The sequence below is a fragment of the Trachemys scripta genome, chromosome 23, assembly GCF_013100865.1.
Source record: "Trachemys scripta elegans isolate TJP31775 chromosome 23, CAS_Tse_1.0, whole genome shotgun sequence".
NCBI lineage: Eukaryota > Metazoa > Chordata > Testudines > Emydidae > Trachemys > Trachemys scripta.
In genome coordinates, this window is record NC_048320.1 from 3,560,115 (window position 1) to 3,631,520 (window position 71,406).

Here is a 71,406-nt window from a genome sequence, read left to right on the forward strand (position 1 = left end):
CTCCACCCCAGTGGCCAGCTTCCAGACGGCAACGGCGAGCTGCTTCTCCACAAGCACGAGGCCCTCACATGCCGCTACCCTGCCACTTCAGCTCCGGGCTCTCCCCAACCCGAAATTCTCTTCCACTGCTGCTCACCCAGGTCTGCAGAACAGCCCTTCCCACGTCGGCACTGCACTGCGTGAAGTTGCTCCTGTGCCAACGGGGTGGTGTCCTCCTTTTCTTCATTGCCCTTGGCCCATTTCCTCCTCCACTGAAGACCGTCCTGCTGCTGGAGGAGCTGCTGTCGCTGACACCTTATCTGCTCAAGGATGGGGCAGGTGAAGGCCATATCTGAATTAATCCAACGTTGAGTCCTGAAATACTGTCCAATCAGCCTCTGTATTGGTTCCACAGTGCAGAGGGTCATTGGTGAGTCTGTGCAGGCCAACAGCAATTGGAAAATGGCCCTGCCCCTCCCCAAGAGGAAGTAGGAGTCAGAAACATGGGATTTTTTCAAAAGTTTAAACCCTCAACGTGCAGCCAGAGAAATCCCTCGCCATGCCCAGCATAGAACCAGCCTGCCGGGCATGACAAGGTCGACTATTGTTCTCTCCTGTTTTTTCTTTCTCTGTGCCCTTCCTCCCCAGCTATAAGCCCACTTAACAGAATATACATGGATAGAGCCCGGCACGGCTACAAAATTTGTATCCGCATCCGATCCGCCACCTGCAAACATGGACTGCGGATACAAAGCGGATATCCACAGATTGCAGGGCTCTAGATGTGGAAATAACCAACCTGGCCAATTCTTCCCCAGGGCCGTTTGCTTGTAGGTTGTAGCCATCTCCTTGTGACTTCAGACTGTTCCCCTGCCAGGCAAGGAGTGTCTCTTTTCTGTGTTTGTACAGCACCAGGCACAATGGGGTGCATTCTGAATGGAGCCCAGGGCTGGTGCTACCATTAAGGCAAACTAGGCGGTTGCCTAGGGTGCCAAAATTTGGGGGCGCCAAAAAGCCGTGCCCCCAATTTCCCCCCTGCGGCAGCTCCCCCCCCCCCGGGGGGCCGGGGGCCGGCTCCCACCCCAGCTCACCTCTGCTCCGCCTTCTCTCCGAGCATGCCGCCCCCGCTCTAATTCTCCTCCCCTCCCAGGCTTGCGGCGCCAAACAGCTGATTGGAGCTGCAAGCCTGGGAGGCGGGAGAAGTGGAGCAGCAATGACGTGCTCGGGGAGGGGGCATAGCAGAGGTGAGCTGGGGTGGGAAGCTGCCACATGGCTCCCCGGGCCGGGGGGGGTGGAGAGCTGCCACGGGGTGGGGGGTGTGCCTCAGGGCGGGGGGGAGAAGCTGCCACGGGGGGGCGCCTCAGGGGGGGGGGGGGGGGGGAGCTGCAGCAGGGCTGGGGGAGGGGGCGCAAGGTGGAAGTTTCGCCTAGGGCGCGAAACTTCCTTGCACCCCCCTGATGGAGCCTCTGGGTGCTACCATCATATCAGTATTTCAAACCACAATTACTGCCACTAGACCTGCTAAGCAAACCTTGTCTTTGGCTTTAACTGCCTTTCTCTCTGCTCTTAATAAACCTGGTTTGTATTAGATTACTGCTGCCCGGGTGATTTCATGCAGACCTCCCCCCAGAGAAGAGGGCTCCATGGTCCATGACGAGGACTTCTAGGCACTCGAATAATACAATTAAATAATCATGATCACTAAGGGCAGGTTCTGATGGATAAAGCCAGTCTGGAACCTCCATCCCCAAGGGGCATGGCCAGAGGGGTCCTGTCGCCAGGGACCAAGGCCGAGTACCAAGCAGGAGCCTAGCGCTGGCGGGAGCGGCGTGCAGGTAAACAAGGCGTAAGTATTTCCAGCCTCCCTCATCCCGCCGTTCGAAGGCGCCACGGCAGGGTTTGTGAAGATTACAGATTTGCCTCGGCACTATTGCCTTTGTGCCTTCCTTAAACATTATGATGAAGGGCTGCAATTTAATAGCTTGTCCGAGTGTTTGCTCTCGATGTTTGCAAAGCAACCCGTATCAGAGGCACAAGCAGATAGAGACGTGTATGGGAAACAGAACAGTGCACACATCACCTCGACAGAGTGGCCGCTTCTTGTTTATTGACTGGTAGATTTTTTTTATACACGTGTGTGCGCGTGGGCACGTGTGCGCATGTCTTTGCATATGCCTATGTGTGAGCGTGCCCCTGTGTGCGTGTGTGGTGTATACAGCTCTCTGCTTGTGTACTGTGACATTAGGGGCCAGCTTTTCCAAAAAACTCAGGACACTGGGTGTTGAGCTTTGTTAAAAACTGGGCGCTGTGGGAGCTGCCGAGAGCTGAGTGCTGCTGGACATTTGGCCCTAAGGTTTCTGTATTTGGTGACGTGTGTGTGTGTGTGTGTGTGTGTGTGTGTGTGTGTGTGTGTGTGTGTGTAAATGTGTCTCTCTACACAGGTGTGGCTGCATGAATGTAAAAGGCAACAGAGGGTCCTGTGGCACCTTTAAGACTAACAGAAGTATTGGGAGCAGCATGAATGTGTGTATCTGTGTGCTTGCGTATAAGTGTGACTTTGTATATCTGCACTAGTGTGTGTGTCTCTTTCAGGGTGTGAATGTGGGTGGGTGTACACGAGTGAGTCTAAGCGTGCTCAGGGGGTGTATGTGCATTGACTCCCCAAGAAGGTATGTTTGTATGACCATGGACACATCCACAGGCGCAGACTTTCCAATGTGCCGGGGGTGTGTGAGTGCTCAACCCCGGCTCTGCCCCAGGCCCTGCCTCCACTCCACCCCTTCCCTCAAGTCCCCACCCTGCCTCTTCCCACCCCCTCCCCCAAACATGCTGAATCCTCTCTCCTGCCCCCTCCCCCCAGAGCCTCCTGCACGCCGCGAAACAGCTGCTCACGACGGATGGGAGGCGCGGGGAAGGAGGTGGAGGAGCTGATTGGCGGGGCCCACCGGCAGGCAGGATGCATGGGGGGAGGGAGCAGGGGCTGATAGGGGGCGCTGCCGGTGGGTGCTCAGCACCCATTTTTTCCCCATGGGTGCTCCAGCCCCAGAGCGTGCACGGAGTCCGTGCCTATGGACACGCCGTACTTCTCCTTACCTGGTTTTACCTTGGTCTGAGATCTTCCTCTATACGTTTGCTGCTACAGAAAGCCAGCAGCCAGTGGTGCTGCTGCACCCGTCACTACAAGGTACTTTTGGAAGTGTTCTTAGTCCCATAATGGGCCTGCTGGGCATTTCAGCGCTGTTGTATGTAAATATTACTCACATTGTGACTGTGCTGACGGACTGTACAAATGTCAAGTACATAGCTGCCTCCTCGCCTGTTTATTCCTTAATTCCTGCGCATGTATAGATTAGATGGTAAATGAGCAGGCCTCGTGCCTTCTCCTAACAGACATGACAATATTCTGCAACCTCCTGGACAAACTCAAAATTGTTGAATTCAGTGTAAGTATTTTAGGAGTCCGTTGTCTGAGAAAAGCAAGTGTTTCTATACTTTTGAGGGGCTGTACGGAACCCCATGGAGGAAGGGGAACCACAGCCCTCCAGGAATGAAGAACAGTGGGTGGTTGTTAAGACAATCCACTCTGGTCCTATCAACTCCAGAGAGCTCTCACCGCCTGGAAAAGGGCTCACACCTATTGGTTCAAACTGGGTTTTCCAGGAACCAACAGACAAAGAAAAGACTTCTGGTTAAATAGCCTGAGTTTATACTGACTTGGGGCCTGCTTTCTGATCCAGCAAACAGAGGAGGGGCAATCCTTAGGGAAAGGTTGGCAGGCCTTTGGCCCATTGAGTTCCCATAACAGTCAGCAGCTTTGATGAACTTGTGACCACAGGAAGAACCCCTTGAAAGACTAATCACCAACCAGAGCCCTTCCTGGAGTTGGGGGTGATCTCTGGTAAGCTTTTTAGCATGTACAAAGGTTCTTTTGTTGTTTTTAATGGTTTCCTGTAATGCTTTTACCTACAGAACAAACGTGCTTGCTTAGAAACAGCTGTGCAGTTAGGTAACTGTACCCAGGGCCGACGAGAGAGGGGGGGAAGCCAGTACAAATTACCGGGGTCCATCGGTCCGGAAGGGGGCCCAGGGCCCGGCTTCCTCAGCTCCCCACCCCCCCGTCGCCTTACCAGGGCCCGGCTTCCCCGCCCTCTCGTCGGCCCTGTTTAGCCGGTCCGCCCTTGCTGGGGGGCCCGAAAAAAAATTTCACCAGGGCCCGAACCAGCTCTCGGCGGCCCTGACTGTACCGTCTCTGAGGAGAGAAGCTAAGCAGGCCTGCTTAGGCAGTCTGGCTTGCTGGAGATATCACACTATAGTCAGGGGACTGTGCAGCCAGTCAGGAGGAAGAGAGATGTGGGTCTCCACCCAAGAGAGGTGATGGCTGAGGAACCAGGAGCCTAGAGCGAGTGCCCTTGCTGGGCCATAAAGGGGGAATACAAGTACAGGTGCCCTGAACTGTGACACCGTCCTCTCACTGTTTTTATTTATAGGCTTCTTCCATGATCCAGTCCCCTGAATGCCTCACACACATTAAATAGTTTTACAACATCCTATGCCAGATAAGGCACTATTATTATCCCCATGTTACAGCTGGGGAAGCGGAGGCAGTCTCAGAGAGATGAAGTGATTGCCCATGGTCACACAGGGAGTCAGTGGCAGAGTTGGGAATAAAGCCCAGATTGCCCAGCCAGTGCCTTAGCACACAACCTTCCTCTCCCTCCTGTTCATACAGTGCTGAGTGCCCCGTGGGCACGCCCTAAACACTAAAGGAATGGAAGGATCACAAGCCGATGACATGGGCCTGCTGAATGGAACAGTTGCAGTTCTGCACGTCAGAGAGATCAGCAGCGCACTGATGGTCTTTGGGGTGGGTTGTGTGGCTGGGCAGAGACGGGGGGAGGATGCTGGTTATGGCAGCCACTGCCTGGTTAGAGTTTCCAGAAGACGGGATCAGGGTGCAGCAGGCGGGAAGGGGGCTAGGAGGCCCATGCAGCGGGTATGTCTACACTACAGAAATTACAAGGGCACAGCTCGGGGGCTGTAGTGTAGATACTTGCTAGGAGAGGGTTTCCCCTTGCTGTCCTGAATCCACCCCCTCTCCAGGCAGGATCTAAGTGGATGGAAACGTTCTTCCAGGCACAGAGAGGTGGCTAGGCTGGGGCCTAGTTCAGCTGAATGGCCTCCCCGGGGTGGGAACTGGTCACAGCCCTGAGCCAGGTAACTAGGCTGACCTAAGTTGTAGGTCTAGACCAGGCCTGGGTGGGCCAGGGACTGTTGCTGGCTCTTTCTGCTCATCCCACGGTCTTCTCTGGCCTGCTAGAAGCTCCCGCTTGTCAGAGAAAGGGCAGAGGCTCCCGCTCTGCCCGGGAGGGAACCAGGCTGGGGCTGTCGGAGCCTTTCCCCACGCGGGGCTACGGGGAGCCCCTCTGCTGGGACCCCCGACCCTCTAGCAGCGGAGTAAGGGTCCAGGAGCGCAGAGCGAGGGACCCATGGAGCGGGGCTCCCCCAGAGGAGCCGCTCAGGAGCCGGGTAGTGCCCGCTGCTCCCCCGGCTCGGGGCTGCCCTGGGCGCCCAGCTGCAGGGAGCCCCGACGGGCCGGGGCCAGCGAGCGGGGCATGTCCCGGCGCTCCCAGGCGGGACCTGCCCGGGCGGGGCGGGGCGGCAGGTGAGCAGCCGCCCCCGGGAACACCCGGCTCCCGCCCCGCCCCGCCGGTTTAAAGAGCCGCGGGAGCCCCCCCAGCCGCCGGCTGCGCAGCGCCATGAAGAGCAGCGCCCGGCCGGCACCATGCGCTCCCGGACCCTGCTGGCCGCCCTGTGCCTCTGGCTGCTGCCCGTCTCCGCCGCCTACTTCGGGTCAGCCCTGCCCGCGCCCCCGCTCCGCGCCCTGCGCCCGCGGTGGGGCTGGCTCCCTGGGTTGGACGGGCCGGGGTGGGTGCGCTCCGCGGGGCTCCGGCGGGTAGGTGGAACCGCCGCGCAGCCTGGGGGTCCAGAGAGTTCCCGGCTGGGCTAACAGTAGCCGAGCCGCTGCCGGGCTGGGCTGGGCTGGGTTTGGGGGGAGGCAGCCGGTGGGGCTCTGGGGTGCCCCTTCCCCCGGCTTGTCAGCTCCCTGAGCGGAGCCTGGCCGCCTGTGTCTGGTCAGCGCCGAGCACCGGGCAGCCCCAGTGCCCCCCGCTGAACTGATCAGTGATAATTCCTGGGCTCGGCTGGTGTCTGTCGCTGTGGGAAACGCTCCTGCGGTGCGAAGCGGTGACAGTTCCTTGGTGGTGCGGTTAAATCCAGGAACAGGCGTTCGAGGGGTCTGGGTCTCTTCTCGCTCTTTCCTTGGGGATGGGGAGGCTGTTGGCGGGGTGGGGAGGAATTTGTCTCTTTGGGGAAGGCAAAGGCTGTTGCCTGGGGCTCTAGCAAAGGAAAGAGTGAAAGGAAAATTGTTGTATGTTGTGGTTTTTCTTCTGAAATCCCTTGTTCAGGGCTGGGTGTTTAAAAGGGGTCTGAATCATTGTGGCTGTAGAAATCCAAAAGGCAGCAGTTCTGACCTCTCCTCTGCCCGGATGGACAAAGTGTCCCCAAAGCAGTGTCAGGTTCTTAACTAAGGCCCGGAGAGAAAGTGGAGGGAATCCGGATGCCCTTGACCTCTGACTTTGCTGGCGGGTGACATCCATGGAGGTTTGTCTAGTCTGAGTAGGGGCGACCATAGCATGCGGCTGGCTTTGGAGATGGGAGACGGGGAAATGCAAAGGGAATGGCTGTCTCAGCCCAAGTCGCGCTATCCGGAGCTGTATCAGAGCTGTATGTGTATGTCAGGCCCTGAGCTGAGCATCCCGAACCCCCGCCCCCCCCCCACACACACAAATAAAGACTTTTTTACATGTTGATTTTTCAAGATGCCTATGTTCGTTTTGGAAGGTGTTAGAAAAACAGAGTTTCTCCAATAGAAAAAAGTGGGTTATTTTTTTTAATTTGCTCTGCTTGGTTCTGGGAAAACCCTTTACAAATTACTTTGTCAATAAGATATTCCTTTCTATGGCCTTGATCCGGCAAAAACCTATGCCTATTGCCTCTGAGCAGTCCTACTGACTTCAGTAGGGCTGCCTAAAGTGTATCTAGTTACTTATGTGCAGGAGTCTTTGCAAAATCTTTTATTTGTGGGTAGGAGATTCCAATGTATACATGTCTATTGTCTTACAGTACGTAGCGCTCTTAGTGCATGTGGTTGCATTATAAATGTTTGAGATGCAGGAAGATGAATACATTTGAACACTGCGATAACTGTCCGTAAAATCCTGAACCAGATCGTCAGCTGGTGAAGTCAGGGTAGCTCTATTGAAGTCAATGGAGCGACTCTGACTTGCACCAGCTGCAGATGTGGTTTTCATTTAACACTTAAAACACTGATTTGGCTACAATTCTTTCTTTGAAGAGTTTAAAGGATTCCTTAAATCAGATGGAGTTTTAAGTTTATATTTCTGTTTAAAGATGTGATCTACATGCTTGTTTCACTTTATTGTCAACAAAGGGAATATCCCATATATATATATATATATTAGCACTTGGAGATTGAAAACACATCTAAGCACACGCCTTGTACAGAGCTAGGAAGGGGTAGCTGCTGCTTGGATTTCTAGTTACAGGAAGTAGGTATTGCCAATTATACAAAGCAAAATTAAATATTCTCCTATTTCCTTAACACAAAACAAATATTGAATATTACTCTAGGTGGATTCAATTGTTTAAGCAACATGAATGATCCCTGATCTCTTAACAATGATTCTTTGGTTAGTGGAATGCCTTTCTAACCTGCCTTGTATTTCCCTGAAATGAAAAATCAGGGGTTGATATTAGCCATTCTCTCTGTTCCGTGTGTTTCAGAGTTTCAGGCTGGAATTTTCCTGCTTTGTTACATTTTGTCCTTGAGGCATAAGCTTTTTTTGCAGTGGCACGTGCTGTGCGAGAGTTCTTGCTCCTTAACTTTCAGTATTTAATTGAAAAGAGAACTTTAAAAAGAATAAAAATAAATTGAAGCCTAAGTAACAACTGCATTGTTTTGGGCAGTTGAAGAAAGCAATAATTCAGAAGAATGGGATGATATTTCCAGGTGCTGGTTGGGGAAATGGTTCATTAGGGAACTGTAATATTTTAGTGGTATAGGCAGGAAATACAATCTAATCTGCAAGGTGGCTATTTAATGGGTGGGGATGGGGGGGGTCTTGCTGAATAGGGATGGACTTAAGCAGTGTGACAGCAGGGTGGGAAATTTGTTCCTGCACTTTTGACCTCACGCACTGTATGTGCGAGGTCATGCCTCATGGAGGATGCCATTTTAAACAGAAATGCTCTGTGAGAGGGCCATGGCGGGTGGAGTACTGACACTTAAAATTAGGACTACATCCATGCTTAAATGATTTGTTGAATTGGTGGCTTGGAAAAGGATAATGCAGATAGAGACCTGATGAACAGCAAATGAGGTGTTTGCACAGTGATGCTTCATTGAAAAGGGCCCTTGTTGCTTTGGACTGCATACCAAGAAGCCTCCAGTCTGAAAGCCGTGTTAGGCCAGCTCTACACTACAAACTTACATCGGTGTAACTACGTCACTCACCACACCTCCCGCGATGCAGTTCTACCGACCTAACCCCCAGTGGAGCCAGCGCTGCGTTGGCAAGCGAGCGTCTCCCATCAACCTAGCTCCCACCTCTCTCCGAGGTGGATTCACTACGCTGAAGGGAGAAGCTCGCCTGGCGGTGCAGGAGCATCCTCACGAAAGCGCTACAGCGGCGCCGCTGTAGCAGTGTATGTGTAGACAAATACTTGGAGGAGCTCTCTAGTGTTGAGATGACTGCACCTCTAACGCCATGTCTGGTTCTGGCTCTGTCAATATCAGAGTGATGGAAGGTGTTCTTCAGACAAGCACAAAAATGACTAAGAGACTAGGGGAAGATGATGATTGTCTACTAGTATTAGGGTGGCCAGGTGCTCTTTGAAAATCATGCGGGTTGGGTCTACTTGTGTGGAGCAGTTTGCAGGACTGGGGCCAGAGAATAATAAACTCAGACTTGCATTTAACAAAGGAAAGAGGAGTGCATATGTAGTGTGGCTAAGCGAACACTCCTATTGCATGTTGGAATTTTCTGACTCATTAAATACCTGATCTTGCAACCTTAATTATACATTAGTGCTAGTTTTTGCATTTAATTTCCTAGAGCTTGTAGGAAAAGAGAACGAGCTGTGGGGCACAAAATGAGGCAATCAGAAACGGGTGCAGGGCATCTGTCGGAACATGACTTTTGCTCAGCTGCCCCCACTTTCCCAAAGCCTGAACGCTACCCCCTGACCACACTGTGGCCATTAGTTCCTCCAGCAGCACCCCTGTTTTCCCCCAATATGTGCAGCATGCACTTTACAGCCCTCTCCTTGCCCTTGCCCACACCCCCTTCCTCTGCGACAGCTGCCCTCCTCAGGCACTTCTTCCCTTCCCCTGCCTCCTCCCTTCAGCCACTGCTCCTTTCCTTCTACGCTGTGCCCCCGAGACCCCGTCTCCCATGACTGCTGCATGGGTGGGATGCTGAGGTATGGCTCTTCTGGTCCTGGCTGGTGAGGGCCCTCAGACACCCAGCTCCCCCTTTGGCACACACTCAACAGCACTAGGTGCAGGAGGTACTGGGACGCTGAACTCCCTCCAGGGCTAAGAGGGCGGTGGCAGGGAGGATCTGAAGGGCCCACTTGAGCCAGGACTTGCTCACCAGGCAGTGGCCAGGGGAAGGAACCCCAGAACAGCTGGGTTGGAGGAGGGGCTCGGAGATGACGGATGGGTTGATAATTGGATGTGTGTGTGTGGGGGGGAGAGGGGTCTCAGTTCCTTTTGGAAGGGGAGAGAGGGGGGAGAGAACTGAACTGACCCCATGTCCCCATGGGGAGGGAGTGGTTTGGAATTCTGTTGAAGTGGGGGCAGGGTACTGAGGCTTGACTTTGGGAGGGAGCAGAATTGTGGCAACGAGTGGCCGGAGCAGGGGAGTACAGATTGAACTGATGGGGAGGACGGGGGGGGGGTATAGATCAGAGAATGGGTAGGGAGGTGTAATGGTCTGTGCGTGGTCAGAGATTGAGGGGCAGGGGACTGGGGAGGATTGTAAAAGGGGGCTGGGGAAAGTGGTGAGTGGGTGCTTAGGAAGCAGTTTGCACATGGGGGGGCTGTGAGGGGAAGGAGGAGAATCTGGACGAAGGGAAGGGAATGGGGGAGTAATAATGAGGAGGAGAGCAGTGGGGTGGGTATGTTTGTAGATCTGTCACTCTCTGGAAGTACAGGCAGGTATTTGGGGCCTTGTGTGTGCTCTGTGTTGGTAATTCAATATAATTTGCCAGTGGCAAGTTACTCTGCTGTGGAATTCCAGAGAAACACCGACTGGAATTGCTGCTTTGAAACACTTCACAATCTCCTGAAATGTGGGAATTGCATCTGTCCCCAATCCTACTTGGCGCAGGCAGGCACTTGCATTTATTTCTCACAAAAACGATATTAAAACGTCAAGGTTGTGAAGTCAAACATTCAAAGTTAGGAAATGCAAGTACTAAAGATGCCTGTGCACCCTTAATTCAGCCCCATTGTGCATCTGCATGATGAGACTATCTTTAACGATGTGATCACATACTAGATTTTTCCCTGCAAGAGCCCTGCCTCATTCAGGGCACAGAATGGACGGTGCTCACTGAATGAGCAGCTGCTCAACGTGAGGCCCCGGGCCTTTTTTTTCTGCACACTATTGAAACCGTGAAGACCGAATTCTTCGTTTCTTCATGGGCTTTTCTGTGCCATTCATCACTATCGTGTCTGAGTGTTTCACAACATCCCGGTGAGGTGAGGAGGGAGGGTAGGATTGTCCCCATTTTACAGACGGGAGAAATGAGATGCAGTAATTCCTAGGTCATAAGGCTAGAAGGGACAATTGTGTTCATCTGGTCTGACCTCCTGTAGAATAGTGTGACCCAGGAACCTCTTAATGCTAACTGGCAAGGGGGTGCATTGGGGTTACAAGAATCTCCTGTCTTTAGTATTTATAGTCTTGCTTACCAAAAGAGTCATGTGAGATCTTGAATAAAAGCTTGTCACATTGGTATCCTTGTGAAATGTATGTATCCATACTATGGAAGGAGTTATGTATATTTAGTGAAAATATGTTCTGAAAGTCTGTGTGGAAGGACTGGTCATCAGAACAGGTGGAAGACAGGCTTTCTGTCAGAGGAGATGTTTATCCATCTGTCCGTTTACATGTAAACGGAGTATTGGCTCATTTGCCATGGGTCTCCCATCACCTGTCTGAACTGAATGCAAATGAAGGATCGTGGAGACTTCAGGAAGGGAAAAACAGCACAGGGACAGAACCCTATCTGGAGGTGTGGAGGAAGCCCTTGATGTCCTCTATATTTGGAGGCGAGAAAGACACCCTACCACCCTTTGCTGAGTAAGTAAAAGGACAGTGACTTTCCTTCATGGAAAAAGGGGTCTCAGTCGGGCTTGGTTGAAAATGCTGGTGTGGACTTTGGGTGAGAAGCTCCTTTAGACAGAAGGATAACATGTTAATTAAGTTTAGTCCCTAGAAAGCATATTATGATTTTGTTTTACGTGTAACCATTTGTTTCTAAGATCGTGACTCACCACATTTTGAATCTCCATTCTTTGATCATCTTTCCTATATTTATAGTGACAATAGGAGTCAGTGCTGTGGCATGAAGCAAAGTGGTACTGAGTCGACCCTTACAAGTTGGTGTGTACTGTCCTCTGGGGACAGCATGCCTGGGAATTCTGGGGGTGTTCAGTGGCTCTGGGGCTGAACACCACAGGGAATACTCCAGAGCAGGGGTGGGCAAACTACAGCCCGTGGCCACATCCAGCCTGCAGGACCGTCCTGCCCGGCCCCCGAGCTCCTGGCCCGGGAGGCTCGCCCCGGCCCCTCCCCCGCTGTTCCCCCTCGCCCACAGCCTCCGCTCGCTTGATCCGCCACTGGCGTAATGCTCTGGGCTGTGGGACTGTGAGCTCCTGGGGCAGTGCAGCTGCAGAGCCCAGCCTGACCCGGTCTCTGTGCTGCATGGTGGTGTTGGTGGTGGCAGCAGCAGTGTGGCCTGCTTCCAGCTGGGCAACACAGCTGTAGCGCCACCAGTGCTCCAGGCAGCGTGGTAAGGGGGCAGGGTGCAGGGGGGGGTTGGATAGAGGGCAGGGGAATTTGGAGTGGGGGGCAGGGGTGTGGATAGGGGTCAGGGGGGAACAGGGGGTTGAATGGGGCAGTCAGGAAGGAGGGGAGGTTGGATGAGGTGGCAGGGGGCCGGCAGGGGTTCTGGGGGCAGTCGGGACAGGGAGAAGGGGTGGTTGGATGGGGCAGGGGTCCTGGGGGGGCCCTCAGGAATGAGAGGAGGGGTTGGATGGGGTGGCAAGGGTCCAGGGGCAGTCAGGTGACAGGGAGCAGGGGTGTGTAGATGGGGCAGGGGCTGTCAGGGAATGGGGGGTGGGGGGGTTGGATGGGGCAGGAGTCCTGGGGAGGGCAGATAGGAGGTGGGGGCCAGGCCACGACCCCCCTCCCCTAACTGGCCCTCCATACAATTTACGAAACCCGATGCGGCCCTCAGGCCAAACAGTTTGCCTGCCCCTGCTCCAGAGGCTATGGGGCTGGTGTGCACCTGTTGCTGCTACCTGTACAGAGAGAATGAGGCCTGGCAGGTCAGGCTTGTGCTGCCAGAGGCTGGTGGTTTCAGGGACCTGACCCACACCAGGCACAGATGAGATGAGACTGCTTCACGCTAAGGGCAGGTGGTGGTGAGTGTCTCAATGCTGGGTACCCTTGAGGACGTCACACATGGGCCTTAGGATTTCCCTGAATTAATTCCTCTTTGAACTATCTTTTAGAAAAACACCCAACCACGGTTTAAAAACCTTCCGTGATGAAGGATCCACTGTAGCTCTTGGTAAAATGCTCAATGGTTATTACCCTCACTGTTAAGACGGTCTTACTTTTTAGTTTTTATGTCTAGTCTACGTTTTCTAGCTTCAACTTCTAGCAACTGGATCTTGTTACACTCTTTGTCTGCTAGATTGGAGACGTCTATTACCAAATTTCTGTTCCCCATCTAGGAATTTTATGGACTGTTCGTCACCCCTTAACCTTCTCTTTGAGAAGCTAAACGGATTGAGCTCCTGGAATCTGTCACTATAAGGCACCCCCTCCAATTATTCCTGAGGCTCTTCTCTGAACCCCCTCCAATTTATCAACATCCTTGAATTGTGGACACCAGAACTGATACAATATTCCCTCAGCAGTCGCATCAGTGCAAAATAGTTACTATAACCTCTCTACTCTTGCTCAGTATTCCCCTCTTGATACTTCCAAGGATTGTTACACTTTTGGCCACCACATCCCACTGGGAGCTCATGTGCAGCTGTTTATCCCCCATGGACTTAAGTCTTTTTCAGGGTCACTGCTTCCAGGGTAGAGTCCCCCGTCCTGCAAACATGGCCTACATTCTTTGTTCCTAGATGTATGACCTATTTGGGTCTATCGAAACACACATGGTTTGCTTGCACCAAGTGACCCAGATTGCAGATCGTTCTGAGTCGGTGACCTGTCCTCTTTATTATTTATCACTTCCTCAATCTGTCATCTGTAAACTTGATTGGTAATTACTTTTTTCTTCCAGATCACTGATTAAAATATTAGTGTAGGGCCAAGAACTGATCCCTGCAGTTATGGCCAAAAGTCTCCACTATTTTGGGTGCCCAATTTGAGACACCTGAGGCCTGATTTTTTTATGTAGCTCTTTATATATTCAAAGCACTGCTCCCACTGTCTTCAGCTCAGCACCCCACAATTTCAAGACCCCATAGAGTTCTACTGAGTGTTCTGAAACCTTCTCTGCCCAGATCTCACCATTTTCTTAATGGAGTCCCTGAGGAGTGAGGCACTCCCCCTTGCCATGTAGGGTTGTGTTTGACTTGCTGCCAAAGAAGGGAGACCTCCATGACCTGAGGAATTGGCACATAGTAATGCTACTCGGTATGGACTATTTTTGATAACTTGTGTCAAGTCCAGGACCTTCTCCATCTGGTGGGTAGGGATGGCCCTTCAACCAGGTGAAGGAGTTTGACAGGGTGGATGACAGGTATCTCATGGGCACTCTGTGGGCATTTGGGTTCACTCATTTTGTGGGGTTCCTCCAGGTGCCGTATTCCTCTGCAGAGTGTCTGGTCAAGTTCAACTTGTCCCGGACTGAACCTGTCACCTTTGCTCAGGGAGTGTCAGGGTGGACCTCTGTCTGGCTGTTGTCGCTGAGCCCTTCCTCCGTCCTTTGTAAGACATGGATGGGGTTGGAACTCAGCAACCTGGCTATGAGTGGCCTGTTGGTATATGCCAATGAGGTGCTCTTCGTGGCCCAGGTCTGGATGCACCTGGTGCAGGTGAAGGCCTATTAAGCCATCTGTTTGGTGGCTGCTTCCATCTGGATCAAGAGCTGTGGCCAGATGGTCAGTATTGGGGACAGGTGGGTTTCCTCCTACCCACAATCCACACCATCCAAATGGATGCAGGTCCATTGTTTTCTCTGAGCATCTACCTCTCTGCCACTGACCCTTCTCCATTAGTCAGTTGGACAGATTTGGAGGCCAGGGTGTCTGACTGATTGCAGGTGTGGCTGCTCTGGTGCCTTTCCCTTCAAGGGGAGTGCTGGTCATCAACCAGCTAGACCTGCCCATGCTCTGGCACTGGTTCAGTACGCTGAGCCTGTCCTTGGATGCCCTGGCCAGCCTCCAGAGGAAGGTCTTGGAGCTCTTCTGGTGAGGAAAGCACTGGGTCTCTGTGGGTATCCTGAGTGTGTCTCTGGGAGAGGTTGGACAGGGCCTGGTTTGCATTCAGAGCCTCCTTCAAGGGTTGCAATAAGACTAGCAGAAATTCTATCTCTATCCAAGGTCTCCTCTTTGAGCTGCTGGTCTTCTACCAGGACCTCCTCCGGACCTGGAAATTGGACTAGGTCTGCTGTAGCTCCTGAGGGTGCAGAGTCCTTGCTGAACTTGTTGCATAATCCACATCTCATGGCACAGGTGGCAGCCCCTTCATGCACTGGAGATTGGTCCCAGCTGGTGTCTCCAGAGTCAAACCTCCTGGACTCTGGTGTGTGGGACTGAGTGGAGTGTGTGGCGCTTGCTCAGTGCATGGGATTGCCCATCCCTTGTCTCCCCCCACCATGTGCTCCTGGAGGTGAAGGCCGCCTTCTCCCTGCCTCTCTTGATTATCTTGGGAGGATGGTCTCTGCCTGCCTTGGCCCTCTGGAACTTGATGTTGGACCTCTGCCCTGTGATTTTTTTTTTTTCCCTATGCCCTCAGCTGCCTCCAGCACACTGAGATGCAGCCTGTCCGCCTATGAGCCACGTGCCTGTGCTCCAAAGCCTACATTTTTGTCCCTAGTGTCCTGTCTTGATACTAAGTGGCAGATCCTCCTACCACTTGTGGAAGGCAAGGTCACTCAGAAGGTCAGCCTCTAGCCCACCTTTATTCCACAGCTGGCCAGGGACATACCAACCTATCTTCAGAGCCATGAGCACAGGGAGGGGAGATACAGAACGTTCCTTCAATATCTTTGGGAGATCTTCTTGAATTAAGTTCTCAGTGGTGGCAGATGACTAAACAAGGAACAACAGTTTCAAGTTGCAGTGGGGGAGGTCTAGGTTGGCTATTAGGAAACAGTATTTCACTAGGAGGGTGTTGAAGCACTGGAATGGGTTCCCTAGGGAGGAATCTCCATCCTTAAAGGTTTTTAAGGCCCGGCTTGACAAAGCCCTGGCTGGGATTTAGTTGGTGTTGGTCCTGCTTTGAGCAGGGGGTTGGACTAGATGACCTCCTGAGGCTCTTCCATCCCTGATATTCTATGATTCTAAGTTTAAATATCTTTGGAGCCCATTCCATTAAATGTAAAGGGTCTGTATTGGGTGCCTGGATGACCAAACAACTTTACTGAGCATTGTGGCAGACAGAAACGAACTTACAGCACCATATGTATGAAATGGATTTCCTGGCAAAACCCAACCCTTTGACACTACAGCCTAAGGAGAAAGTGATTGTATTCTGATTACCTGTTCCCACGGTCCCAGATCAAAGGCCCAAATTGTATAAAAAGGACTGCGATTCATGGGGATGCTTGTTCTGAGCTAACAGCTGTTATGAATTTGTACCCAGAGAAAACCTCTTAGGTGGTGTTTGAAGGACTGCTCATCTGCCAAACCCTCTGTGGGAGTTGGGATGATCTTAGTAAGCGGATTAGCATGTATGAAGGTTTTTATTGTTTTTAATGTTTTCCCTGTAATGTTTTTACTTTAAAAATAAACATGCTCCCTTAGAAAGGGCTTTGTGGTAACTTCCAACTGAGGGCAGTTTATTGCCTCTGAGGAGAAGGCAAAGTTGCCTGGTTAAGTCCTCTGGTTTAGAGCCACAGGGTTAGTGGGACCACAAGGGTCATCTAGTCGAACCCCAAGCAAGATGCAGGATTTGTGTGACTTGCTGGGAATCTCAGTGTAGGCTGGGAATTGTGCAGTCTTGGAAAAACCCCAGTCAGGAAGGAGAGAGATACGGGTCTCTGCCCAAGACCCTCTGTTTGCCAGAAGCTGGGAATCGGCGAGATGGGATGGATCACTGGATTACCTATTCCGTTCATTCCCTCTGAAGAATCTGGCACTGGCCACTGTTGGAAGATGGGATACTGGACTAGACAGACCCTTGGTATGACCCAGTATGGGTGTTCTTATGTTTGATAGATGAAGGCTGAGGAGCAGGTGTCCTAGAGTGAGCCCCCTTGCTGGGCCACAGAGGGGGAATACAGGTGCAGTTGCCCTGAACTGTGACAATGTTTACCGCGCGCACACACACACACACTCGTTCCTTCTTTGACAAGAGAGAGCTGGCGCATTTGCAGTGTGCCAGGTTGCACCCTCTTGAGCCTCATGTTAGGTTCTGGCTGCACTCTACTTCCATCCCATCCATGGCCCAAGCAAAGTCTTGGGATCACCTTGTTAATCTCCTCCTAGATGGCTATCTGGGCCAGGGCTATCAGTCAAGGAGAGGGCTGGATGGGGGTGGTTCTTTGTGACTGTGGGGCCCACTTCCAATCACTCATTAGTTCACGTCTCTAGGCAGAGTTCCTCTGGATGGTATCCACTGATTCCTTGGACTCCTTCAAGGAGCACTGGTGCTGTCCAGAGTTCTCTGCTTAGTCCCCTTTTTGGTACCCGGTTTTGATCCGTTGACTCCTCTTCCTGTTTGTTCATTAGTCTACCCCTGTAATCAACTGCATTCTGGGTTCTATGGCCCCTCCCCATGGTTGAGGGAGCAGGCCTTTTGTTGTGGGTGGGTATAGGCCCATTCCTACCTAAAATTCAAAAAGGCCTGAATGAGGCATTGTCCCAGGTTGGGGAAGGTGAACATTTAATTAGACTCTCATAATACATATGCACAAGGGGGCCAAATTAAGGTTCTACAGCCAAACTTTAATGCTGGCACTTCCTAACTTTTGAGTGCAGCACTAATAAGCAACCTTAATGATAGTTTAACATAGCTTTTTGTGTGTAACTTACTAGGCTTTTTGAAAAAGCAAACAGAAAAAACAAATCTCATGTGGCATCATATTGACACCTACATGAGCCAACAGCAGTGTTGGAACCTTTTATCCATCTAACAGACCTCAGTCACTTTTTCATAGATTCCACGGCTAGAAAGGACCATTGTGTGAATCTTGTCTGACCTCCTGCATGACATATTCCAGAGAACTGCCATGAAATATTTCCTAGGGCAGATCTTCTAGAAAAACATTCTATCTTGATTTTAAAAATTGTCAGTGATGCAGCTAAAGGACTGATAGTAGTAGGTTGTCCTACGTGGACCAGCACTAGAGGAGGATGAGTCCTGTGCTTTGCTAGTAGGTTTTATAGATGTGCTGAGAGCAGGGGAATGGTGAGACTCAGGAATCTTGGGTTCTATTCCAGGCACTGGAGGGGAGTGTGGTCTAGTGGGCACAGACATTTCTGCCAAAAGCTTGATCCATTTTGCACAATCCTATCCTAATCCTATCTCTTCCTCACCCCTGGCTCTTTGTCCCAGTCTTCATTCCTCAGGCTTCTCATCCCAGGGAGATCTTGAATAGGAGTAGAGTTGTGATTTTACCTCTCTGTGGCACTTGTGCAACCACTGTTGGAATACCATGTCCATTTCTCGTGTCAACAATTCAAGAAGGATGTTGAAAAATTGGAGAGGGTTCAGAGATGAGCCACAAGAATGATTGAAGGATTAGAAAACCTGCCTTATAATAATAGACTCAGTGAAATCAACCTGTTTAACAAAGAAGGTTAAGGGATGGCTTGATTAGTCTGTTAGTAACTACATGCGGAACAAATATTTAATAATGGGCTGTTTAGACTAGCAGAGAAAGGGATAACGCAATCCAATGGCTTGAAGTTGAAGCTAGATAAATTCGGGCTGGAAATAAGGTCTACATTTTTAACAATGAGAGTAATGAACCATTAGAACAACTTAACAAAGGGAGTGGAGGATACTCCATCACTGACAATTTTTTAAAATCATGATTGGATGTTTCTAAAAGATTTGCTCTAGGAATTATTTTGGGGGAGTTCTCTGGCTTGGCCTGGGTTATTCAGGAGGTCAGACTAGATGATCCCAATGGTCCCTTCTGGTCTTGGAATCTATTAATCAATCCCCTGTCCAGCTAATTCCCAGCTCCTCACCATAATTCAGTGCTCTCGTCCCCTTCCCTCTCCTGAGTCTCAGTTCTCTCCCCCCACTCCAGCCCCAGTTTCACCAGGCTCCTCCCAATCTACTACTTTCACTCCCTTCCCTGCTCCTGCCGACTGACTTTTTCTGATCTCTTCATTTGGATCTGATGACTTCGTCCTTCATGCTGGCTGGATGCCATCAGGGACATCATTCTGAGCACAGAAGAGAGCAGGGAACCTATTTCAGTTCTGGCGTCCATCCCCATCCTGGCTCGCAGCTACAGTTGCAGGGAAATCTGGCTTTCCTCCTGTAGTTTTGGGCATATTCCGATGCTCTGAGCAGGGAGCGTGTGCAGTCCACTCACAGGTGAGAGCTGTGAGGGGATGGCGCATGCTCTGTGGGGATAGCATATGTACAGCCTGGTTTGCACCAGAGCTGTGAGGGGCTAGAGCATGCCTGATGAGGATTGAATCTTCAGAGTTTTTACCTGACAAACTAACAAGTCTCTAGTGAGCATGTACAAACTGCAGTTCTTTGTCTTCAAAGGAATCTGGGAAGACTTTCACCGGGATAGCAAAAGGCACATACTGGACAAAGCCCACCTTGTGCCAAATTTCAAGTCTGTGCTCCAAAGTGTGGGGTACTGGAGTTGTTGAAAGACAAGATTATCAGAATTCTGTAAAAATAGGCCAAACAATGTGGTTCTCCCCCCCCCCCCCCCCCGCCAGCCTCACTTTTGGAAATGGCAGAACTGTTTTGGCTCTGATTTCCCAAGACAATTCGGTCTGAGACCGTTACCTGGCATGGAAAGTTTCAGTCCAGTTAGATTCTCTCAAAGTTACAAGTTGCTTATAATGGGAAGTGTTAGCACCTCCTATTAAGGCTGCCCATCAGCCAGGCCTGTAGCTTACAATTTTATAAAAGAATGGAGGCAGGAAACCTCTCCTCTTCTAGACCCATTCACTTCTATTGTACAATGTGATAACAGAGAACACTCAGTCCTGCCGTGAGTGCTGGGGACTGGTCTAGATGACCTCTCGAGGTCCCTTCCAGGCCCATATTCTGTATTCTTGTAAAGAAAAGTGCTTGGTAAGCAGTACTGAAGCATAATTAATTCTGGGTGTACCTTAAGGATATTGCACGCATTTGACATCTTTCTTTGACCTTTCTGTAACTTCACTAAGGAAGGCTAAATACAGGAATGAAGAAGAGGGAAAATATATTTGATCTGATCTTCTTGGCATAGAATCATAGAACTGGAATGGACCTTGAGCAGTCCCCTGCACTCAAGGCTGCACTAAGAATTATCTAGACCATCCCTGACAGGTGTTTGTCCAACCTGCTCTTAAAAAATCCCCTATGATGGAGATTCCACATCCTCCCAGGGCAATTTATTCCAGTGCTTAACCACCCTGACAGTTAGGAAGTTTTTCCTAATGTCCAACCTAAACCTCCCTTGCTGCAATTTAAGCCCATTGCTTCTTGTCCTCTCCTCAGAGGTTAAGAACAATTTCTCTCCCTCCTCCTTCTAACAACCTTTTTTTATGTACTTAAAAACTGTTACCATGTCCCCTCTCTGTCTTCTCTTCTCCAGACTAAACAAACCCAATTTTTTTCAATCTTCCCTCATAGGTCATGTTTTCTAGATCTTTAATCATTTTTGTTGCTCTTCTCTGGACTTTCTCCAATTTCTCCACATTTTTCCTGAAATGTGGTGCCCAGAACTGGACACAATACTCCAGTTGAGGCCTAATCAGCGCATAGCAGAGCGGAAGAATGACTTCTCGTGTCTTACTTACAACACTCCTGCTAATACATCCCAGAATGATGTTTGCTGTTTTTGCAACAGCGTTACAAGGTTGACTCATATTTACCTTGTGATCCACTGTGACCTCCCAGATCCCTTTCCACAGCACTCCTTCCTTGGCAGTCATTTCCCATTTTGTATGTTTGAGACTGATTGTTCCTTCCTAAGTGGAGTACTTTGCATTTGTCCTTATTGAATTTCATCCTATTTACTTCAGACCACTTCTCCAGTTTATCCAGATCATTTTGAATTTTAATCTTATCCTCCAAAGCACTTGCAACCCCTCTCAGCTTGGTATCATCTGCAAACTTTATAAGTGCATTCTCTATGCCATTATCTAAATCATTGATGAATATATTGAACAGAACTGGACCCAGAACTGATCCCTGTGGGACCCCACTCATTACGTCCTTCCAGCATGACTGTGAACCACTGATAACTACTCTCTGGGAACAGTTTTCCAACCAGTTATGCACCCACCTTATAGTAGCTCGATCTAGGTTGTATTTCCCTAGTTTGCTTATGAGAAGATCATGTGAGACAGTATCAAAAGCTTTACTAAAGTCAAGATATACTGCTTTTCCCCCCTTTCTACAAGGCTTGGTATCCTGTCAAAGAAATCTATCAGGTTGGTTTGACAGGATTTGTTCTTGACAAATCCATGCTGACTGTTGTTTATCACCTTATTATCTTCTAGGTGTTTGCAAACTGACTGATTGACTGATTAATTATTTGTTCCATTATTTTTCCAGGTACAGAAGTTAAGCTGACTGGTCTGTAACTCCCTGGGTTGTCCTTATTTTCCTTTTTATAGATAGGCGCTATATTTGCCCTTTCCCAGTCTTGTGGAATCTCTCCCATCTTCCATGACTTTTCAAAGATAATTGCATGCATAACTGCATGTTCTACTTAGGGTTAGCTCTGGTGTCTATCACCAGATCTTTCAAAAAGCTCATCAACCACAATCTAGGCCAGATCTTCAAAAGGTTTATGATTATCGATTTCAAAAGTTGGGAGCTGAGCTCCTTTTGAAAATATGGCCCCAAATGACTTAATCCTGGTCACATTGCAAGTTGGTCACATCATCAGGAATAGAACCATAACCACCTGGCTCTAATGACAGATGGTCAAAGGGGCTTGGGTGCCTAAAGATGCAGACAGGTCCCTAGACAAATTAGTCACCCAGGCATTCCTGTAAACTCCACTGTAGGTGCCTGTTTGTATCTTCAGGTGTCTAAATGGATTGTTTTTCCAGTGTGCATTACTTTGTATGTATCAACATTGAATTTCATCTGACATTTTGTTGCCCAGTCACCCAGTTTTTGAGAAATCCTTTTGTAGCTCTTCGCAGTCTGCTTGGGACTTTACTATCTTGAGTAGCCTAGTACAAACCTCTGGAGGACACCTCTATTTACCTCTCTCCATTCTGAAAACTGACCATTTATTCCTACCCGTTGTTTCCTATCTTTTAACCAGTTACCAGTCCATGAGAGAACCTTCCCTCTTGTCCTGTGGTAGCTTACTTTGCGTAAGAGCCTTTGGTGAGGGACCTTGTCCAAGGCTTTCTGAAAATCAAAGTACACTATATGCACTGGATTCCCTCTTGTCCACATGCTTGTTGACCCCTTCAAAGAATTCTAGTAGATTGGTGAGGCATGATTTCTCTTTACAAAAACCACGTTGACTCTTCCCCAACAAATTCTGTTCATCTATGTGTCTGACAATTCTGTTCTTTACTATAGTTTCAACTAGTTTGCCCCATACTGAAGTCAGGTTTACCAGCCTGTAATTGCCATGATCACCTCTGGAGCCCTTTTTAAAAAATTGGTGTCACATTAGCTATCCTCCAGTCAGGGCCGGGCTTTAGGCTGATTCAACCGATTCCCCTGAATCGGGCCCCACCCCTAAGAGGGCCCCATTCCCAAGCCCCGGTACGGTGTACCGGCAAGACCCAGTGTGCCGTACTGGGGTGGCCCAGCTTCCCCAGGGGGCAATTTAAAGGGCCTGGGGCTCCCAGCAGGGCCTGGAGCCCCAGGCCCTTTAAATTGCCCCCTGGGGTCCCAGCAGGGCCTGGAGCCCCAGGCCTTTTAAATTGCCACCAGAGCCCCACTGCTGGAGCCCTGGGGTAGGGCTGCAGGGCTCTGGGGGCTATTTAAAAAGTCCGGGGCTCCCGTTGCTTCTACTGCCCCAGCCCTTTAAATAGCTGCTGGAGCCCCGCCACTTCCCCAGGGCTCCCGTGGCTATTTAAAGAGCCAGGCGGTGGAAGCTGGGGAGCCCCGGGCCCTTTAAATAGCCCCTGGGCTGCTGCTGCTACCCCAGTGGGGGAGGGAGGAAGAGGGGCACTTACCGTACAGGGTGGGCTGTACCCCCTGTACCCACACCCCCTGCCCTGCCCACACCAGCACCACCACCCCCTGCCCTGCTGCTGCCTGCAGCCAGCCCTGCACCCCCTGCCCTGCCTCCAGCCAGCCCCATGTCCACTGGTGCCCTGCAGTTCGCAGGTCAGTAATCCTATATGCTCCAAGAAGCAGTCATTTAAGGTGTCAAGAAACTTTATCTCTGCATCCCATCCTGAGGTGACATGTACCCAGTCAATATGGGGATGAAATCCCCCCATTATTATTATTATTATTGAGATTTTTTTATTTTAATAGCCTCTCTAATCTCGCTGAGCATTTCAGTCACTATCACCATCCTGGTCAGGTGATCAGTAATATATCCCTTATATAATCTTATTATTAGAGCATGGAATTACTATCCATAGAGATTCTATGGTACAATTTGGTTCATTTAAGATTTTTACTTCATTTGATTCTATGCTTTCTTTCACATCTAGTGCCACTCCCCCACCAGCACGACCTGTTATGTCCTTCCGATATATTTTGTACCCTGGTATTACTGTGTCCCATTGATTATCCTCATTCCACCAAGTGTCTGTGATGCCTATTATATCAATAGTCTCATTTAAAATGGGACAGTCTAGTTCACCTATCTTTTTATTTAGACTTCTAGCATTAGTATATAAGCACTTTGCAAACTTGTCACTTTTTAGCTGTCTATCATTACATGATGTAATTGAATGAGACTTTTTTCTTTTGACTGTTTCTCATCAGATTCTACCCGTATTTTAACATCTTCCATCCTCTCCTCCTTACTAGGACATAGAGCATCTCCATTAATAGATCCTCCTCAAGGGATGTCGCTGTCTGAACCATGTGCTTAACTGCACGTGTCAGCTTTCCCCCAGCCCTTAGTTTAAAAACAGCTCTACAACCTTTTTAATTTTAAGTGCCAGCAATCTGGTTCCATTCTGGTTTAAGTGGAGCCCATCCTCCCTGTATAGGCTTCCACTTGCCCAAAAGTTTCCCCAGTTATAAATAAATCTAAACCTCTCCTCCCTATGCCATCATCTCATCCACGCATTGAGACCCTGCAGTTCTGCCTGTCTAACTGGAACTGGAAGGATTTCCGAGAATGCTACCATGGAGGTCCTGGACTTCAATATCTTACCTAGCCACCTAAATTTGGCCTCCAGGACCTCTCTCCTGTCCCTCCCTATGTCATTGGTACCTACAGGTACCACGACCACCGGCTCCTCCGCAGCACTATACGTAAGTCTATCTGGATGTCTCGAAAGTTTCGCTACCTTCGCACCAGGCAGGCAAGTCCTCATGCGGTTCTCCCGGTCATCACAAGCCCAGCTATCTGTTTCTAATGATCGAATCGCCCATTACTAATACCAGTCTCTTCCTAATATCTGGAGTTCCCTCCCCTGGAGAGGTATCCTCAGGGCGAGAGGATACCACGACATCATCTGGAAGGAGGGTCCCAACTAAGGGATCGTTTCCCTCTGCTCCAGTTGGATGGTCTCCTTCCCTGAGACTTTCATCCTCCTCAACAGCACAGAGGCTGTCAGATGGGGGGTGGGACCGTTCTACTGTGTCCTGGAAAGTGGAAAGTCTCCTCTATGTACCTCTCTGTCTCCCTTAGCTCCTCCGGCTCAGCCACTCTGGTCTCCAAAGCCTGTACACGGTCTGTGAGGGCCAGGAGCTCCTTGCAACGAATTCACACATTCGCTACCTGCCCATAGGGCAGGTAATCTTACATGCTGCATTGGGTGTAATAACCTGGATAACCCCCATTCTGTTGCTGGATTTCTGCCTGCATTCTCTTTTTACTCCCCAAACTCATTCCTTTGTTCTTTTGTTTTTATGAGGGGGGGTGTTTTTGGCTTTAAGTTTAAAGAATCGTAAGTGTATCCAGCCCCCACTCACTCACTGTATAAAATTCTTCAGTGGCTGTTGGGTTGCAGAGACAACTAGTGCTCTGATGCTATAGTCTGGGGGGTAGAGATCTTGCCCAGGAGGTGGAGGCCGCCTGGCTTCCGGTCCCTGCTCCCATGAACATGCTCTGGAGTAGGGATTCGAACCCAGGTCCCTCCTTCTCAGGTAAGTGCTTAAACCACTGCTCTAAAGGCTATAAAGGGGGCATCCCCATCCTCTTCTATGAATGGTGCCTAAATTCCCTTGCCAGTTTGGCCTGAATAATCAAAATGTTTGCAGTGGTGTTTGTAGCTGTGTTAGTCTGGACAGAAGATCTAGACTCCCTCATAGATTTCCATAACTTCTAGAGTTTCATGGATGGGTGGTGGTGCTGGTGGTGGTTGAACACTCTTACCAGCATCAACTTTCTGGACACCATGATCAGCTTCAAGAATGAAACCTTACAGATAATTATGTACTGGAAACCCACTGATCACCACACTTACCTCCGCAGATCCAGCAAGTACCTAAGGCACCCACTCCCCCCCCCCCCCAAAAGATTATCTACAGTCAGGCACTCAGATATCACAGAAATCGCTCCAAAGATAAAGTCCAGGACACACATCTTAACACACTTAAAATCACCTTCACCTAACAAGGACACTCCACCAGAGAAGTAAATCATATCATGGAAAAGGCTACCCAGCTATCCCAGGAGAACCTGCTTCAATACAGGAAAAAGAAACCTAGTGACCACACAGCTCCTGTTGTCACTTGCCACACTGCACGGGATTCCATAGAGGGTATCATCAAACGATTCACAACCCATATTTGATGGGGACCACATCCTGAAAGAAATCCTTCCCGAACCCCCTCGTCTGCTCTTCAAACAACCTGACCCAAACTCGCCAAGCTCCCCGATACCAGGAACCACCAACTCAGTGGCACCAGGCCCTGCCAGAACAACATATGCAAAACCCTCTCCACTGCTACGATCACCAACACCCCACACAATACACACTTCAAGATTCCTGGGTTCTACATTTGCCTATTGTCACAGAGTGTGGGGGAGTCAGGGCCCTGCACTCTTTTTTTTTTTTTTTTTTTTTTTTTCCCCCCCTCCCCCCTTCTTGCGATTCACCGTGACTCTCAGCCAGCCACTAAAACAAGGTTTATTAGACAAGAATACAGTCTCAAGCAGGGCTTGTAGGTACAACCAGGATCCCTCATCCAGGTCCCTCTGGGGGGCAAGGATCTTAGACCCCAGCCCTGGGGTTCCCTGCCTCTTCCCAGCCAGTCCCAAACTGAAACCAAAAACCCCTCCCAGCAGGCTCTCTCCCTTTGTCCAGCTTCCCGGGCAAAGGTGTCAACTCCCCACCCCTTCCTGGCTCAGGTACCGTCCCTCACCTAAAGTCATCCCCTGCTCTCCCATCCCCCATGCAGACAGCCCCAGTAAAACTAAATGACATTCCCAGATCAATCCACCCCCCTCCCTACTGCGTCACACCTATCACGTATGGTGTACCTCATCCAGTGCACTAAATGCCCCCATAACTATGTGGGTGAAACCAGACCATCATTATTCTCTCAAATGAACTTGCACAGAAAAATAATGCAAGAACTTCATATTACCTGTGGGCAAACACTTCTCAGAAAGCAATCACTCCATATATGATCTTTTGATATTTGTCCTCCAGGGAAACCTGCGGAACACCTTCAAAAGCTGAGCCTGGGAACTTCAATTCATAACTCTGCTAGGCCAGGTCAACACTAGGAAATCAGGTTGGTATAAGTCACTCGGGGGCGTGAAAAGTCCACCCCTCTGAGTGACGCAGCTAAACCAACCTAACACGGGGAGCAGACAACGCTATGTCGACAGGAGGACTTCTCGCATGGACATAGCTACCACCTCTTGGGGAGGTGGAGTACCCACAGGATGGGAGAAGCTCTTGTCAGCATAGGCAGCATGTCAGCACAGACCTGTCCCTAGACACCAAAAGCCATGAACTTAACAGGGGCCCAGGTTTTATGGCTCATTACAACCATTTGTAGCACACCACACTTCCCGCTACCCTTAATTGCTCATTTCAAACCCTTTATGCATAACAATCTAACGGAATTGCCCACTTCGTTGCAAGTGACCACCTCCCACATGTGTTACAAATTGGGACAGATTGTTGAGCCAAAAGGGTATTTAGCTCAGACACTGGAAAATTAGGTTGGCATAACTACACCCCTCGGGGGTGTGAAAACTACACTGCTCAGGGAGGTGGATTTAAGATGACTTAAGGTCCCATGTAGACAGTGCTAGGTTGACGGAATAATTCTTCTGTAGACCTTGGCCATATTTACACTAAACAATTGTCAACCTATGTTACATCGGCATACAGTCATCATGTCACTTCTGGATGTGCACGCTACGCTCCTTGTGTTTGGTGGTGGATACTTGCACGGTGCAATGCACTCTGCATCGATACAACTGCCACCATCCAGTGCAGGGTGTTTTGGGTAATTTTTTGCAATATCTCATGGGGCCAAAATGAGTTGCTTAGTGGTGACTGGGCACATTGGGTCAAGTTCCCATAGTGCAGTGTTCTCCATCTGATAATTTCATCTGAATCAGATAATATTTTGAGCCTTCTTTGCAAAATCCCCTGCAAACCTACATGTCCCACCTCACTGTCCACCATCTCTCATAGAAGCATGGAGCCTACACAGCTCTGCACTGTTGTCATGAGGAGTGTTGAAAGTACAGGGTCTGTGATTGTTGTATTTGCTACTCCTGGGGGAATTCTGCGCCCCCCCCAAAAAATTCTGCGCACAATATTGTAAAATTCTGCAACTTCTAGATGTAGTGTTATTTTGACATAATCACACCAGCTTCAATTATATTGAAATTTTTTTTCAAAATACTTGTCAGCAGGTATGTCTATCTGTAACAATACAGGCAAACAAAAATTCCCCCAGGAGTAGAGAGTTAAAGAACCCCTACGACAAACCAGTTCCTTCTTCTCTGCCCTTTCCCTCACAGGGCCCACCCACGGGGCCTCCCCCCAGACACTGGGCTTGGCTGGGGCAGGTGTATTATTGGGGCCTCCCCCCAGCCCAGACACCCATCCACCTACCCCTCAGAGTCCAAGGATCCAAAGGGAGAAAGCCTGATGCTTGATCCCAGGTTTGTGTGGTATTTCCTACATGCTGCCCTCTCCTTCCCTCTGGGCATGCCAGGAACTGCAGCTGATGGAAACTCTCCCACTCCCTCCTCCTCCTCCCCCAGCAGTGTCTTTTATAGGCTCTGCTGGGTCCAGCGGCCCCTGGTGGTGGCCATCAGCATTGCAGCCCATTTCTGTAGAGGAAAGGAAATTCTGCGTGCACAACATTAATTTCTGCAAAATTCTGTATTGCCTGGGAGTAATTTGCAGAGCCACAAGAGGAGCTGCAAGGAACACTAAGATTCCTTGAAGCCAGTTTGCTGTGGGAACTAGAAAGAAATAATTCAAGCTTGCTGGTGGCATTGACAGAGCAGCTGGAGACGGTGAAGCGCCGTTTCTGGAGCAGAGAAATAAACACTGACTGGAGGAATCACATCATAATGCAGGTTGAGATGATGAGCAATGTCTGCAGAACTCTGGATGTGCAAGGCCACATCCCTGGATCTGTGTGCTGAAACTCTCCTCACTCCTTTGGTCCAGGAACACCAAAATGAGAGCCATGCTAACCGTTGAGAAGCAAGTGGCTATTGCACTATGAAAACTTGCAGTGCCAGATAGCTAGAGGTCAGTCAGGAATCAATCTGGAGTTGGGAAGTCCACCACGGGGGCTGTTGTGATTAATGGCCATGCACACTTCCTTGACCTCCTGCTATGCAGGACTGTGACTCTGGGCAATGTGCAGGACATAATGTATGGTTTTGCAGCAATGGGCTTCCTGAACTGCAGTGGGACGATAGCCGGCACGCACATCCCTATTTTAACACCCTCCGCAGACTATATCAATAGAAAGGGCTACTTTTCTATGGTAATAGAAGCAGTGGTTGATGTCGGTAAAGCATACCTGGTGATTCATGTGGGCCGGTCAGAGAAGGTGCATGAGCATGAATTTTGAAGAACATCGGGCTGTTCAGAAAGCAGGGGCTTTCTTTCCTGACCAGCGGATTACCATCGAGAATGCGGACATGCCAATAGTGATCCTGGGAGACCCAGCCTCTCCCTTGCTCCCCTGGCTCATGAAATTGTAAACTGGCCACCTCGACAGCACGAAGGAGTTTTTCGCCTTCGGGCTCAGCAGGTGCAGACTGACCATTGAATGTGCCTTTGGTGATTTGAAGGGTCGCTGGTGGTGTGTTTTACTTACGAGATTGGACCTCAGTGGGGGGGGGGGGGATCCCAGTGGTTATAGCTGCTGGCAGTGTCTTGCATAATATCTGTGAAGCAAAGAGGGAAAACTTGCTGCAAGGGTGAAGGTGGAGTGGATCTCTGCTGAATTTGAATAGCCAAATACAAGGGCTATTAGAAGAGCTTAGCATGGAATGTGATGGTTCAATTAAGCTCTGAAAGAACATTTTAATAGTGAGCCAGAGGGGGTGTGGTGTTGTTGTGTGTGCTACATGGCCTTGCTCTTTTCCAGCCTGGTATGATTCTTGTCGTGATTGCTGTGTGTGTGGGAATAGAACATTGTGCACAGGCAGTTCTAATAGGTGCATTGGCAATGTTATGGGGTCTCTGACAAAATGAAGTAACGGGAAATTTGTGCATGTCAGACCTGCTCAGCATGAGGCAGCATATGTGGCGAACGAACAATGATGAATCTTGATCCAAAAATAGAATTTTATTCCGTAACCTGAACCAGGCAATTAAAAAAAACATTTAAAACTTAATTTATTAAGGGAACAGAATTTATGAAGGGGAAAGAACGCACATTTCCATTTCAGGTACACATACACCAACAGCATCTTTCACAGGTGTGTGTGTGTGTGTGTGCTACTGTAGTTTCCACTCCATGCATCTGATGAAGTGGGTTTTAGCCCACGAAAGCTTATGCACAAATAAAATTGTTAGTCTCTAAGGTGCCACAAGGACTCCTCATTGTTTTTGCTGATACAGACTAACACGGCTACCCCTCTGAAACCTGTCAGCCACGGTGAGTTTGGCCCTTGGGGTGGGGGGAGGGAGAGGACATGTGTATAGGGTAGTGGCACTGAATACTAGCACTGTTTTCCATAGACAGTGGTGACTTTAGCTGATACCCTCAGGAGTGAGTTAATGGGCAGAGAGCACAGCTACTCCTGGTGTCCTGATGCTGCCCTGGCCCATATGCTGCTAGCCTGCTGAAGTAATCACTGAGTGGTGTGAGAAAGTGTCCTCCTGCGGCAGAGGAAATAAGGCAACCTGTGATGCTGTGTGATTAAATATGTCCATCTAAATTGTTGATATTGCCACGGTCATACAATTACAACAATCTTCTACAGAGCATGTCATGGACCTAAACTAGGAAAATGCAACCTAGATGGTGCTATTATAAGGTGGGTGCAAAACTGGTTGGAAAACCGTTCCCAGAGAGTAGTTATCAGTGGTTCACAGTCATGCTGGAAGGACATAACGAGTGGGGTCCTGCAGGGATTGGTTCTGAGTCCGGTTCTGTTCAATATCTTCATCAATGATTTTGATAATGGCATAGAGAGTACACTTATAAAGTTTGTGGATGATACCAAGCTGGGAGGGGTTGCAAGTGCTTTGGAGGATAGAATTATAATTCAAAATGACCTGGACAAACTGGAGAAATGGTCTGAAGTAAATAGGATGAAATTCAATAAGGACAAATGCAAAGTGCTCCACTTAGGAATTAACAATCAGTTGCACACATACAAAATGGGAAATGACTGCCAAGGAAGGAGTGCTGTGGAAAGGGATCTGGGAGGTCATAGTGGATCACAAGGTAAATATGAGTCAACCTTGTAATGCTGTTGCAAAAAAAGCAATCATTCTGGGATGTATTAGCATGAGTGTTGTAAGCAAGACACAAGAAGTAATTCTTCTGCTCTACTCCGCGCTGAGATGGCCTCAGCTGGGGTATTGTGTCCAGTTGTGGGTGCCATGTATCAGGAAGGATGTGAACAAATTGGAGAGAGTCTGGAGAAGAATGACAAAAATGATTAAAGGTCTAGAAAACATGACCTCTGAGGGAAAATTTAAAAAATTAGGTTTGTTTAGTCTGGAAAAGAGAAGATTGAAAGGGGACATAACAGTTTTCAAGTACATAAAAAGTTGTTACAAGTGGAAGGGAGAAAAATTCTTGTTCTTAACCTCTGAGGATAAGACAAGAAGCAATGGGCTTAAATTGCAGCAAGGGAGGTCTAGGTTAGACATTGGGAAAAACTTCCTAACTGTCAGGGTGGTTAAGCACTGGAATAAAAATCCCCAATGATGGAGATTCCACAACCTCCATAGGCAATTTAAGAGCAGGTTAGACAAATACCTGTCCGGGATGGTCTAGATAATACTTAATCCTGCCATAAGTGCAAGGGACTGGACTAGATGACCTCTCAGTCCTTTCCAGTTCTAGGATTCTATGAAAGGTGCAAATGGAAAAATTATGATTATTCTGTTTGGATGCCTGTATCATCTTTGTATCTGAAGTTATGGATATTGGCTATGTAGTGGCATCATACCTGGGTTGTATTCCTGGCTAATGCCCACCAAGTAAAATTTACATTGAGACTAGACCGCTGTGCATTGATGGACCATCCAGGACACTTAGTTCTCACAATGGGCCATAGAAGAAACTCATTCTGCCCAGATAGTTCTTCCTGTGGACACCTCGGCAAGAATATGGGTAATGGCTGCCCATGTGAGTCAAACTATGTAAGAACATGTGCTATGCTCATATGACCTAGGACTCCATCTTGAGCCAGTAACTTCCTACAGACTGAACTGTGAGCTTTGTTTGAAACAGTAAATTTCCAGGAACATGGCAATGGATATAAAAGACCTCTGAGTTCACTATTTTGCCTCTTTCCTGCCCTGAGATCTGGACTGTGGATTTACAACCAAAAGGAGCATTTTGAACTATGGACTGAGGAGCTTCCAATCTTTTGGAAGCAACCAGAGCGACTTTACTGTCCAACAATCTCGACCATCACTGCTACAAACCTGAAACAAGGACTTTGCAATTATTTGTATGTATATGATCTATTAACTGTTGTTAACTCTTTTGTTTTTCTTTATTAAACCTTAAGTAAAAACTAAATGATTGGAAACAGTGTGATTATTGGGTAAGATCTGAATTCTATATTGACCTGACTCTGTGGCTGATCTCTGGGATTAGAAGACCCCAATGTTTGATTAAATTTGTTTTCAATAACCGCTCATCAGAGAGTCTAGGGTCTGGATGGTGAGACAGGCTGGGAAGCCTAAGGAAACTGCTGCATCTTTGACTGCCTGTTAACCAGTGTGGTGAGACAGACGTTCACTTTTGTTAGTGGCGTGGTATAATCTAATGAGAGAATAACCACTCGTTTTGGGTGAGCTTGTCCTATTTCTCAGCCGTTTGTCCTGAATTTGGCATCTTCAGCTGTGACCCACTGAGGCAGTGACTCAGCCCTCCTCGGAAACCTTCAGCAGAGGATTGCAGAGCACCGCCATGAAAATTTCGTCAAGATCTCTATGGCGGATTCACAGGACATCCCCGCTGCACTAACTCTAGCGGGGAATGAAAAGCCAATAGCAACTCCACCTCTTGCTCGTTTCACTACCTCTTCTAGCACAAGTCTAAAAGAGTAAATCAACAGATGTCCTGCTACTTTGCGGGTTCCAACCCTGTAACGTCAAAGCAAACTGCATACTCACCAGAGGCACCTTCCCCTGCATCAGGCTTGCTAGGCTCAACTGGTTGGACTCTGGTGGAGTCGAAAACCTGTCCTGGCTCACTGCGCTACTGGATCCCTGGTTATTTGTCCCCCATACTCCTCCTCCTCCTCCTCTTCCTCCTCCTCGCTGTTCACGGCAGGGGGCTGTGATTCTAGTTCCTCTGAAGTAATCACAGGGCTCTTGGGGGTGATGGTGGGGTCTCTCCGAAGATGGCTTGCAGCTCTTTGCAAAACCAACAGGATTGTGGCTCTGCACCCAATCGGTTGTTGGCCTCCCTGGCTTTCTGGTCCACCTACTGCAGCTCATTGACTTTCATGTGGCACTGCTGCTCCCTGGGGGAGTCTTTGCTCTGCATCCCCCTGAGCAATCTGCTCCTAGATGTCCACGTTTCTAGAGCTGGGTCTGCATACCCTCTTCTCCCCACAGGCCCAGGAGATCCAATACCTCCTGTGTACTCCAGATAGGAGCATGTCTGCAGCGTGTAGTTGGCATGGTCAGCTGGGCAGTCTCTCTCTCTCTCTCTCTCTCTCTCTCGATGCTAGGTGTACTCACCAAGCCAGGCAACCATGAAAAGGAATTTCAAAAATTCTCAGCGCTCTAGAGGGGAGGGGCAGTTCCTGTCCACAGACTCCTGGGCAGTGGAGTTCACAACAGTGACCAGAGCCATCAGGATGGGGCATGGGGGACATTTCCTCAAGGCCAGTAACAGTCGACATAAGTAATGCCATGTCTATGCTATCACTGCGTCATTTTAATTACGTAGACCATGACACTCTGCTGCATGGGGAGGTGGTGGTGTTACATCTGTGTAGTGGGGCATTGACATGGGCAGGAGTGAAATTTTAAGTGTAGAACATTCACAGCTTGGTTGATGTAAACTACCTGGCATTGACCTAACCATGTAGTGTAAACTGGGCCCTAGTTAGCCGTCCACTGCGTCTATACTGAAGCACTATAGCAGTTTTGCTCCACCGGTGTAGTGTTTACAGTGTAGACAAGCCCTCTGTTTCTCTCCCCAGACCTGGAGAAAAGTGTGTGTCCCTTCTACCAGCAGAAGTTGGTCCAGTAAAAAATATTACCTGACCCACCTTGTCTCCAATCAAAATGTGCCTGTTTGATAATGTTGCAAACTTTCTTTTTTTCAAATTTAAAAAAAAAATCATTTTGGCTGAAACAATTTGGCAAAATTAACCCAAATGTGTTGACCCAAATCAGCATTTTTGGGGCAAAAAAGTTTACACTGAGAGATGTCACTGGCTGTATTGGTGGTTTGGTTTAGTTCTCTCTATAAGGCCTGTATTTGCCCTGATAACCATGGCTGTGAAGTCCATAGGACCATGTGGTGGGATTGTAATAAACTCCTTTCATGTGGCTGTTCCAGTGCATAGAAACAGCTGGACCAAGTGCTGCGGGCTAGCCAGGATCTGGGGAGATCTAGGGTCAGTTTCCAACTCGGCCACATGCTTCCTGTGTGACTTTTAAAAAGGAGGCGCTTGGGAACTATAGACCTATCCAGAGACTGTGAGGTGCACAGGTACTATGGGAATAGGGGCTGGATACGCACCATAGTCAGTCAGTCAGACCAATGGTCCTTGTAGTCCCATAGCCTCTCAGATGCTTCGGAGGAAGATGTAAAAGCTGAATTAATGGATAGCTATGCAGTAACATGTCCATGGGGGAAGCTTGATCTGAACCCTGGCTTGTGTCCTAAATCATGAAGGTTTGTCCCTCTACTATGCCCATCCTAGCTGGGATCATTCAGGAAGATATTCCTATAGATCAGTGGTTCCCAAACTGGGGTTCGTGAAATGTTACAGGGGTTCCCAGGGGGAAAATTCCCTAATGGCGGACAGAGCTATCCCTAGGGATCCTGGGCAGCCTGGGGCCAGCAGCCTGGAGTCCCTGGACTTCCAAGAGCTAAGCAGATCAAAGCCAGTATATCTATCACACTGAGATTTAAACTTCAAGACTCCTTATAAGCAATGGAAAGGGAGGTGGATATTTTTTGCTGTTTTTAAAATTAAATAGACAGCTAGTATTGGTTTTAAAATTATTATGAAGAACAAGTTTAAGCTTTGTTGTAACGTGCGTTGTTTGCCTGGACTGCTCAAGACCTGAATGCTTGTGTAGGAGGAACTCTTTGAGTTGGCTTCTTAATTACCTTCCTGCTGTTTCACATCTGATACTCCTTGATGAAACATAGGAGCCTTGTCTTATAACAGGCTTATTCAAAGTGATACAAGCTACAAAAGTGAGATCTTGGAAGAGTGTTGCCGTTTTCATAATGTAATAAAAATACTATAATGATTAATAATAAATTGTGTATAATAAGCATGTCACAAAACCAAAATTTTTTATTTGCAAGATCACTGCTTTGATAATTTAAACTCAGGTAAAGGAGAAAATCCCTGGAAATATTCATTTTTAGGAGGGGGTTTGTGAGACTTGACATTTTAGTGAAAGGGGTTCACAGGTTGTTAAAGTTTGAGAACCACTGCTATAGAGCTAATCATTTAAAAAAAAAAAAAAAAAAAAACAAACTTAACTGAGGTCTCTGACTTGACATATTGTGGCAATGAGTTCCACAGGTTAACGCAGCTCTTTGTGCTTGAGCCAGAATTTGATGGTGGGGGTGTGGGGCGGATACCCATAATGCTCACTGTTTGTGTCAGTAATTGTGGAGTATACGCAGGGTCTCCTCTGTCAGAAAACGGGTGCACCTGGCCAGATAGTCTGCTCCGCAAAGGCACGGCTTGCTGCAGGAAGGAGTACCGTGGGTGACCGTGTAAAGAGGAGACTGCTCTCCCCAGGCTGCTGCTGAGAAAAGAGCGTTGGGCTTGATAGACTGGAAACTTACCAGTTTCCCAGCCCAGTTTAATGATTAACTGGTGTATCCCTCGGACTGCAGGGGAGAGCTCTGGGCCATGTTGGGAAGGAGTGGTCCAGGCTTGCTCCTGAAACTCCTCATCCATGAACAGATGCTATCATTCCCCCCGCCTGAGCTGCTGAGGCTGCCGCACAGCTTGCTAGTTTCTGTGGACACACCCCATGGATCACAGATTCTGCTGTGCAGCCGCCGAGGCTGAGCCCAGCAGCTGCTCGCTTGGCTGATGTTGAGTGACCTCGCCGAGGCTTGGTCTGGGGTTGGTGAGATGTAGCAGAGTGTGCGCTCTGGGGGCGGAGAGGGAAGCTCGGGCTGACCGGCCCTGGACTCAGTGATCTTGGAGTCTCCAAGGGTTAATGTGGGCTGGGGATACTTTGTTGGGACACTAGGTGCTTATAAAGCACTCGCTGCCCTTATTGGCAGACTCTGTGTGAGCCTAGAACTCGCCCCTGTGATTATTAGCAGGGTCCGAACTGCCCTTAGCCATAGTGTCTCTTCTTTCGTGCTGGTCGTAGCCTATAGCAGCACTGCAGAGGTTTACGAATGGCCTCGGTCAATGTGTGATCAATGTACCTACGAGTAAGTACAGTCACCTGAATTGTGACATGTAGCAACCTGCTGTATCCTTGTGCAGTAACTGGTCTATGAGCACGTAGACAAACAGCGTGTGATTGTGAAAATGCCGGTGATGCCAGACACGGGTACTTGAGCTGGGGTTGCCAGCCCTCTAGGATTGTCCTGGAGTATCCAGGAATTAAAGATTAATCTTTAAAGATGAATGTCATGTGATGAAATCTCCAGGAATACGTCCAACCAAAATTGGCAACCCTAGCTTGAGCTGCAGGCTTGACGCATAACCTGATCAGTTAGAGGCCTGGCAGTAAAGTTCGCTGTTGGTGCTCTGCAGTGGGTGTGTTGTGGGGGTGTGTATCTTCTGTTTACTCTGCAGCATCAGGCCCTGTACTTGGCCTTACTCAGTTCTGGAGATGGCAGACCAGAGCTGATGGGCCGGTGGCTTGAGGCTGCAGTGGCCTGTGGAGCTGGGTGAATCGTTTATTGCCTAAAAAATGCACTTTCGGTGGACTCAGAACAATTTGTGAATGTGACATGTTTGCCAAAAGTGTTGTCAGGGAAATGGGCACCATTCCCAAACTGGAGAAGGAAGTGGGTGCTGCCACCTAACTTACAGCTCTTACCCTAGTGCTGGGGCACTCACCCGGGATGGAACAGACCCAGATTCAATTTGCCTGATGCGGAGATGGCATCTGAACTTGTTTCCCACATTGGGGGAAAGTGCCCAAGCCCCTGGGCTGTTCTGGGGCAGGTTCTCGGTCTCTCCTGCTGACGCTGTATAAACTACTTGACTGGTCACTGGGCCAGAGAGCGAGCATGGAGCTGACTCTTCTGTTAGGGCACACGCCTGGGAGTGGGGAGACCCATGTTCATATCCCTGCTCCAGTGACACTTGCATTATTTATCGGCAGTGGAACTGCTTCAACAGGAGAGTGTGAGAGGCACACACCAGTGTACTTCTTAGCCCAGTAGATAGGGCACTTTCGGGCAACGTGCGAGACCTAAGTCCAAATTCCTTCTCCATGTCAGACATGGGGGGGAATTGAACCTGGGTCTTCCATGGTCCAGGTGAGTGCTTGAACCATTGGGCTAAAGATTGTCACTTCCTCCTCTGGCTGTGTTGTGACTCTCGCCCTCTGCTTTTAAGTGAATAAGTGCCCAGAAATTAAATGCAACTGTTTAATTTCTGGTTGAACAAAATGGTTGACAAAGATTTCATTTTGGTTTGAACAAAATGTTTTGTTCAAACCAAAATGAAATCTTTGTCAACCATTTTGATTTGCCAGGGTTGCATTCAGTTCCATCCAATCAATTTATTTTTAATTATTATTATTTTTAGTTTTTGGAACGGCCAGCAAACCAAAAAATCCATTCTTCACCAGCTCTACCGGCCAGTTCTCGAGCTGGTAACTGTGCCATGTGCTAACTAGCAGCTTTCTGAAGCTCCCTCTGGTCAGCCCTTTGGTCACGGTGTCTCTCTGGACTCACCTCTCTCCCTGCTCTCTCCCCTCTCAGCCTGACCGGGAAGGAAGGTCTGACGCATCTTCCCTCACTGGGCCCCTCTGCGAACCCTGCCCAAGGGAAGGCACACCTGAAGCAGTGTGACTTGCTCAAGCTGTCCCGTAAGCAGAAAAGGCTCTGCCAGCGGGAGCCGGGGCTGGCGGAGACCCTGCGGGATGCCGTCCGGCTCAGCATCATGGAGTGCCAGTACCAGTTCCGCAATGAGCGCTGGAACTGCAGCCTGGATGGACGGACCAGCCTGCTGAAGAGAGGTACGCAGCAGCCGCTGGCCTGTGGTACTGAATCCCATTCTGGGCAGTAGCTGGGCCTCACCAGAGCAGGGAACCGGGCTTGAGTTTGGAAAACGTGAGTCTTTTCTGGGAATGATTGATGCTCTTTGCCCACAGAACAGGCAGTGACCAGGCAGGCGCTCTGCCCTCGCCACCGGGTTTCAGCCCACTCTCTAGGCCCATTCCATCCTTGGCCTCTCTCTGCTGAGGACAGCTATTGTAATGTGGATTTCCGACCCCTGGGAGCAGGACTGAGACTAGACTACTTTCATGCACGCAACTGAACAGGCCACCTGAGAGGAGCCGTCAAGAGCGGCTATTCACCTGAATCAGTCACCGAGGGGTGAAAGGTCCCTTAAACTCTGAGATCCGGCCCTGAATCTTTACCTTAAGAAGGGGTGTGTGTGTGTGTGTGTGTGTTCATTGCCTACCCAAATGGTGACTTGAGCACACACCACAGGTACCTACACGAGAAGATTCCTGACTGCCAAGGACTCTTCAATCGAGCAGAAAAGGGCAGAACAAAATCCAATGTCTGACAGCTAAAGCTGGAAAACTTCAGACTAGCACTAAGGTGCCAGTTGTTCCAGGGGGAGGAATTCTCCATTGGAGATGTGGTGGATTCTGTCACTTGGAGTCTTTAAATCGAGACTGGATGCCTCTTTCAGACAGATCTGCTCCAGCGCAACCAGAAGTTGAGCGGGATGCGGGAATTAGTGGGGCTGGTCCCCGGCCTGTGTTCTGCAGAAGGTCAGACGAGGTGATCATAATGGCCGCTGCTGGCCTTAGAATTGAAGCGGGATTCTCCTTCCTGCTCTGGCAGCATGATGGATTTCTGCCCTCCTACCCCCCAGAATGCGAGAACTAAGTAACACCAGCGCATGCTGTCATGTGAGGAAGAGGAGTGTGCGTGCCTGGGATGGGGGCAGGGCCTTAGCAGATGCCTTGACAGTAATTCTGTCTAGTGCTGCTGCCCGCAGGTCGCTTGGCTTGGGTTGCCTAGCTTCCTCAGGGATCACGTAGGCCTAGAATTGGAAAACCGCAACGGTGGCTTAAAATCGCATTGGGCCCCCCTCTGTCCCTGGGCTCTGAGGGCTGAGCCGCTGCCCTAAGACCCAGAACGTCAGCTCACCCTATGAACATACAGGACCAAACCTGGCCTTGGCGTACGTGGGTGCAAGCAGTGAACTTTTGGCTGCTTGCTCTAGCCCAGAGCTTGCTGCATGGTTTGTAAATGTGCATAATGTAGCATATGGGATGTTTTAATCACTCCAAGCTGGATTGCTGGGCACACACATCCTTGATGATACATAATTTTATTCCTTGAAAAAGTTTTAATCTCAAAAGCCTGCATCAATTTGACCATTGCTGAAATGCAACCAACTCTGGGGCAAAGCATGGCAGAATGTAACAGCTGCACAGTCATGCTATGGAATAACTTAGGATACTTCCACCCTTCCAGTCCTATCTCCAAGTGAAACTACCAGGGGCCTTTAGGAGGCAGTATAATTAAGGGAAATGGGAATTCGACACCAGGGTTAACACTCAGACTCTCCCTGCAAGTGCCATGCAAGCATTAGTGATCCCAAATAGTGAGGACTGCAGGTAAATTTAATCTACAAGGTAGCATTTCTGGCAACACTGTCCCCTTTAGCACCCTCGGAGGTACTGTGCACTATTCATAGATTCTTAAGGCCAAAAGGAAGCACTGGGATCATCTAGTCTGACCTCCTACACAGCACAGGCTGGAAAATGTAACCCAGGGATTCCTGCCTCAAACCCGTCACTGCTGGTCAAGCTAGAGCACCCTTTAGAAAGACAAAAAGAAGAACAGGAGTACTTGTGGCACCTTAGAGACTAACAAATTTATAAGAGCATAAGCTTTCGTGGACTACAGCCCACTAAGTGGGGTTATAGTTAGAACTTGTCTGGTTTCAGCTTCCAACATTGGACCTTGTTCTGCCTTTGCCTGCTGGAAGGGTTGCCAACTTTCCAATGGCACAGAACCAAACACCCCCATCCCCTCTCCCTCTGTTGCTCACTCTTCCCTACCCTCACTTTCACTGGGCTGGGGCAGTGGGTTGGAGTGTGGGAGGGGGATGAGGGCTCTGGCTGGGGGTGTAGGCTCTAGGGTGGGGCGGGGGATGAGGGGTTTGGGGTGTGGGAGGGGGCTAGGGCAGGGGGTTGGGGTGCAGGGAGGGTATGGGCTTTGGTCTGGGGGTGTGGGCTCTGGGTGGGGCCAGAAATGAGGGGTTCAGGGTGTGGGAAAGGGCTCTGAGCTGGAGCAGGGGGTTGCCTGAGCCCTGGGCACCCGCTGCACTACCGACCAGACTTTTAACAGCCTGGTCGATGGTGCTGACTGGAGCCACCTGGGTCCCTTTTCAACTGGGTGTTCTAGTCAGAAACTGGACACCTGGTAACCCTATCTGCTAGATTAAAGAGCCTTCTGCTATCAGAAATCTTTCCCCAGATAGGTACATGACTGCAATCAAATTACTTCTTTACCTTCTCTTGGCTATACTGAATACACCAAGCTGTTTTAGTCTCACTATAAGGCAGGTTTTCCAGACCTTCAATCATTCGTGTAGCTATTTTCTGATCCCATTCCAGTTTAACATTGTTTGTTTTTGCAGCATGGACACCAGAACTGGACAGACCATTCCAGTAATGGTCTCTCTAATGCTGTATGCCATGGTGGCAACTCCTTCCTCCTATTCAGTATTCCCAGGCCTATGTTAAACATCCAACGTTTGCATTCGCCCTAAGTCACAGCTCGTATTCGGTTGGCTATCCACAATGACCTTCTCATCCTCTTCAGTCACCTCTTCTCAGTATCTCATAAGGGTGACCTACATTCTTGGGTTCAAGATGCCTGACCTTGTATTTTGGCCGTATTAAAACATGTTGTTCACGTGAGTCCAGCTCACCAAATGATGTAGATTGCTCTGTAGAATGATTTATCCTCACCATTATTTATCATCAGTTTGAGTTGTCGGCATATTTTACCAGCCATGATATTCAACTATCTTCCAGATAATGGAGAAAATCTTGACTAGTACTTGGTCAAGAACAGGTCACTGTTGGATCCCACTAGAAACACCCATAGTGGAGGATGATTTCGCATTTACTTGGACAGTTTTTAATAAATTAAATATGTTGCATTGATTTTTTTTTTTTTCTTTCAGAATGCAATGCAGGGCTAAATCAAATGTCTTAGGGTCAGTCTACTATCTTGACACACTGATCCAGGGTTGTGAGTTCAATCCTTGAGGGGGCCACTTAGGGATCGGGGGGCAAAAATCAGTACTTGGTCCTGCTAGTGAAGGCAAGGGGCTGGACTCAATGACCTTTTGGGGTCCCTTCCAGTTCTGAGATAGGTATATCTCCATACCTCACCCACCATGTCTCTTTATAATTATGTTGACAGTTACTTTTGTCAATTGAATTTGTAACTGCCTCAGAACTGTATCAAGTTTAATTAACAAGACCTATTTTCTATAAAAACATGCAGGTTATTAATTACTATGCCATTATTTATACTTTACTAGCACTGTGTGAGTCAGAGATGTCGTATTTTGGTTCGATGGCACATCTGAAAAATTGAAAAAATAGTTTCAGGTTGATTCGAAACTGTAACTTTTCAAAATGTTTGGCAAAGTGAAAAGTTGAGAACTTTGTTTTGAGTTGAACAAATATTGTTTCGATTTTGAGCATTTTTTACATTTAATTTTTAGAATAAAGGAAATTTCAGAACAGACCATTTTTATTACAAACAAAATATTTCTTTTTGATTGGCAAAACAACACTTTGATATTTTTTCTGAAATTTACTGAGGTGTGGGTTTTTTGTTTTGGTTTGTTTGTTTGTTTCAACTGAATCAATTCAGCAAAATTGACAGATTTGTAAAATGCTTCAGTGAACCTGAATCTGCATTTTTTTTTTTTTTCCCCACTGAAAAGTTTTGGTCAAAAAATGTCATTCAACCTTGTTCCTAAATTGTTCCTTCCAGCTGATTTGGCTCTTGTTTTCAGCTTTGTGAAATGTGCCCTATTAAAGCACAAAGTATATATATCCTGTGGTCTGGAATTTATTCTGCTTGCACATTATAAATGTGATCAAGCCATGATCACTTGTACCTAAGCTACCATTAATATTTAGTTCTGTGATCAGTTCCCCTTATCTGTTAGGACAGTGGTGCTCAGTCTTATTACACAGTAGGGCCACACAAACCTAAGCACAACCTTGTGTGAGTCAAACAGATTCTACATATTGAAAGTCACCTGTATTGATTTATATTTTAAGTTCTGCTTGTTTCATATATATTTAGATAGAAACAACCGATGTACAGTATTGTCAACTTAAAAACAAAGAAATTGGTGCATAAAATGTGTGCCAGAATGATAGAAAACGGAGGGGGGGATGGTGGGGGCGGGGGACATATAACCATCTCCCTAACCATAGAATATCAGGGTTGGAAGGGACCTCAGGAGGTCATCTAGTCCAACCCCCTGCTCAAAGCAGGACCAATCCCCAATTAAATCATCCCAGCCAGGGCTTTGTCAAGCCTGACCTTAAAAACCTCTAAAGAAGGAGATTCCACCACCTCCCTAGGTAACCCATTCCAATGCTTCACCACCCTCCTAGTGAAAGTTTTTCCTAATATCCAACCTAAACCTCCCCCACTGCAACTTGAGACCATTACTCCTTGTTCTGTCATCTGGTACCACTGAGAACAGTTGAGATCCATCCTCTTTGGAACCCCCTTTCGGGTAGTTGAAAGCAGCTATTGAATTCCCCCTTATTCTTCTCTTCTGCAGACTAAATAATCCCAGTTCGATCAGCCTCTCTTCATAAGTCATGTGCTCCAGTCCCCAATCGTTTTTGTTGCCCTCCGCTGGACTCTTTCCAATTTTTCCACATCCTTCTTGCAGTGTGGGGCCCAAAACTGGACAGATGAGGCCTCACCAATGCCGAATAGAGGGGAACAATCACATCCCTCGATCTGCTGGCAATGCTCCTACTTATAAAGCCCAAAATGCTGTTTGCCTTCTTGGCAACAAGGGCACACTGTTGACTCTCATCCAGCTTTCATCCCCTAATCACAAATAAAGAGTGCACTTTCTGAGATAGTGAGTCTATTGTGGCTTTGTTTTCTGTCTTACTATCTATCCCTTTGCTAATGGTTCCTAACATGCTATTAGCGTTTTTGACCACTGCTTCACATGGAGTAGATCTTTTCAGGAAATTCTCTATGATGACCCCAAGACCATTCTTGAGTGGTAACAGCTAATTTAGACCTTATCATTTTGTATGCATAACTTGGATTATGTTTTCCAATGTGCATTACTTTGCACTTATCAACATCGAATTTCATCTGCCATTTTGTTGCCCAGTCACCCAGTTTTGAGAGTTTCCTTTGTAATGTTTTGCAGTTTGCTTGGAATTTATCTTGAGTAATTTTATATTGTCTGCAGGGTTTGCCACCTCACTGGTCACCCTGTTTTCCAGATCATTTACGAATATGTTGAAAAGCACAGGTCCCAGCACAGATCCTTGGGGGACCCTGCTATTTAGCTCTCTCCACTGTGAAAACTGACCATTTATTCCTACCCTTTGTTTCCTATCTTTTAACCAGTTACTGATCCATGATAAGACCTTCCCTCTTACCCCATGACAGCTTACCTTGCTTAAGAATTTTTGGTGTGGGATCTTGTCAAAGGCTTTCTGAAAATCCAAAGGCACTTATATCGGTTGAATCACTTCCGCCCACATGCTTGTTGACCCCCTGCCATAATTCTAATAGACTGCTGAGGCATGATTTTTCTTTACAAAAGCCAAGTTGACCCTTTCCCAATAAATCGTGTTCATCTGTGTCTGATAATTCTGTTCTTTCAACCAGTTTGCCTAGTACTGAAGTTAGGCTTACCAGCCTGCAGCCATTTTATACAAAATAATGTTGCATTAGCTGTCCTCCACCCATCTGGTACAGAAGCTGGTTACATCATACCACAGTTAATAGTTCTGCAATTTCATATTTGAGTTCCTTCAGAACTCTTGGGTGAATACCATCTAGTCCTGGTGACTTCTTCTTATTCAATTTATCAATTTGTTCTAAAACCTCCTCTGACACCTCAATCTGGGACAGTGCCTCAGATTTGTCACCTAAAAGGAATGGCTCAGGGATGGGAATCTCCCTCACATCCTCTGAAATGAAGACAGATATAAATGACTCATTTAATTTCTCTAACGGCCTTGTCTGCCTTCAGAGCTCTTTTAGCACCTTGATTGTCCAGTGGCCCCACTGATTGGCAGACTTCCTGCTTTTGTTTTTGTCTTTTGCTATTGGCTTTTCAAATTGTTTTGGTCTGCCTAATTATACTTTTAAACTTGGCTAGCCAAAGTTTATGGTCCTGTCTATTTTTCTCACTAGGATTTGGCTTCTAATTTTTAAAGGATTCCTTTTTGCCTCTAACTGCCTTGTTTACTCTGTTGTTTACCCATGGTAGCATGTGTCCTGTTCCTTGTTTGTTTTGTTTTTTACACTTGGGATATACATTTAGTATATTAATAGTAAGATCTAGTAATATATTCACTTCTATTATGGAGGTTTTTTTAAAGTTTCCATGCAGCTTGCAGGCATTTCACTCTTGTGACTGTTGCTCTTAATTTCTGTTTAATTAATCTCATTTCTGTGCAGTTCCCCTTTCTGAAGTTCAGTGCTACTGTGGTGGATTTCTTTGGTGTGTTACCCCCTACAAGGATATTAAATTTAATTGCATTAAGGTCACTATTACTGAGCAGTTCAGCTATATTCACCTCTTGGACCAGATCCTGTGTGCCGCTTAGAACTAAATCAAGAATTGACTCTCCCCTTGTGGGCTCTAGGACTAGCTGCTCCAAGAAGCAGCCATTAATGGTATCTACAAATTTTATCTCTGCATCCTGTCCGGAGGTGACACATATCCAATCCATATTGGGATAGTTGAAATCCCCCATTATTATTTGGTTTTTGCTTTTGTAATCTACCTGAACACTTCAGACTCACCTGGTCAGGTGGTCAGTAGTATATTTCTATTGCTGTACTCTTATTAGTCAAGCATGGAATGTCTGGCCTTAGAGATTCTATGGTACAGTTTGATTCATTTAAGATTTATACTGTATTTCACTCTGTGTTCTTTCATAGACAATGCCACTCCCGCACCAGCACAACCTACTAAATCATTCCTATATATTTTGCACCCTGGTATTACCATATCCCACTCATCATTTCACCAAGTTTCTATGAGGCCTGTTATATCCATATCCTTATTTAATACCAGGCACTCAAGTTCACCCATCTTAGTATTTAGACTTCTAGCATTTGTATAGAGACACTTATAAAATTTGTCAATATTTAGTTGTCTGCCTTTATGTGATGTAATTGAATTTTGGCTATTTTTTTTGGTTTGAATGTTTCTCTTTGGTTCCTACCTGTACTTTATCAACTTCTACGCTATCCTCTTTACTTGAATATAGGTATAGGATTTAATAAATCCTCCACTAATGGATATGTCTGTCTGAACTGTGTGTTCTTCACCTGCTGGCTTTCTCCAAGCCCTTTAGTGTCAAAACTCCTCTATGCCCTTTTTAATTTTACATACCAGCAATCTGGTTCTGTACTGGTTGAGGGAACAGGGGAATCTTGAGTAGGGAGTCGCGGTGATCTCTGTACCTTGCTCTAATGTGACTGCAGCCAGTATATTGTGTGCAGTTCTGGTGTCCACAATTAAAGAAGGAATTTGATACATTGGAGAGGGTTCAGAGAAGAGCCACAAGACTGATTGATTAAAGGATTAGAAAACCTGCCTTACAGTGATAGTCTCAAAGAGCTCAATCTATTGATCTTAACAAGGAAGGTTAAAGGGAAACTAAATTACAATCACTACCTACATAGGGAACAATTCTTTAATAATGGGCTGTTCAGTCTAGCAGAGAAAAGTCTAAACTGATCCAATAGCTGGAAGTTGAAGCTAGCCAAATTCAGATGGGAATTTTAATAGACTAATTTACGAAGGGTCGCAGTGGATTTTTCCATCACTGACCGTTTATAAATCAAGATTGGATGATTTTCCTAAATATCTGCTCTAGGGATTCTTCTGGGGAACTTCTCCAGCCTGGGTTATACGGGGGGCAGACTAGATCATCACCGTGGTCCCTTATGGCCTGGGATTCTATGCATCTTCTAACCCAGCATGTCCGGTGACTAACATTTCGCTCAGGTTTCAGGAATACCAGTGATGTCTAACTTCTTTTTTTTATAAATGGATGTGTCTGACTTCTCGTATCCCCCAGGTTCTAGAATCCGTGTCCGGGCACTTGAGGAACCTCTTTCCTTTCTGTCCCTTAACACCTTGGTTCTTTACATTCGTGATACCCAGTGTCAGAGTTATGATTGCGCTGTTCACCCCATTCGCTCAACGAGCAACAGGAAAGGAGGGTGCTAGACTAGTCAGGAGCATGATAGTCTGCCCAGTTATGTGGGTGAATGCCTGGTCCTCATTCCCAGCTTCTCTTAAACTTTCTATCTTGTGCAGGTTTTAAGGAAACTGCCTTCCTGTATGCAGTGTCCTCTGCGGCGCTTACCCACGCCCTGGCCCGGGCGTGCAGCGCTGGACGCATGGAGCGCTGCACCTGCGATGACTCTCCAGACCTGGAGAACCGCAAGGCCTGGCAATGGGGAGTATGTGGCGACAACCTCAAATACAGCACCAAGTTCCTCAAAAACTTCCTGGGCCAGAAGAAGATCGGCAAAGACCTGCGGGCTAAGGTGGATATCCACAACACCAACGTGGGCATCAAGGTGAGGGGGCAGGGCACTGGGCACAGAAAGGGTTCAAGGATCAGATGCAAACATCTTGACTTATCCTCTGCCGTCATGTCTTCTACAGGGGAACTGGTGCAGTGAGGGAGAGCGGCCGCTGCCCCTCTACTGACTAGTCAGAACTGCTTACCTGGGGCATAGGCCTTGTGCTACTGAGAGTTAACCAAAAAGTCTCCTTTCACTCGGGTGGCAGGGGCCTGGGCCTATAGAAAGGAGTGATTTCTATATACCCACTGCTGTGAAACTGGGTGCCCACTGTCAGCAGCATAGTGACGCTATGAAGTCTGCGTATGACTGTGCACTTGGTAAATCCAGCCATGTTCACGTGGCCATTCGGGTTTTGAGTCTGGCTAGAGATGCAGGGCTGGCAAGTGGTTAGAGAAAGGGGCTGGGAGTCAGGACTCTTGGCTTCAACCCAGTGGCAGATTGGGAGTTAGTGGGGCCCTGTGTGCAGCTCCATTTTTGGGACCCTGCCAAGAAAAAGAACATTCTCTCTTATCTCCCCCCTGTTTTTCATTCTTTTTTTCTTCATCCTCCTATATTATAAGTAATAAGAAGGAAATGAAAATAAAGTGAGATACCTTGATTGGGGCAGCAGGTTGGGGTGCGGGGGTCAGGCTCTGGGAGGGAGTTTGGGTGCTGGATTTGGGCTCTGGGGGTTGGGCTCTGGGGGTCGGGCTCTGGGAGGAAGTTTGGGTGCTGGGTTCCAGCTCTGGGCTGGGGCAGGGGGTTGGGGTGTGGGAGTGGAGTGCGGGGCTCGGGCTCTGGGAGGAAGTTTGGGTGCTGGGTTTGGGCTCTGGGCGGAGGCATGGAGTTGGGGTGTGGGAAGGGTCGGGGGGTGACGTTTACCATAGGCGGCACAGCTCCCAAAGTGACCGGCACACCCCTCTGGCAGCGGCTCCTAGGCGGGGGGGAGGGATCAGGGGGGTCTCTGTGCACCGCTGCCCAGATGCACAGCTCCCATTGGCCGCAGTTCCCAGCCAATGGGAGCTGCGGAGTTGGCTCTTGGGGCGGGGGCAACACACGGAGACACCCCCGCCCCCCACGGGCCGCAGGGACACGCCGGTCGCTTCTAGGAGCGGCTCGGAGGGAGGAAGGCAGCGTGGTCAGGGAGCCGCCTTAGCCCTGCTCTGCTGCTGCTGGCACATCTCTGCACGCCCCTTGTGGGGAGGGGGAAGCACATGGAGCCACCTCCCCCCATCAGGGGCACACAGAGACGGGCCAGCAGCTGGCCGCTTCTGGGAGCGGCCTGGGGCCACCGGCCAGGGAATGCAGGCAGCCTGCCTGAGCCCTGCTGCGCTGCCGGCCGGGACTCGGGGGCAGGTTGTTTGAGATTTGTCCTGCATTTTGGGGGCCCCCTGTCATTGGGGGCCCTGTGCCACTGCACTGTTTGTTTCATGGTAAATCCCCCTCTGCTGCCTTGGGCAAGGCTTGTCCTAGATTCATAATTTAAGGCCAGATGAGACCATTAGATCATCCAATTATCGCAGGCCATTAAATGTCACCCCTGTGCTGAGCCCAATAACTTGGTTGACTAAAGCATCTTCCAGAAAGGCCTCCTGGCTTGATCTGGAGACACTGAGATGAAGAATCCACCACTCCCCTTGGTAGCTCATTCCAGTGTTAATCCCCCTCCCTGCTCAGTTTGGGCCGAACGTCTTGTTTGGATTTGTCTGGTTCCAGCTTCCAGCCACTGGTTCTTGTTCTGCTTTTCTCCGCTAGATTCAAGTGTCCTTTAATACCCTGTGAAGATCCCTAGCTGCTGAATCGAGTCACCTTGCCCTCTTCTTTTTGACTGAGCTCTGTCAGTTTCTCGCTCTACGGCATTTTTCCACCCTTCGAACCATTTTTATGACGACCCCTCTTGGTGCGCCGTAGTTTCCCTATCGGTAACACAGGACTGGCATCCCGCATGGCAGTGCTTTGAGATGCTCTCAGTGCAGTGTTCTCTATACCGAGAGCTAGGCCCATGGTCCTTGCAAATACTAACTGGAGTTTCTTCCTCCTCAGGCCGTGAAGAACGGTCTCAAAACCACGTGCAAGTGCCATGGTGTCTCGGGCTCCTGTGCCGTGAGGACCTGCTGGAAGCAGCTCTCCCCTTTCCACGAGACTGGCAAGATCCTGAAGCTGCGCTATGACGATGCTGTCAAGATCTTCAGTGCCACGAATGCTGCTGTGGGGCACTCCGAGCTTGTGGGCACGCAGAGACACGGCCACTCCCCCAGAAGCCCGGCTACTCCACGCCCCACAGATCTGGTGTACGTGGAGGACTCGCCTAGCTTCTGCCGGCCCAGCAAATACTCGCTGGGCACTGCCGGAAGGACATGCTCCCGGGAGGCCAGCTGTGACAGCATGTGCTGTGGGCGTGGCTACAATACGCAGAGCCAGATGGTCACCTTCTCTTGCCACTGCCAAGTGCAGTGGTGCTGCTATGTGGAATGCCAGCAGTGCATGCAGGAGGAGGTGATCTACAGCTGCAAGCACTAAGGCTCGTGTAAGGAAAGGAATCCGTGCAAAGCGCAGGAGTGAGCCAGGCCCCTTTCTGGGGCGAGGCAGAGGCAGGCACTGCTTGCGGCCGGGCACTCAGCACGCTCACTCCTCCTCCCTCTGCAGGCGGAGGGGCCATGGCACAGGATACGCTCGATAGTCCCGTGAACCAGGGGTGCAAACAATGTGCATTTTAATGTGGCGAAATGTCTCTAGCTAGGAACAAAGAATAGAGGCCATAAATACGGCCTGGGGGACTGCGTCCTGTGACTCTGAAAGAGAGTCGGGGGTCGTGGTGGACAATCAGTTGAACATGAGCTCCCAGGGTGATTCTGTGGCCAAAAGAGCTAACGCGATTCTGGGATAAACGGGGGGATCGTGAGTAGGCATAGAGTTTATTTTTCCTCTGTATTTGGCACTGCTGCAATAACGTGTCCACTTCTGGTAGCAACACTTCAAGGAAGATGTTGATAAATTGGAGCGGGTTCAGTGAAGAGCCACAAAAACGATTCAAGGATTAGAAAACACGATAGACTCAAGGAATGCAACCTTAACAGAAAAGGTTAAGGGGTGACTTGATCTTTCAATCCAGCAGCAAAAGATGTAACACGATCCACTGGCTGGAAGGTGAAGCTATCCAAATTCAGACTGGAAATAAAGCACACATTTTTAACAGTGAATAATTAACTAGTGGAACAATTTACCAGGGGTTGTGGTGGAGTCTCTATCACTGACCATTTTTAAATCCAGACTCGATGTTTCTCTAAAATCTGCTCTAGGAATTATTTTGGGGCAGGTCTCTGGCCTGTGTTAGTCTAGTCTGATCTCCTGTCTATCTCAGTGGTCCCTTCTGGGCTTGGAATCTCTGCAGAACCAGAGCTGGGTCAGGGACAGCTCACACACAAAGGGCAGAGAGAAGTTGGGGAGAGGGAAAGATGGCAGAAACACTAATGCACTAGGAACTTCTTTCTTGAGCGAAACCTTGTGCTTGATGGGAGTAAAAACAACCAGCTGCAGAGAAATGGGTTAGGGAGGGAACACAAACCCTGAGGGACTTTGTCCCAGCTTCCACAGGGAAGGAGAGGAAAGGATAATGGGGTTCCCTTGTACTGGGCACTGCAGATGGATTGGGTAAAACTTTAAAAAGTGCCTAAGTCACTTAAGCAATTTCAAAATGTTAACTACAGCAAGACGCAGCATCCCTGCCCTGAAGTGCTCACAACCTAATGTTGTGGCAGGCCCAGGAGGGGTGGGAACATGGGTCCAGAGAAGGGAAGGGACTTGCTCACCCGGCAGAGCTGAGAAGAGAACCCGGTCTCTTCACTCCTAGTCCCCTGCCCTACCCCACCCCTCGGTTCTGCTTCGTGACTGTTAGGTGTTAGCAAGATGTTGCTGTGGGGGACTCCCCAAGCTGCAGGTGTTTTGACTCCTCACAAGTGGAAGATTTAAAACTGCAGCCTCAAATCCAACTCCCTGAGAACTTGGAGGGTTGGGGGAGAAAGGAAGTGGGTTTGAATTCTCCAATCTGAACTGGCCCCTGCGCACTGGGGCTGCGGGTGCGCTGAACAGAACAGTTTGGGTGCAGCTGAGTTCTCCCAAGAGGCTGGCAAGGTTCTGGTGCTGTTAAATAGGCCAGGGCTAGACCTCGAGCCCAACTGTCTAGTTTCTAACATTGGTGTGCGTCCAAGTTGTAAACCATTCATGCTGTGACATGTGAGGACACTCAAAGAGCTCGGCTTGTTTAGCCTAACCAGACGAAGGCTGAGGGGAGATCTGATCGCTCTCTATAAATACATCAGAAGGATAAATACCAGGGAGGGAGAGAAGTTATTTAAGTTAAGTGCTAATGTGCACACAAGAACAAAGGCCTATAAACTGGCCATCAACAAGTTTAGGCTTGAAACTAGGTGAAGGTTTCTACCCAGCACAGGAGTGAAGTTCTGGAGCAGCCTCCCAAGGGGGCTTAAGGGGGTAAAAAACCTAACGGGCTTCAAGACTGAGCTTGGTAAGTTTATGGAGGGGATGGTCTGATTGGCTATATGCCATTGTTGGCAGTCCCATCTGTGACTGCTAGCAGCAAATATCTCATATGGCCAGTGATGGGACATAAGATGGGGAGAGCGCTGAGTTGTTACTACAGTGAATTCTTTTCCAGGTGTCTGGCTGCTGGGTCTTGCCCACATGCTTAGGGTCTAACTGATGACCATATTGGAGGGTGGGAAGGAATTTTTCCCTGCTCAGATTGGCAGAGACCCTGGAGGGAGGTTGCCTTCCTCTGTAGCGTGGATTCTCTGTAACTTGAAGTCTTGAAAGCATGATTTGAGAACTTCAGTAACTCAGCCAGAGGTTAGGTGTCTGATACTGGAAGGGGAAGGTGAGGGTCTGTGGCCTGCGCTGTGCAGAAGGGCTGACTAGAGGATCATGAGGGTCCCTTCTGACCTTAAAGTCTGAGTCTCAGACACAGGTTCATTAGCTCACTTCCACACTGTATTAAAAAATGGCTTTGAGACTGTAAATTAATGCCCGTGCGTCTATTCATATATGAGCTTGTGACCATTTAGTTTAAACCAAACCAGCGTGTTCTGTTTTTTTTTTTTTTTTTTTTTTTTGAAAGATGCTGAAGTTGACTGGCTCAGAGCAAATCTAGCTACACCTCTACCCTCATATAACGCTGTCCTCGGGAGCCAAAAAATCTTACTGCGTTATAGGTGAAACCACAGTATATCAAACTTGCTTTGATCTGCTGGAGTGCGCAGCCCCGCCCCCCCCGGAGCACTGCTTTACCGTGTTATATCCGAATTCGCGTTATATCGGGTCGTGTTATATTGGGGTAGAGGGATATTTCTTAATTGAGAGTTGGAGGCCACCAAAATGGTCTGTTGGCTAGCAGTGGCTTTATCCCTTACACTAAGTCAGCACTAGCCAGACCAGGGAACGTCCTGCCACAGTGCTTATGACCTGCACATTAGTGCCAATGGGGATAATCTGCCTTAAATTTTTACCACTCTAAATATCTTAGAAACTAATAATGAACAGCTCATTACTTACGTGTTCCTACTAATCCTCCCAGAGCCTGAGCCTTCCACGTTCCTCAGAGTGAGTGCAAAAGGGGGAAGAAGCAGCAGCAGTTTTCCATGAAGGGATAAAATCCCCCGGGAGGGGTGTGAGGCCAGGAGGGGGGAGAGGGTTATGAACATAGAACCCTCTGTGCTATGATCTACCTCCCCACTGCCACCAGAGCCTGGCCCTGGCCCGGGCACTTAGGGCAGAGGTTCAGTGTTGTTCTAGGGGGGGACTAAGGCCACTGCCGTTCTGCCAGCTTTCCTGCATTGCTCGTGAGTCCTGTGATTTCCCACCCCAGCAGGCACTTTTGGGAGAGTGACAGGCTGCAACGTTTGGGAAGTAAAACCAAAGGGGGAGTCCCCTTAGGAGGAGGTGCAGTAACCTGCGTGACCAGGAGCTCTCAGCCCAGCTCTTCCACGGCCTGCTGTCTAATATTTCTGTGCGCTTCATGACCCTTGGCTACCCCCAAGGTAGGAGACCTTGGCTCGTAACAGCATTCACCCATTTCACAGATCAACATCCCTGCAGGCGGAGCTGGACACAGACCCCAGTTTCTAATAGAAATAAAGCCTAGTCTCTTCCATTTTGCCACAAAGCCTTCGAGAAGGAAAACTTGCTTCTGTAACCCACAGCAACCTATTGTGCCTCTGGTTCCCTCCAGCTAACAGGTGGACCACAGCGAGAGGGTTACAGCTCTGCTACTATTGCCATGGCAAGATCTGGCTCTTACTCTCCCTTCTGGTCATCACGAGAGAAGAGGTCAGGCTGGGGAGTCTGGCCCATAGAGGACCTGGGGGACGTGAGGAACCACGCTTGCATTTCTGAATGGGAAGATTCGGGGGGTTGACTTTTTTGCCACAAAGTTGAAATTTTCCATGAGCATCCCATATTCCGATGAGCTCTCAACAGGGTCTCAGGTGCCCTGCCAGGGGGTCATGCCAAACGATGGCCTAGTCTGGTTATCAGCTCAACACTGCATGGAAGCAAGAACTGGAGCAGAGGCACCATGGGCTGTTTCCTTAGCGGCTGCAGAAGCACCTGCCCGTAGCCGAGGTTCAAATTGCTCAGGAAGAGATTGTGTAATTGGCCAACCCAAGGAACTACTGCTGAAAGACCGTCCTGTTGTTTGCGTTGCAGTAGCTCCTGGATGCTCCCGCGAGGAATCCGTGGCCCCTTGCACTAGGCATTGTGCACACAATGAAAAGATGGTGCCCTGACGTTCCATTAGACAAGTGACAAGGCCAGCACAGGGGGAGTGGGAGGGGGAGACTGTTATGAGAAGGGTAATAAGTGGCAACCTCATTCTCACTAATCACCTGAGCTCTAGTTCATGCCACAAGCAGAGGGGATGAGTTTGGAACTATTAGTGTAATGAACTAATGGTGCAAAACCAAATATTGCGTTGTGCTCTAAGGGAAATAAAGCAGTTCTCTACCTCAAAATGTACAGCATTTAGGGCAAGGAAAGAGAGATTTCTTATTTATATTCTTCGGCGAGCTCCCTGAAAGAAATAAGCTTGTATGTTTTTTAAATTGCATTCCAGTCCTTGTACATTTTCCTAAGCTGTACAGAAGTCTCTTATAACTTTTAATTTATATATTTTGTATGGCTGTCAGTTTCTGAGAAGTGTTGCACTAATGTCCAATCTGCTTTGGTGGTCCATAAATATCAATTATTTCTAAAAACACACACATCTTTCTGCTTTTTATTGGGAATATTTTCAAACTTTCAAATATTTTTTTTGCCAACTCTATGGTAGAAACTTCACCAATATCACATCCAACTATTTCCCGATCCCTCCCCCTCCCCTTTGTGGGTGGGTGGGTGGGTGGGTGTGGGGGGAAGCTGCAGCTATTTTGACATTCAGAAGCTGATGAGCAGTGCTACACCTGGCCCTGTTGGCCAGCCTCTGCTCTTACCATATGTCTGCAGGGTAGCTGGGCCCGGGCGCAGGCTTCCCCCGGGCAGGTCGGCAGATACACACTAGTTCTGCAGCTGCAGTGTGGCTGCTGCATACAATCATGCCTGACCGCTGGCGCTACCGGGGCAGCTAGCCCAAGTTGCCATCCTAGCCACACCCCTAGTTCTAGGGTGCAAACTCACGCAGAGATCACTTAGGTCTGTCTACCTGCACTTAGCCACGTGCTCCCCCCTGCAGTGCTAAAGGCTGCATCTACACTGGAGCTACGGGCTCGATTCCCAGCTGCTGTACATGTGCTCCAGCTATTCTCATTGAACTAGCAGAGGAGCCCAGCCGCCTACATCCCCACTGGTTTCAGGGGGGGTTGTCCTCAGAGGTGCCTCCACTCCCTTCCCGAGCTCCTAGAGCTCCGCTGCCAGCAATAGTCCTGCTGGGTCCCTGAGCGCCCGGCAAGTGCGGGTACCTGAGCAGAGGAGTCCTACCCCAGTTCGCAGTCTAGACAGAGCCCCCTCTTACTGCAGAGGCAGGAGTAATGGAGTGAGCGATCCTGGGTCACCCCAGGGGCCAGGTTAGGAGGGGGAGGTTTGGGAACTCCGCCCCCGCGTGCGGTGACAAGCCCAGCTGCCAGGAGATGATCAGTAACTTCAGGGAAGCCAGTGAGTGTGTTCTAACTAACAGAGCCCCCTGAGCCACGGCACCAGACCAAGCTGCCTTCAGCAAGCAACTGTGGCTCCTGGCGGATCTATCCTGGGCAGCGGGAAAGGGTCTCCCTGCACCAGTGCAGACGAGGCTGGTTCAGTTCCCCCTTCCTCAGGCACTAGACTAACAGTGGCGGGGATGCATGTTATCGCGGGTGAGCCGGGATGGAGGAGGGGGGGGGCTCTTTACCTGCTTTGGGAGAAGGGAGAATTCTGATGGGCCACAAATCAGCCCTGAATAATGTGGGTAGGGGGCGCTGGGTTCTTCCTATTTCCTCTAACCGATCCGTAATGTTCTCCTGGGCAAAGAGCTGGCCTGGGTGTCCCTGGATGGCACAGACCCCGTCCCTCCTCTGGGGGTGGGTCTCCATGTTGTTATCACAGCCTGCACTCACCCGCCCGTCCCCTGTCCAGACCTCAGACCATGGACCCTCCCAGAACAGCCCAAAGCATCCCCATTGCCTTGGCGACAGTGAGTTCTCCCCATCACTCCCTCCCCAGCTCGTTTGGCCGGCCAGGGGTGGGAAGGGAGACGTTTACCCAGGCCCAGGTCAATACGTCCCACTCTGATTTGTGTTGCCATAGTACCGGGAACCCGCCAGCGACCACGGCTCTGTTGGGCTGGGTGCTGCACATGTCCACAGAGCGAGCCAGGCCCTGCCCCAGTGGGTTACAGTTTGAATAAACAAGGCAGATGGCTGATTATTAGCCTTGTTTCACAGGTGGGGAACTGAGAGATTAAGTGAGCGTCCCAGGGGAATCCGTTGCAGACCCAGACATTGAACGGGGATTATCAGCAGGGCCAGCTCCAGGCACCAGCTTAACAAGCAGGTGCTTGAGGCGGCCAAGGGAGAGGGGCAGCACCTGCGGCAATTCGGAGGCGGCAGGTCCCTCACTCCCTCTAGGAGCGAAGGACCTGCTGCCGCCGATCGCGGCTTTTTTTTTTTTTTTTAATTGCCGCCGCCGATTGCGATCGCGGCTTTTTTCTTTTCGCTTGGGGCAGCAGAAATGCTGGAGCCGGCCCTGATTATCAGACTCCCGCTCTAATACCCGATCCACAAGGTCAGTCTTCCTCAGAGCCTGGAGCTCTGCTCCAAATCGAAGGCAAAAGGTTTCAGCTGCTTCCTGCTGGAGTTGAGAGCCCTGCGATGAGTGAGGACCAGCTCTCCAAGCCCTCAGCACCCGTGAGCGCTCAGGGCCCCGGCTAGCCTGCCCATTTCTTTAGATGCCGACACGGGAGCTGAGCATTCTCAAAAATTCTGCCTTGTAGCTGCTCCATGGAGTCTTGAGCCTCCAGTCAACACAGCACTGGGCAGCTGGGGGAGCCCCGGGGAAGATTTATGCTCCATCCCAATAGCATTGAACTGCTGGGGCAGCTTTGGGGAGCCTATTTTCAGTCCTTCTGATACTGAGCTGGGCCAACAGCTCTTGTGGGCTCGCTCAGGACCGGCAGCTTCCATTCGCTTTGGATCTAAAGCCCTTTTGAAGCCAGGTGTGCAGAGGTGCGAGGCCGGAAGGTGTCCCCTCTCTGCTGGCATGAACTGCTCCAGGCCTGGCAGCTGTAGGCCAGGACATGTGTAGCCGCTTCTTGAGTTCAGACACGTGCTGCCTTGCATGGAGACGGCTAGGGTCTCCCTCCTTTTGCTAGTCTCAGACAAAACCGATGTTAAAATAAAGCTAAAGTACAGCTCAGCAACAGATGGTACCCTTCATTGCAGAGAAGTTGTAATTATCCCCAGCCAAGCATTACAACCCCAAGAAATTCAGCAGTCAGGTTAAACTCAAAAAGAAATCCAGGCATGGTAAGGTGTGGAAATGAACAGCTAAGGCTCCCTTAACAACCCTTAACTCTGCCCTGTAGTGACACCAAGAAATACAGCAGGTTAAGGACCAGGTTAAGCAGACACCAAGCAGGTGAAGGACTATTTAGAAAAGCTGGACATGCACAAGTCCAGATCTAATGCATCCAATGGTGCTGAGGGAATTGGCTGATGTGATTGCAGAGCCATTAGCCATTACCTTTGAAAACTCATGGCGATTGGGGGAGGTCCCGGATGACTGGAAAAAGGCAAATATAGTGCCCATCTTTAAAAAAGGGAAGAAGGAGAACCTGGGGAATTACAGACCGGTCAGACTCACCTCAGTCCCTGGAAAAATCATGGAGCAGGGCCTCAAGGAAACCATTTTGAAGCACTTGGAGGAGAGGAAGGCAATCAGGATCAGTCAGCATGGATCCACCAAGGGCAAGACATGCCTGACCAACCTGATTGCCTTCTATGATGAGATAACTGGCTCTGTGGATATGGGGAAAGCAGTGGATGTGATATATCTTGACTTTAGCAAAGCTTTTGATATGGTCTCCACAGTATTCTTGCCAGCAAGTTAAAAAAGTATGGATTGGATGAATGGACTGTAAGGTGGATAGAAAGCTGGCTAGATCGTCAGGCTCAACGGGTAGTGATCAACAGCTCGATGTCTAGTTGGCAGCTAGTATTAAGCGGAGTGCCCCAGGGGTTGGTCCTGGGGATGGTTTTGTTCAACATCTTCATTAATGATCTGGAGGATGGCGTGGACTGCACCCTCAGCAAGTTTGCAGATGATACTAAACTGGGAGGAGAGGTAGATATTCTGGAAGGTAAGGATAGGATACAGAGGGACCTAGACAAATTGGAGGATTGGGCCAAAAGAAATCTGATGAGGTTCAACAAGGAAAAGTGCAGAGTTCTGCACTTAGGAAGGAAGATTCCTATGCACTGCTACAGGCTGGGGACCGACTGGCTAAGCAGCAGTTTTGCAGAAAAGAACCTGGGGATTACAGTGGACGAGAAGCTGGATATGAGTCAGCAGTGTGCCCTTGTTGCCAAGAAGGCTAACGGCATATTGGGCTGCATTAGTAGGAGCATTGCCAGCAGATTGAGGGAAGTGATTATTACCCTCTAGTAATGAAACATTTTCTGCTGAAATGTCAGTTCAAGCTGACAATTTTCATATCATTTTGTTTGAAGCTATGGACGTTTTTGTTTCAACATTTCTGATTCAAAACTTTTGGGACTCATAATCCCAAATCATAGAAATAATAGAAATTATAGAAATGTAGAACTGGAAGGGACCTCAGTAGATCACTTAGTCCAGTATCCCACTCTGAGGCAGGACTAAGTATTGTCTAGACCATCCCTGACAGGTGTTTGTACAACCTGCTCTTAAAAATCCCCAATGATGGAGATTCCACCACCTCCCTGGGCAATTTGTTCCAGTGCTTAACCACCCTGACAGTTAGGAAGTTTTTCCTAATGTCTAACCTAAATCTTCCTTTCTGTGATCTAAGCCCATTACTTCTTGTCCTCTCTTCAGTGGTTAAGGAGAACTATTTTTTTTCCTTTTTATAACCTTTTAAATATTTGAAGCTCATTATCATGTCCCCCCTCAGTCTTCTCTTCTCCAGACTAAACAAACCAAATTTTTTCAATCTTCCCTCCTAGGCCATGTTTTCTAGACCTTTAATCATTTTTGTTGCTCTTCTCTGGACTTTCTCCAATTTGTCTCTTTCTTTCCTGAAATGTGGTGCCCAGAACTGGAGTCAATACTCCAGTTGAGGCCGAATCTGTGCTGAGTAGACCAGAAGAATTACTTCTCACGTCTTGCTTCCAGCACGCCTGCTAATATATCCTAGAATTATATTTGCTTTTTTTGCAACAGTGTTGCGCTGTTGATGCATATTTAAGTTTGTGACCCACTATCACCCCCAGATCCCTTCCCTCAGTACTCCTTCCTAGGCAGTCATTTCCCATTTTGTATGTGTGCAACTGATTGTTCCTTCCTAAGTGGAGCACTTTGCATTTGTCCTTATTGAATTTCATCTTGTTTTGCTATTTCAAAATTCCATTCCAACTTGAAACAGAGACTAATTTTTAAATGTCAGCATTTCCAGTGGGATAAAAATGTTACATTCCAAACCTCTTTTCTACTGCGTGATTTGAACCTTAACTCCATCTCCATGGGCTTCTGGGCAAACTTTTGGAAAGTGCTTAAGTGACATAGGCGCTGCCATCTCCAGTGAGTGCTAGGAGTCACAAGAGGGACTAAGTCCAATTTGTAGGTGCCGCTACCATTCCCCAAACCCCTGCTCAGCTGCCATCTAACATTAGAGGTGCCCCAAGTCCCCACAGTGCCTGAGCTTCCCTCGTTAAAGTCCCCACAGCTGGGCATACACCCAGCCAGCTAAGTGCTGGCTCCTCCGAGTGCCAATGAGAGTCACAAAGAAGGAGGCTCCCTGCCTCGCTTGGCTTCAGGGCCCAATCAGAGCGTGCCTGCATGGGGGAGACAGGGAGCCTCCTCTTATAACCTTGAGCCCAGTAGTTTGAGACTCTCCAAGGATATGGGTGATCAAGGTCCTGCTTCCCCCTCAGTCGGATGTGGAGCAGGGACATGAACGTGGCTCTCCCCACCCCTAGGAGCATGCCACTGGGCTACGGGTTGTAGGGTGGCACCACCACCTCCTCCTTTCTTTGTGAAAAACCACTAAGTTCCAAGGACGGGTTCACAGCTGTGAATCCAGAACACATGTAGGCACCTCCCATCGGCCTGGAATTAAGGGCCTAACTTGTTTTGAGGGGCGGGGGTTAGGCCACACCGCTCTCAGTGGCTAGCCAAGGTGGCTTCCCCTTTCGGCTCTGCACTGCTGAGCACCCTGCCACCTAGTGGAACCCACCGCCCTGAGTTAGACACCCGGACTCCCTGTGTGATGCATGGGGAGAGCTGGGCACCTACGCATGGGAGCCACAAACGCCAGCAGGCTGAGTCCCCTTCTGAATCCCTCCTTAGAGTCCCTTTTGCAAACAGGGTCGACTTCGGCGTTTCTGAAAATTCTACCCTGGTCTGGAAATTGCTGCGAACTTAAAAAGTCACACAACCGAAAAGACACTGGAACCCTGTGCTCTGTTCACGATTGGCAGATACAAAGCAGCGACACTCAGACTGAGGCTTGCGAGCCGCAAGTGGCTCTTTAATGTGTCTTTCTTTGCAGCACATGATATTAAAATGCTGTGTGATTGAATTATTAACCTGTCTAAGTTATTAACCAATCAGGATGCTTTTACTATGTTATTAACCAACTGTAGTTGATAAAATAATAATACTTGGTCAGTCATTTGCTGTGAAATTATATATATAACTAAATAGTTCCCTGCCATGCTGTGTAAATATGACTAGATAGCAATATAGGAAATGAAACAATGGATTCACACGACTGCGGCTCTTTGGGGTAATGCTGATCGCTAATTTGGCTCCTGAACCACTGAGGTCTGAGTATCACTGATATAAAACACTGACCTGAATAAATGTTTAATATTAACGTCTATGGCTGCTTTTATACCCCCTGGAGCAAAACAAAGCTCTAAATTGCTCTGCACACACAAGCCACATTCTCCCTCCTTTCTACCCTCCACACACACCCCAGTTTTGCCTCCCTTTTGCACCGCACTTTCCAAAACACACATAGACTTCCCCTGCCTCCTTTCCACATGCACACACAGATCAGTTTGCCCTTCTCTTGCACCGCTGACATTCCCTGCACATGCACACAAACCAGCTTCCCCAGCCCTGCGGCACCCCCTCCAAAGCAGCACTTTTAACACAGCCCTTGGCCGGTCACATTCTCTATTGTCTTGCAAGGCTGCTGTGTGCCAGTTCATTGGGGCCAGGGGCTGGAGACTGTAATCAGTTGTCTGGTCTCCAGCAGCAGGCCGATGTATTTGGACCAGTGGGTCACCAGAGGAGGGTTCAGTCATTAAGATATCACATGTTGTCACATCAAATACTGTTTAAAAGGCTTAAGAACAGTCATTCTGTGGGTGGCTCTGGAGGCCATGATAACGGGGCTCTGCTCACATGTGTTAGGGCATTAGTCTGATCACTGGAAGGGACCAGAAAGGAGTTTTTGCCCATAAAGAGCATCTTGCAATTGGGAGTGAGGGGAATTCCATGCCTCTGAAGTACCAGCTAGGCCGGATACCTTCTTTACAGCTGACCCAGTGTCAGCTGCAGGATCAGTGTATGATGCAGGATGCCACTTAGTGCTGTAGACCATGGGGTTATGGCCCATTCATGTTGTTATCAAGCTCCAGGTGGGGAGGCAGTGTGGTCTGGTGGGTAGCAGATTGGGCTAGGACACAGAAGACTTGGGTGCTATGTTCAGCTCCAGTGTGACTGTGGACAAATCACTTTCCTTTTCTGTGCCTCGGTTTCCCTTCCACCCCGTAGCTGGTGAGCTCTTTGTGGCAGTCGCTCACAGTCTGTGCCGCGCCTTGGTCCAGATGGCAGCTGAAGCCTCTGGGTGCTACTGGACTGCAAATAAGAGCAGATCTAATGATGCTAAAGGCGGTAGAGGAGCAGAATTCACTGGCTCAAGGGACTGGGAGTTGGTGCCCGGGTTGCTTGGGGTGGACCCTGCTGCCCAGCTAAAGGGAGAAGAGACGCAGGGCAGACAAGAGGCAGCCTGGTGGGCAGCTATGACAGGGAGCATTCGCCCAGTCTCTGAGTGGGCACTGAGCCCCGCCAAGCCTCGCTCTGTCCATGCAGGGAGGGGGATTTTCAGCGTGGCTGCCCAGATAAGCAGGCATCCCGCGCGCCTCATTTGCCAGAAGCCATGTCCCATGACACGTTAATCCCGCTGCGCCTGGCTCAGGCAGCACGAGGGAGGGTCAGCGCAGCTCCCCCAGCCCCCGTGCACGTCCTTAGAGGGAGCGAGCAGGTACCCCCAGCTGGGGGAAGAGATCACCCCAGCCAAGGCAGGCCGGGACACACGGTTTGCGTGAAAACAGGAGGCCCCACAAAGAGCTTGGTTTACTCATCTTCTGGGCAGATTCTTGAGCTAAAAAACAACGTGGGCTATTGGACAAACAGCTTGACTGACCCCCCACTCCATTCTCTCGTGCCCTCTTTTCTCCTCCCCCCCAATTCACGCTCACGACGGGCCTTGGCCCCTGCTTGGTGCCCATCCCACCCCATCCCCTAAAGCCCCCACAGGCCCTGAGTGCACGAGGCTGACTGACAAAACAGCCGCTAAAGGTGTGTTCGGGCTCAGGCAGCTCCAAATGGGCTGAGGCAAAGCCTGCCCCAGCCCCGCCCACGCCGAGAAGCCCCACCGCCGCCCAAAGGCCAGTCCTGGCTTCTCCTGCAGCCCTGGCAAGCTGGAGAAATGACTCTCCGCCTCCCCCCCCCCCGCCACATCTGTCCAGCCCTAGAGCAGGGCCAAAGCACGCAGGCTACAGGGGGATCATTGTCTAGCCACAGTACAGACAGGGAGGCAATGTTCTGCCTCAGGTTCCTCTCAGGGTGGCCAGTTGGGGTTGGGCGTATTCCTGGAGGTTTTGTCACGTGGCATCATCCCAGGACAAGCCTGGAGGGCCGTCAGCTCCGTCCCCTCTCCCCACGCCCAGGGAGTATGGCCAAAGCGCCCTGGCAGCATGTCCCTGACACGCTCCGGGACCAGGCGCGGATGCTATTGGGAAGGGTGGAGTGGGTTCTCTGACTCACGGAGGCAAGGCCAGGTAGGAGTGGCTGCCTGGTCAGAGGCTCTGGGGAGCCGGCTAGGGTGACCAGGTGTCCGGTTTTGAGCAGAACACCTGGTCAAAAAGGGATCCTGGTGGCTCCAGTCAGCACCATTGACCGGGCCATTGACTGTCTGGTTGGCAGTGCCGCACAGAGGAACTCAGAGCAGCCAAGCCTAGGGCGGTTTGAGCTGGTCTTTAAATGATCTTATTGTTAATTTCTGCCTTAAAGCCAAATCTTAAGCAGGGGGGTGACCCTGAAGGCCACGCTGTGCACACATGCTGGCTGCCATCCCAGCTGACACTGAAGATTGCAGCAGGGCTAAAAGCACAATAGCGTGAGCTAGAATGCCAGCTCTGCACTAGGCTTTCACGCGCTCTGGGTCGGGCACGGAGCGGGACGCTCGCCACGCACTGGGAGCCAAGGAGTACGGATTTCCTCCCGACACACAAGCTCACCCTGAGCATCTGCGATCTACTGCCGTCCAAAGGCCAGATCGGTGCCGGTTTCTGGGCTTACCCCCAGGCTGGATGACAACAGGCACGTCCCATGTGAACTGCACAAGTCTCTAGACTTCAGCGACTGAGCCAGCTATGTCGCAGGAGTTGTAACATAACCCTGGGTGGACTGGGCACTGGGCGGGGGGACATGACAACATGGCCAGCCCTGTTTAGTATAAATTCAGTGCAAGGCCCACATGTGGAACTGCTCCTCTGCAGAGAAGAACATGTCATTTCTGGGTGGAATATGGCAGATTTCATGGTTGATGACTGTACTAGCGCACTACTGAAAATACCCCGCTCGTGAAACCGAGAAACGAGAAAACATTGTCCAGGCTAAAGTTTTTTTTACTCCACTGGGCCTGGGGGATTTGAGTGAGGAGCGCATGAGGCCTGGTGGCTGGGGCCCTGGATTAGGACTCAAGCCATATGGGTTCTGTTCCTGCCTGAGGCCAATCGCTTCCAGTCTCTCTATCTCAGTTTCCCTCTCTATAAAATGGAGCTAATTCTTGTGACAGTGCTTGTAAAAAGGCTTTGAAATCTGTGACTGAGAAGCGGTTGGGTTTTAGTGCTATTCCTTCACCACACTCGTCTTCGTGTCCCTCGGTTTGTTTCTTTTCCTGCTGTGCTCGTTTCCCACATTTGAGTGCCAGCAAGCCCAGGGCACCTGACCCCATCGCGTCCGTTCTGCCGGCCAGCCAGCTTGAGTGTGAGGAGGCACGTAGCGCCTGGCAATGTAGAGCCTGAGGCTGAAGCGCTCCAGCAGTAGCACCTGCTCAGGTCCCACCGAAAGCAGTGCACGCACGCTACTGACAGGGTGGGCAGGGTCCCAAACACTGCAATCCCAGCATGCCCTACCAATGCAGCTCATTGGCTTCTCCTCCAGCAGCTGGGGCTAGACCTTGCTTTGAAGCCGACATGCAAATTCAGCCCAGGTTCTTCTCCGCTTAGCAACTGGGCCTCCCATCCACTTGAAGCCTGGACATTCAGTTTGGTTCTTCCCCTTCCAAGTGCTGAACCCAGAGCCTGTTACTGGTGGCTGTAGAGGCCCAGCTTAAATCCTTTATAACAAAGAACACCTTCCCAGCAGCTTTCATTTGAAGGTCTCCAAGTACTTCAAAAACATGAAGGAATTTGCCCAGCCAACAGGGTGCAGATGCGGGACAAAGGCAGCGGGCATTTAAGTGACATGCTCAAGGTCACAGAGGGAGTCAGTGGCAGCGCTGGGGAAAGAAGCCAGGCCTTCTGATTCCACATCCTGCACGCAAGCCACAAGAGCACATCACTCCCGACACGTGCTCAATGTCTGAGGAAGTCCTTTGGCTGCCTGACACTGCTATGTCCTTGTTTTGTCTGGAGCAGTCCATCTCTGTTGGTAATGCCCAGCGAGAGTCTTTGTGACAACCGACTAGCAGATCCTAGGCCCAGCTCAGCATGTCTCTTGCTAGAACACAGTTTGGTTAGTCCCAGGTGCAGCCATGGAGGTACGTGTGTTTCACTCTGTTCTCATGTTTCAGTCCCGTCCCACCCTAATAGACCCCTGGCTACATGGCGCTAGTGCAGCTGCCAGAGCCCTTTCCAAAGCATTACCGAACAAAGCGGCTGCATTCCACCCTGCTCATAATTACCTGGCTCAGGACTCTGCGCCTCCCAGCACTCGCACTCGTACAGGTGTGTGGCCTTGGGAGTTTTCCGGGACGCCTCTCGTGGCTCTGGAAAGGGCAGGCGATTTTAACACTATGTGCTGAGGCTGCCCATGCAACGTGCTCCGAAGTTGGCCCTTCGTGGATTAAATTCTCACCTATTCAACACATTTAGCATTACCCAGACCCCTGGCCGTGGGGATCGAACCTGGGACCGCTGGAGCTTAATGCATGAGCCTCTGCATGAGCTAAAAGTCACATGGCTCCTAGCTAAGGCTGTAGAACAGACGCATTAATCGCTCTCGCTAAGTGATCTCGGTGCCACTAGATGGGACAGACACCACACCCCCAGGAGGTGTGTGGGTTACACTGGCAGCCTGGCTCCTTCTTCTGTGGGTCACGGAGCCGGGAGCACGTGGATTGTGATAGCCTCCATGCCACATCCCTGCTAATTGTCACCTTCCTTAATCTCCCTCAGCTCTTCCCCTTCCCCTAGCACGCACCCCCCTCCCTTCCCTCCGCCTCTTTCTTTCCCCCAACCTCTCCTCTCTGGCCCCTGCTTTGGGTTTCATCCTGGCCTCTTTGTGCTGCTCTGGCCTAGAAACCAGCCAGCTCATCCAACTGCAGCGTTCCCCTGAAAGGAGGACGTTTGGGTGGCGGAGTCCTGCGCTGCCCCTCTGGCAGGGGCATGCTGAAGGCATGGCTGGGGGGCGGGTAAGACGCTGCATCGGAGGCAGGCATGGGTGGGTGGGCTCCTACGGAGTGCTGCAACCCGCCTGTGAGCTTGAGCAGCCGCTGCAGCTGCTCCAGTTTACGCCAGGGACTGAACTAGCGTCTAACAGCCTTGGAATCCAGGAGGTGCAGAAATGGCCCAGGCCCTGTGGTGTGCCACGGCCAGGCCATTTGTTCTCCCTGTCCCCCTGTCTTCGGTGGGAGCTTTTCTCCCCTTACACCCCTGGCAAGCTCATGAAGCCAGCGGGGTTACACGGGTGTTGGCGGGTGGAGGATGGATTTTGCTCCCTCCCCGAAGACGAGTATAAAGAGCATTTCCGACAGAGTCAGGGGTTTGGCCAGACTAACAGGGAAGCCAGAAAGCAGGGAGCTGGGCAGAGACCTCATTTGCCAGCAAATTCCTGCCCGTTTGCCTGGACAGGCCCAGTGACACAGGAGATGGCTAGTTCATAGCAGCAGCTTGTTTCACGGCAGCTTCCCAGGGTTCAACCTCGCAACTGACATGCTCTGATCTTGGAGTGAGACTAAGAAAATCCCCAGGGTCACCTGAAAGTAACATTTTCATTTCAATTCTTTCCTTAAACTCTTTTTCACCTTCTCTGGGCTGTGCGGTTTCCAGCCTCGCTTTGCCAGAGGCACCAGGCAGCCGCCTGCGCAGGTGTTGCAGGGGCCAGAGTGAGCCCTGCGGAGAGGAGAGGCTCAGGGAATCGCTGAAGGGGGAGGGGGAGCCAGAGCTGCCAGCTTTAGTTCTCACATTTCCTCCCGCTCAGGCTGGGGAAAAGCTGGGTCAGGTTTGAACATGAGGCTTCATCTCAGCGCTGGCTGAGAATCCTTCAAGACGGACAGTGGCCTATCGTAGCAGCCATCCGCTCTCGGCTCCACGTTTGCCAGGGGAGGCTTTCACTGGTGCACAGGTGATTTGGCCACCTGCTTCTCTGGGGCAGTGTAATCTTGCGGACGGGGCACTGGGGTGGGATTCAGGAGACTTGGCTCTGCCGTTGCCCTATTACGTGATTCTGGGCCAGTCACTTCCCTTCCCCCTTTGTCTATCTCACCTAGACTGTGAGCGCTTGGGAACAGGGCCTGTCTCTCACTGTGTATGTGCAGTGCCCGGCACGATGGGGCCCAATTTCAGCTGAGGCCTCCATATGTTACTGTAATACCAATAATCCTATTCATTGTGATAGGGCTTGGGCAGCCAAATCCCTTAGATGGTTTCGAAAATTTCAGCCTCAGTGTCAGAAGATGCTCTGGCCCCATCCCAGGCTGGAAATTGGGGATATAAGTCTATGCAGAGTTCCCACTCGGTAGCCCCTGTTAAGAACCTCAAGCTGCTGCATTCAGATGCACTCGTCATTGGCTAAATTGTGCTCTGACTGGGGTTTACCATCAGCTTCAACAGGAGCAAATTAGGCCAGTGCTGAGAGCCCACCGAAGTCCCACCCAAACTGTCTCCACAGAGCGGGAGTGTTTGGCTCAAGCCCTTGTCTCTTAACATCAGCCCGCTTCTCCCGCAGGACAGGGAAGCTATTCATTAGTCAGAGGATTACGATAGCACCGAGGTGTGACTGGGCTGAGTGCTGGACAGACATGTTGTGAACAACAGGCCCTGCCCCCAATGCTCACAATCTAAGTTGACCAGCCGTAGGGTGGGAGGGGAAACAGAGGCACAGGGGGGTAAGTATCAGAGGGGGAGCCGTGTTAGTCTGTATCCACAAAAACAACAAGGAGTCTTGTGGCACCTTAAAGACTAACAGATTTATTTGGGCATAAGCTTTCGTGGGTAAAAACCCACTGCTTCAGATGCATGGAGGGAGGGTAAGTGACTTATCTAAGATCGTGGAGCAGGCCAATAGCAGGATAGAACCGAGGCCTCCTAATGCCCTCTGGAGAGCGTTAGCCACGCGACTGCCTTGAGCCAGAGTGCAGCTAGCCTCCTGTCAGGATATGCCCACACCTCCGTGGGACGGGGTAGCTGTACATGTGCTAGCTTTGACTGAGTTGGCCACAGCAGTGCAAGCCATGGGAGGGACTAGCCAGCCCAAATACAGTCCCACCTGGGACCCTGCCTTTGTCCTCAGGACGGCTAGCCCATCCCACCTCTGCAGCTACAATTCTATTTTTAGTGCACTAGCTTGATCAGAGTGTGTGTGTGTCTGTACACCCGAGTTGGAATTACACCTCCCTTATCCTTGGCGTGCCTACCCGAAATACTGCCCAGCTCAGGGCCCGCGAAGCAGCCCATTCTTGATGGGACCTGGGGCTCTCGTCTCTATGACAGCAGCTCACTGCTGAGGGCTGCCTTGTGCGTAATGTGGCAGGGCTCACGCTTGCCTGGCAGGTCACTCAGCGCAGTATGTTCAGGGCCATGTATAGATTCTGCAGACTGCTCCTTGAGTATATCCAGTCTGCCTCAACCTGCCAATCATTCCTTGATAAAATCACACTGGGCCAAAGTCATACCCCTTCTCATTTCACTGACCCCCAGAGAGGAATGTTATGCTTTGTGTTTAAAACATGTTGAGAAGAAGAATGGCTTAGCACCTAAAGCCTAGGACATAGGGGTTAGGCTCTTTGGAATCTATGCCCAGCTCTCTCTCTCGGTGATCAGCTGCATGACCTTTGGCCATTCACTTAATGTATCTGTGCCTCAGTTTCCCCATGTTTAATAAGGGGATGATGATAATGATTCACTCACAGAGGGGATCTTGAGTCTTAATTAACAAAAGAAATCCCAGCACTGTCATAGGTACATTACTAGATGGGGATGGCAAAATTGTCAACAATGATGGAGAAAAGTCAGACATTTTCAATAATTATTTCTGCTGTGTATTTGGGAAAAAACAGGAATATGTGTTCATATCTTAAGGTGATAATGAAATGCTTCCTAGTCCAACAGTAACTAGGCAGCATATTAAATAGTAACTACTAAAATTAATTATTTTTAAATCTGCAGGGCTGTGTGACTTCCACCCAAGAGTTTTAAAGGAATTGGCTGAGGAGCACTGAGCCATAGAGGTTGCAATGTAATAAGTCTCGGATAACAGGAGAAGTTCCAGAGGGCTGGGGAAAAAGCTACTGTTGAGCTGTAGGCCCGTTAGTTTGACACTGATCCCAAGCGAAATCATGGAAAGGCTGATACGAGATGCAAGCAATAAAGAATTAAAGGATGGCAGCATACTTCATGTCAATTAATGTGTCAGTTAACATGGATTTCTGGAAAATAGGTCTTGCAAACAAATGATGTCCTTTACTGATGCGGCTTACAGGCTTGACTGAAAATGGTAACTGTGTTGACATTATGTACTTCGCCTTCTGTAAGTCTTTTCATAGTTTCATAGACTAAGGCCAGAAGCAACCATTTTCCAAACCTAGTCTGACCTCCTGTGTAACACATGCTGGAGAACCTCTGCCTCGAATTGCTGCATCAGAATGTCTGGTTGGCCTGTAACAGATCTCTGAGAAGGAAACATCCAATCTTGAGTTAAAGGCCATAAGTGATGGAGAATCCACCTCACCACCAAATAAGTTGTGCTCATAGTTCACCACTCTCACTTACAAATGTGCATCTTATTTCTAGTCTGAATTTTTCTAGCTTCAGTTTCCAGGCATTGGCTCACGTTATTCCTTTTTCTGTTAGATTAAAGATCTGTCTGCCGCTATAGTGTTCGTCCTCATGCAGGTACTTTTAGCCTTGACAGTCATCGCTTAACCTTCTCTTGGGTAAAACAAATCGATTCTGCTGCTTTAGTTTCTCACTATAAGGTTTTCCAGCCCTCAAATGATTCATTGGACTTAGCACTGCAAGACATTCTGACTAAAAATTAGCATTATTGAAACTCAATGTCATCATCGTGACAGCAAATCCCAGCGGAATGCAGCTGGTTTGCAGGTCGCATTTAATCCGGTTCCATCTCTAGCTAGGTCCTTAAGGCCGTGTATCCAGTCTGTATCCATCACGGGGGATCTTATAGCACCACTGACGCTCTTGGTACCCACATGGTCACTGACCATGTAGCTGCATTCCTTGGTAAAACAGTGCAGCCCATATTTAACTGATTAAAACCTGGCTATTTGTAGCTACAAAAAGTAACTGAAAATGGGAATCCACATCTCCGGGTGGGAGGGTGTTTCTAGTGGGGTCCCACAGGGATCGGTTCTTGGCACAATACTATTCAATATCTTTATCAATGATCTGGCAGAAAATATGAAATCATTGCAGTTAAATTTGCAGATGATTCAAAAACTGGTGGCGTTGCAAATACTTATAAGACCAGAGTGACCTGGATTGCTCAGTAATTGGGGTCTTTGGAACGTGTCTTTTTTATTACAGCCAAATGCAAGGTCATACATCCAGACACAAACAATGTAAGTCGCCCTCACAGGATGCGGGATTGGCTCATGGAAAGCAGCGACTCTGACTGTGGGAATGGCAGATAAACAGCTGACTACGAGATTCCCATGCAATGCTGTCGCTAGAAAGGCCAAAGCTATCTTTGGATGTATAAGCAAGGAAATACCAGGTAGGAATAGGGAGGTGATATTACCTTCATATACCGCTGTGACACAGAGTCTGTCCCACTGTCCAGACTTCATAGACAAGATCAAAAATGCATAGGGAGTTTAACAAGGGTCTAACTAAAACCAGACAGGGTGGCCTGTAGAAAGCCGTAGGTGAGGTTGGTTGTTAAAAACCTTTTTAAAAGCTGGTTTTAATCTTCTGTGTATCCTTGATGGTCCATGTCTTAGAGAATTCAGGATGTTCCCAAACCCTACTCTGTGCATGTATAGAGATGGAGTACCGTGGTTTGGAAACTGGGTGCAGTTGGTTTGGATTGGTGGGACTTTAATAGAAGGACCAGGGAAGGAGCCAGACCTCTCTCTAGACAGCAAGTGATGCAGACAGAGGCCATGTCTACACTAGAGAGCTTACAGTGGTGCAGGAATATCAGCTTTCTTTCCTCTGTAACTCAGCTGAGAATGTTGTATCTACTTTACTTTCAGAGAAGTATAAATCTAGAGATGTGAAGCAAACTGATTCTTTTGTTTGCCTCCATTTTCTGTTTTTAACATTTTTTTTTTTTGGTAAAGATTGCTGCTGTCCAGGTGATTTCATGTACACATCCTCAAGAGGTCCCCATGACCTGCTAGGAGACATATCGAAGGAAAGGTAGAGAGTTTCTGAAACCTGTATCCCACACAGACAAAAGGATTGAAGAAAGGTATTCACTTCCAGTAATTTGTGTTGTCATCATGACATGGTTGGAAAACATGAGGAGAGACCAACGCCAACCAAAATACAACAATTGGTGGTGGTGTTGGTTACAATGGCATTTTCAAAAAGGAGGTTGGCAAAGTGTTCAGAAAAAAAACTATAGGCATTATCTGAGGACTGGAAAACCTGCCTTATAGCTAAGAAGTGCAATCTATTTAGCTTAACAGTTAGAAAGTTATGAGGAGACTTGATCCTGGCCTACAAGTACCTACATGTGAAGATGATTTTTGATACTTCTTTAAACTACCAGGAAATGGTGTAACAAGAGCCAATGTCTGGAAGCTAAAGCTAGACACATTCAGATTGGAAATAATGCACACTATTTTAACAGGGAGGGTAACTGAAAAAACTTCCCTGGCATGGAAGTGGCAGATTCTCCATCACATGAAGCTTCTAAGTTAAGATTGGCTGTCTTTTTAAAAACATGCTCTTACACAGCCAGAAGTTGTGGAGTTGAGGCAGGAATCCCTCGGTGAAGTTTTATGGCCTGTGCTGTGCAGAAGGTCAGGCTAGACGATCATAATCGTCCCTTCCGGCCTTAAAATCTATGAATATACAATCCATTCCTCTAGGGAAGCATTGCACCTACATGATGCTACAAACCCAAGCTAAGGAGTAAGATGGAGGTTGGCTGACACCTGAATTTAACCACTGTAATGGTTATGGTGCTTAGAGCTGTAATGTTCCTTGTGGTACAGAAGAATCTAGTCTTGGCTCTAATGAACACAAAGGGAGATTCTTCGTAGAGGGTGCTCAACACAGATAGGCCATGT

The 71,406-nt window shown here is 49.2% G+C and overlaps 1 protein-coding gene across 1 annotated transcript; it reads left to right on the top strand.

The window, feature by feature from the left end:
* The first annotated feature begins 37,797 nt into the window (after window positions 1-37,797).
* Window positions 37,798-49,253, top strand: WNT9B (Wnt family member 9B). Its single transcript, XM_034756128.1, has 3 exons — window positions 37,798-37,888; window positions 46,480-46,745; window positions 48,777-49,253. Exons 1-3 carry the CDS (start codon window positions 37,813-37,815, stop codon window positions 49,251-49,253), a joined length of 819 nt encoding a protein of 272 aa, XP_034612019.1. The 5' UTR covers window positions 37,798-37,812.
* Window positions 49,254-71,406: the final 22,153 nt, after the last annotated feature.

Excerpts from the sequence above, each read along its gene's own strand:
- WNT9B (XM_034756128.1), top strand. The coding sequence starts at position 37,813 with ATGGAGTGCCAGTACCAGTTCCGCAATGAGCGCTGGAACTGCAGCCTG. Across the intron at positions 37,889-46,479 it reads GACCAGCCTGCTGAAGAGAG|GTTTTAAGGAAACTGCCTTC; the intron begins GTACGCAGCAGC and ends TATCTTGTGCAG. Across the intron at positions 46,746-48,776 it reads ACACCAACGTGGGCATCAAG|GCCGTGAAGAACGGTCTCAA; the intron begins GTGAGGGGGCAG and ends CTTCCTCCTCAG.